Genomic DNA, 72,089 nt, shown 5'->3' on the forward strand with positions numbered 1-72,089 from the left:
AAATAATATGGTAACTTTATTCAAGTGTCATTGGTTTGATCCAACTGCAACAAGAGTCGACAAATCCTCAGTCATTGTGGAGGTTAATCATAAATCAAGGTTTAGAACATATGAACCATTCATATTAGCCTCGCAAGCTCAACAAGTTTATTATACTTCATATCCGAGTACAAAAAAGTTAGATAGAAATGAATGGTGGGCAGTTTGTAAGGTGAAGTCCAAACTATACCCTGAGTATGATCAGTTACAGTAAGACAAGTTAACTGAAGAGAGTGATTACTATCAATCAGATGATATCTATGACTTCTCTTATGGTCACGATGTTGCGCATGATATGCATGTCATATCTCCATTGGTCGATGAAACATTCACAAATGAATGTGATCCAAATGATATACCAAGTGGATGGGCAAACAATGAAGAAGAAGATGAAGAAGAAGAAGAAGAATATGAAAGTCAAACAAGTGATGAGGAAGAATTCTCCAGTTAGTGAGCAAAATCTTGGAATACAAACCTCTATTTGAATGTATTCCAATGTTTTGAATATATTGCAATACTTGATGTGAATGATTTGAATTATTTGAATATATAGAAATGTGTGACAATGATTTGAATGGTTTGAATGTATTGCAATACTTGATGTGAATGATTTGAATTATTTGAATGTATTGCAATACTTGATGTGAATGATTTGAATGTATTACAATAATTAATGTGAATGATTTGAATGTATTGCAATGATTTGAATGATTTGCAGGTATTCCAATTATTTGAATGATTTTAATGTATTGCAATACTTGATTTGAATTATTTGAATGTATTGCAATGATTTGAATGATTTTCAGGTATTCTAATGATTTGAGTGATTTGCAGGTATTTTAATGATTTGAAAGATTTGAATGATTTAAATGTATTGCAATACTTGATTTGAATTATTTGAATATATTGAAATACTTAATATGAATGATTTGAAACAATTTGAATGTATTACATGACATTTTTTATTTGTTAAAATATGGTTTATGGAGCTTACAATGGTCGTTCATCCAGTAGTAGTCAGTCTCAACCTTCATCTTCATGGGATCCTTTGATAGGTATATCATTTAACTAATTGGATGCTTGATTAGTTGAAATACTTATTCTGAGAATTTCTAATGTATTTTTTTACAGATGATGTTTCGCCTGTACATGACCCCACCTACACCAGTTGATCATACAAGTCAGGAGCCAACATAGGATGCAGGGTCTTCTCAGTCTGCCACAAGAAGACTCATTTGAATAGTGTATATCGATAATTGACCGTAAGTATTTTATTTCCACTTATTACATATTTTATAAATATTGTATATTGATATTTATTGTGTACCAATTCATGTGCAGCACGAGGTTCAAGCCATAAGAAGAAGTACGTGATATTAGGAATTCACTACTTCAACATCTATCAGGACCGATCGCTTAATAGAAAGAGTATCCAAAAGAGGTGATAGACAGATTGTGGTCCTCATTCATGGTATACAGTTGTTTGTCATAGTTATTGTGTTTTATATTTAATTATTTGTTATAGTCATGTCTACTAACTTTCTAAAAATATTTGTAGGCTTCGAATCGCTTTGCGACTACGATGGAGGAACATGATGCAAGGAAGGTATGGCAGAAGGTGGCTGTCAATCGATTTGCAGACATGCTACACAATATGAAGTCTGCAGCAAGAAAACCATCTGGCGGGATAGATGATCCACTGTAGTGGAATGGCCATGAACCTTCTACTATCAGGTTAGATGTTTGGGAGGCAATGTGTGATAAGTGAGCTAGGGATGCATTTCGAAACCATTCAGCGAAGGCTACACAAAATCGAGTGAAATTACTCGAAGCCCATCTACACACAGGTAGATCTAGGACTTTTGGGAGCCACCTGAAGAAAATAGCAACTCATCAATATATAAACAAATCAATTTTATAAGTATTGTTGCAAACCTGTTAACTAAATCTTTTATCATTTCACTTCGCATGAAGCAGAAAAAGGAGGCATTGTGTCATACAAGGATGTGTTTGTTCAAACACATAAACGTAAGACCACAGAAGAGTTCGTATCAGAGAAGGAAAGAACGACAACGGTATGTATTTAATGTATTAATAATTATTGTAATATATAAGTTATCATAAACATTATAATTCTTAATTATTAATTTATATTGTAAACATTATTTTGTAGGAGTCATGTGAGAAACAGATGGTAGAGAGATATGGCGATGACTCTACTCAGTATTCATCATTTGATCCTGCAGCATGGGTGACTGCAGTAGGTGAACCCAAAAAGGCTCGTGTGTTCGGGTTTGACAGTAATATGAACACCTCACCAATCATTGCTTCTTTCAGTCACGGCTCAGAGACTTCTCCCGTCAACATCAGTTTCAAGCATCTGACTGATTCTTGGGATGATGTACGTCAGATCGTTAAGGACACAATGCATGACTACTTTCATGAAACAATTGACGATGTTCTCTGGGATGAGTTCAATAGTTTTTTGCACAACAGCGGAGCTTCGTTTGCAGGTGCCTCTCAGGTATGAAAGTTTCATGTGATGTATTGCATGTCGTTAGATTTCATATAACTTTGATTGGCTTAACTTAGGTGTATTGCATATAATTTATTTCAGTATATTTTGTTTATCAATACTGACCTTTTATTTTTACTGCCTTAGAACACATACGAGCATGATAGAATCATATATACAGTTTTTTTACTGCCTTAGACCACATATGAGCATGGTAGAATCACATATACATTTTTTTGATTGCCTTAGAGCACATATATATGAGCATGATTGAATCACATATAAGTTCTTTTTACTGCCATTAGAACACATATGAGCATGATAGAATCACATATATAGTTTTTTTACTGCCTTAGAACACATATGGGCATGACATAAACACATATACAGTTTTTTGCCTGCCTTAGAACACATATGAGCATGATAGAATCACATATATAGTTTTTTTACTGCCTTAGACACATATGAGCATGACATAATCACATATACAGTTTTTTGCCTGCCTTAGAACACATGTGAGCATGATAGAATCATATATACAGTTTTTTGACTGCCTTAGAACACATATGAGCATGATAGAATCACAAATACAGTTTTTGACTGCCTTAGAGCACATATGAGCATGATAGAATCACATATAAAGTTTTTTTTATTGCCTTAGAACACATATGAGCATGATATAATCACATATACAGTTTTTTGACTGCCTTAGAGCACATATGAGCATAATATAATCACATATAAAGTTTTTTGTCTGCCTTAGAACACATATGAGCATGATAGAATCACATATACAGTTTTTTTACTGCCTTAGAGCACATATGAGCATGGTAGAATTACATATACAATTTTTTTGACTGCTTTAGAACATATTTGAGCATGATATAATCACATATAGAGTTTTTTGCCTGCCTTAATACACATATGAGCATGATAGAATCATATATAAAGTTTTTTGACTACCTTAGAGCAGATATGAGCATGATAGAATCATATACACAGTTTTTTGACTGCCTTAGAATACATATGAGCATGATATAATCACATATACAGTTTCTTGCCTGCCTTAGAACACATATGAGCTTGATAGAATCACATATAAAGTTTTTTTACTGCCTTAGAATACATATGAGCATGGTAGAATCACATATACAGTTTTTTTACTGCCTTAGAGCGTATATGAGCATGGTAGAATCACATATAAAGTTTTTTTACTGCCTTTAGAACAGTTATGAGCATGATTGAATCACATATAAAGCTTTTTAACTGCCTTAGAGCACATATGAGCATGATAGAATCACATATACAGTTTTTTGCTTGCCTTAGAACACATATGAGCAAACTAGAATCACATATACAAATTTTTTACTGCCTTAGAGCACATATGAGCATGATAGAATCACATATACAGTTTTTTTGACAGCCTTAGAACACATATGAGCATGATATAATTATATATACAGTTTTTTGACTGCCTTAGAACACATATGAGCATGATTGAATCACATATAAAGTTTTTTGGCTGCCTTAGAGTACATATGAGCATGATAAAATCACATATACAGTTTTTTGTCTGCCTTAGAACACATATGAGCATGATAGAATCACATATATAGGTTTTTGACTGCCTTAGAGCACATATGAGCATGGTAGAATCACATATACGGTTTTTTTGACTGCCGTAGAACACATATAAGCATGATATAATCACATATACAGTTTTTTTCCTGCCTTAGAACACATATGAGCGTGATAGAATCACATATAAAGTTTTCTGACTGCCTTAGAACACATATGAGTATGATAGAATCACATATACAGTTTTTTGACTGCCTTAGAACACATATGAGCATGATAGAATCACAAATACAGTTTTTGACTGCCTTAGAGCACATATGAGCATGATAGAATCACATATAAAGTTTTTTTTATTGCCTTAGAACACATATGAGCATGATATAATCACATATACAGTTTTTTGACTGCCTTAGAGCACATATGAGCATAATATAATCACATATAAAGTTTTTTGTCTGCCTTAGAACACATATGAGCATGATAGAATCACATATACAGTTTTTTTACTGCCTTAGAGCACATATGAGCATGGTAGAATTACATATACAATTTTTTTGACTGCTTTAGAACACATTTGAGCATGATATAATCACATATAGAGTTTTTTGCCTGCCTTAATACACATATGAGCATGATAGAATCATATATAAAGTTTTTTGACTACCTTAGAGCAGATATGAGCATGATAGAATCATATACACAGTTTTTTGACTGCCTTAGAATACATATGAGCATTATATAATCACATATACAGTTTCTTGCCTGCCTTAGAACACATATGAGCTTGATAGAATCACATATAAAGTTTTTTTACTGCCTTAGAATACATATGAGCATGGTAGAATCACATATACAGTTTTTTTACTGCCTTAGAGCGTATATGAGCATGGTAGAATCACATATAAAGTTTTTTTACTGCCTTTAGAACAGTTATGAGCATAATTGAATCACATATAAAGCTTTTTAACTGCCTTAGAGCACATATGAGCATGATAGAATCACATATACAGTTTTTTGCTTGCCTTAGAACACATATGAGCATACTAGAATCACATATACAAATTTTTTACTGCCTTAGAGCACATATGAGCATGATAGAATCACATATACAGTTTTTTTGACAGCCTTAGAACAGATATGAGCATTATATAATCATATATACAGTTTTTTGACTGCCTTAGAACACATATGAGCATGATTGAATCACATATAAAGTTTTTTGGCTGCCTTAGAGTACATATGAGCATGATAAAATCACATATACAGTTTTTTGTCTGCCTTAGAACACATATGAGCATGATAGAATCACATATATAGGTTTTTCACTGCCTTAGAGCACATATGAGCATGGTAGAATCACATATACGGTTTTTTTGACTGCCGTAGAACACATATAAGCATGATATAATCACATATACAATTTTTTTCCTGCCTTAGAACACATATGAGCGTGATAGAATCACATATAAAGTTTTCTGACTGCCTTAGAACACATATGAGTATGATAGAATCACATATACAGTTTTTTGACTGCCTTAGAACACATATGAGTATGATATGATCATATATACAGTTTTTTGCCTACCTTAGAACACATATGAGCATGATAGAATCACATATAAAGTTTTTTTACTGCCTTAGAACACATATGAGCATGGTAGAATCACATATATAGTTTTTTTACTGCCTTAAAGCACATATGAGCATTGTAGAATCACATATAAAGTTTTTTTATTGCCTTTAGAACACATATGAGCATGATAGAATCACATATAAAGTTTTTTAACTGCCTTAGAACACATATGAGCATGATATAATCACATATACAGTTGTTTGCCTGCCTTAGAACACATATGAGCACGATGGAATCACATATACAATTTTTTTATTGCCTTAGAGCACATATATATGAGTATGATAGAATCACAAAAACAATTTATTTACTGTTTTTAGAACACATATGAGCATGATTGAATCACATATAAAGTTTTTTTACTGCCTTAGACCACATATGAGCATGGTAGAATCACATATACATTTTTTACTGCCTTAGAGCACATATATATGAGCATGATTGAATCACATATAAGTTTTTTTTACTGCCATTAGAACACATATGAGCATGATAGAATCACATATATAGTTTTTTTACTGCCTTAGAACACATATGAGCATTACAGAAACACATATACAATTTTTTTACTGCCTTAGAACCCATTTAAGCATGATAGAATCACATATAGAGTATAATTTATTTCAGTATATTTTGTTTATCAATACTGACCTTTCTTTTTTAGTGTAGGTTGCTTGCGATAATCAACGTAGTGGAGCTGAAGGGACAGATCAAGATAATGAACAAGAGGATGCACAAAATCTTGGCGATGATTAGATTCATGTGTTGAATTTGTTCTACCTTCTTTTTGTTTCAAAAATATAAATGTTGAATTGTAAATAATTAGAACTTGCGAATTTTATAGTGGATCGATTGATTGTTTTAGTTTTTTTTTATATGTATTTTGATGTATACTTTATTTTTTATTCACGGAAAATATAATTTGTAAAGGAAATATAAATTGTATCACGAGAAATTTTTTCTCGATATTTAATTTTCAAATATTTTTTTTGTTGTTTGCGACGGATTAGTGATGGATATATTTGTTGCTAATTACTATTAGCGTTGAATGTAGCGACGGATTAGCGACGACTATAGATCCGTTGCAAAACCAAAATCGTCGTATAGTAACGACAGACTTGCGACGGATGTTGGCATTTACTATTCTATCATAACTTAGCGACGAAACTGATGACACATACATTCCATTGCTACTTAGTGACGGAATGGGCGACGGATATATTCCATCGCTAATTAGCGTAAAAAAATTCATGATGGAAGCTATCCGTCGCGAATCTGTCACTAATCTGTTTAGCAACGGATTTGCATCACATTAACGACGGATTTAGGTCGTCGCTAATCCACAGGTTTTTTATAGTGTTTCACAAGTAGCATTAGTCATTGCATGATATTTCGCTTTTGCTGATAAGCGAGATTCTTCCATGATATTGATCTTTTATCCAAGAAAATGGAATATCCTGTAATTGACTTTCAAGACTTCAAACACCATGCCCAATCTGAATCACAAGAGGCCTTAATGTGTAGCTCATATGTGGTCAAAAGTAGAATACATTGGCATGGGTTCTTCTTTAAATACTGAATCACTCGAAGAGTTGCCTCTAGATGAGGTTTTTTTGGTGTCTGCATAAATCTACTCAAAATATAAACAACACACATGATGTCAAGACGAGTGATAGTTAGGTATATTAGGAACCCAACCAATCTATGATATGTAGATGGATCTCGCAGCTCTTCCCCATCGGTAGATGACAATGACACTTTCTGATCCATTAAAAAGTCAACTGGTTTAGCTCTCAACATTGATATTTCATTTAAGATATCTAAGGCATACTTCCTTTGGGTCAGACATATTCCAGCTTGGGATCTGGATACCTCTAGTCCCAAAAAATATTTCAGTAGACCTAGATGTTTTATACAATTTTTTTTTCTTAGGTAATTTTTTAACTCATCAATAATAGCACTATTGTACTTTGTTATTACCATATCATTCACGTATACTAAGATGACCACAAACATGTTATTCTTGGAGAATGTGAATAAAGAGTAGTTGTCCTTCGATTGAATAAAACCATACTGGATTAAAGTAGATGAAAATTTTGAGAACCAGTTTCTATGAGCTTTTTTGAGACCATACAGGGAATTGTTAAGATTGAATACCATGTTCTCCTCTTGTGTTGCAATCCTTAGAGACATTTTCATGTAAACCTCTTCATCCAAATCTCCATGTAGAAATGCATTGCAATTTTTTACAAAAGCAACGGAAAGAAGACACCTGACATACACTAATTTGGCAACAGAAGTGAAAGTTTCATGATAATCTAATCCCTCCTATTGTGAGTAGCCCTTTGCTACTAATCTGGCTTTGTATCATTCAACGGATCCATTGAATCTATACTTTACCTTATATATCCATTTAAAACTTATTGGTTTCACTCCATCTGGAAGAGGAGTAACCGCCAGGTATTGTTCTCCTCTAGAGCTTATATTTTCGCACTCATAGCATCTTGACAACAAGAATCTTGAACAACTTATGAGAATGACTGGAGTTCATCTATAGAGGATATGGCTAACAAGAGTTTTTTATGAGATGGAGAGAACTTATTGAAAGAAGCACAGTTAATTAAAGGAAATTGTGTACCTCTTGACTCCTTGTTCGAAGAGACGAATAGAGTATATTTGGATTGAGTAGTCGTATAGTAGAAATCTCTCAACATAACAAAGGGTAATTTTTCATGAGTAGATCTTCTAAGGTTATTGTCAACAAATGCTGGTTCGAATAGAATGGATTCAACATCATTGCCAGGGTATGTATTTTCATGGTCAGATGGCGAGTTGGAACAATTGGTAGGCTTTGTCTTAGTAGGTGGTTCATACATGGGCGAAGGGATTGGAAACACCACACCATTGTCACCCTCGTTGATCGCATGAAATGAAAAAATAGACTCGTGAAAAATAATGTCACGGCTTGTAAAACATTATGAGATTCTAAATCATATACTTTAATGTTTTTGTTCATATGGATAGCCTACAAAGGTACACCTTTTGGCTCTTGGATCAAACTTAGATTTTTTTTTATTTGTGTTAGTAGCATAACACAGACACTCAAAAACTTTGAGATGATTATATGTAGGTTTTTAGTTAAACAAAATCTCATATGGTGTTTTGTCTTTAAGACAAGGAGTGGGAGTTTGGTTTATCAAGTATGTTGATGTCAACACACAATCTCTCTAAATTTTGAATGGTAGACTGGCTTGAAACATTAGAGATCGTGTTGTTTCCAACAAATGTATATGTTTTTGTTCAACCACTCTATTTTGTTGAGGTGTGTAGACACAACTGTGTTGGTGATTCACTCTGTTATTTTCAAAGAACCTTTGAATTTCATAAGAAAAAAAATTGGATACATTGTCAGTTTTGATAGTCTTAATCTGATATTGAAATTAATTTTGGATCATGTGAAAAAAATTTGAATAAGGTACTTGGTCTCACTCTTATGATGCATCAAATAAATCCAAACATATGGAGAAAAATCATCCACCATAGTACGGAAATAATGAGCCCCACGTAAAGAACTTTGAGTAGGGCCCCAAATATCAACATGAATCAATTTGAAAACATTATTGGTAGTGATTTCACTAGAACTGAATGAGAAAGTCAAGTTTGCTTAGCACAATGTCATAAATTTTCAGCAAATATTTTAGTCGTATTGCATAAAAAATTCATATGAACTGACGAGGGATGACTGAGACATTGAAGTCAAATACTAGATTGATCGATAGGGTACATCAAAGTAGCAGCAATGGGTTGAGAGACGTCCAAGGTGTACATACCATCTCACTCCTTAACCAATCCAATCTCAATCTTCGATGCAAGGTCCTAAATAATACACAAGTTAGGAAAGAATGTGATTGAACAATTTAAAGATTTGATCAACTAACTAACAGAAATAAGATTAAACTTGAATGATGGAATGCACAAGACATTCTTTAAGGAGATGACATCTGAAATCTTTACCATACTTTGGTGTGATGAACCCATCGGTGACATGTTTGACAATTTGACATGAATGTTGGACTTTTAAGATTTATCAAAGAGATTGGAAGAAGAAATAATGCGATCACTGGCTCCTGAGTTAGTGATCTAAGATGCATGAGAAGAAGGATTAAAAGACAAAACTACGAAGTTGGTTGTTGAAGATTTGCCTTTGATAAAGGACATGAGCTGGTTGTACTCACCCTGAGTGAACGCAACAGTCTCATTTGTTCCTCCTTTTACCTCACTTGCTTGAGAATAAGTTGCATTGACTACTGAATTATTCGATCTTGTTTTATGCAAACTATGCCCTGGTGGATATCCATGAAGTATGTAGCATTTTTATTTGATGTGTCCAAATATATCGCAATGAGAGCATGTGGGACGTCCATACCTAAGACCTTTGTTGCGATCACTTGAATTGTGTTCAACCACATTCACCATTGAGTCTGATTGATTAATTATCGTCAAACTCAAATATAGGGCTGCTTTTTTGGATGTTGTCATAGGTAGCACTTGAGCTTCTCTACTACGTTCATCTTGCACCACTAGTGCATATACTTTCGCAACTGAGGGCAACCGGTCAATAAGGAGAATCTGACCCCTAGTTGTGTCGTATGAGTCATTGAGACCCATGAGAAATTTAAAAACCCTCTCATGGTGTTGTTGCTCTTTCAGTTGCTTAATTGCACCATAAGTGCATGTGGGAAAGGGACTATATAATGACAGTTCATCCCAAAATCCCTTAAGTTTAGAGGAGTGGGTAGCAACTGACATAGTGTCTTGATGGAGTTCGAATGATAGCACATTGGATTTGGTATATTCGTGGATCAACACTTGGCGAAAAACTTTCGTGCAAGTCTGACCACACCTCATGAGTAGTTGTAGCGTAGATAACGTTGTTTGTTAGGTCTCAAGAAATCGAGTTTAACAACCATGACAGAATCATGTTGTTTCACCTCACCCACTTCGGATAATCCGGTGAAGTGTTTGCGGGTTTTGTAACAGATCCGTCTATGAATCCGATTTTGTTCTTGGCGGTTAGAGCCATGATCATAGCTCGGCTTCAGGTGACATAGTTGTCCCCATTGAGTGGTTGAGACACAATAACTATCCTTAGATTGTCTGAATGGTGCAAGAAAAAGAGTCTTGCAGTGTCATTGGATGCAGTAGCAACTGTTTCAGCTATTTGATAAAAATAAATAGATGTTATGGTATTACTTACCGCTTTGGATGTACTATTGTCAACTAGGTGAGTGTTGACAGCTTCACGATACAACATCATAATAGGTGTTGCAACTTATGAATATGAATAGCAGAGACTTTACGCTACAACAATGAGGTAGTTGACAATGATCATGTAGCAGTGGTGAAGGTGCTGAAACTAAGAAGGTGAGAGGCAGAAACTGAGATTCAACTAAGACAGACGGCTGGTTGAGAAAAGAGGATATCGATTAAAATAGTCGATTTGGATTTTGGTTGAGGCAGTAATTGAATTAACTTTGCAACTCACTTTGGATGGCTAGGTGCCGCAAGATCTGATACCATGTGAAGTTGGCATTCGAGACCAATGGGAGAAACTTGAATTTTCTCACTATTCTAAAGGCTGAGTACAACCACATAAAAAGATGTGGTTTCATCATTTTATAGGATTACAGGGATTACCGATTTACAAGAGTACAAAACAAAAATAGAAGGTAGCTATATACAAAAAAACTAAATTGCGGATTTTTAGCAAATTGCTTATGCATCTTTCCAAACAATGATAGAACCATTGAATGTAAACATTCATATCCTCATGATATGTTGATCAGATAAGCACGACCTTTCCTGATATCGTTATCTCAACAAGTTCCCCTACCCGGTGACCCTGAATATCGCGAACTTCGTCTCCATCAAATTGTCTCATTGTAACTACCTCTTATGGCGAACCCAACTCCTAGGCTTGATTGAAAGTTAGTTCCTGCAAGGTTTTTTTTGGAGATATCATCATTATTTAGCAGTTCATCACTAGCAATGACGGGTCTGAATCGAGAATCCTGACTACGTGTCGTGGAGTAATATAAGTCTGACAGACTTCCGTGCATATGGATAACTCAAACCTTATCTGAAGAGGTGTTTGGCTTTGTGGTTGGGCTCGACACGGCGGGTCAGGTCTGGTTGATGTTGGAAGAAGCTTTTGTGCTAGATTCACGAGAACGTGAGTGCTATCTTCTCCGAAAGCTGCAAACTTATCGTAAGGGAAATCAACTCTTATTTAAATATTTGACTTCTTTCAAAAACACTTGTGATGAGTTATAAGCTGCCATAGGCAAGCCGGTCAATGATCAGAATAATGGTTACAGAGTGTTTGTAACCGATATGATGAAACCCCCAATACTTCTTATAAGCAATTAGTTGATTTACTTCAAAGCCATTAACCTTCAAAAGTTTGCAGCCCCATCAACCTCCGAGCCATTCTAATCAAAATATGTCTTTTGTAGCCCAACGACAAGAAATAAATTTTAGAAGGGGAGCTTCCAAAACCGGTTTTCATCCAGGGGTAAGGACCTTTACCGACAGCAGTCATTCCGACAACTGCAATAAGGAGGACCTCAAGGGCAAGGTGCTCTCAACATTGAAAACAATCAGGGTCATCAGCCAAATATGCAAAACGTTGGTCAGAGCAACCTGCCCAAGGACAAGAACACCATCTGCCAAATATGTTTTAAACTTAATCCTACTGCCCTCCAGCGCTATCACCGGTTCAATCAAATGTATCAAGCTGGCGATATCCCACAATCACCAGTAACAGTGATTGTTTCTGATAGCTAGGGCCATACATGGTTTCCCAACACCAGTGCTAGCCTTCATGTGACGTCTGACCCAAGTAAGTTTCATGACCTTATTGATTATCATGGACCTGAATGAAAACAAATTGAAAATCACACATATAGGGTCAGCTGCTAATGATGTTGGAAAAAATAAATTTAAGCTTGATAACGTTTTGGTTCTTGTCAAGATTAAAAAAACTCTCATCTCGGTGAGTCCTAATCAATCTTTAATATTTAAATTTTATAATGATCATTTCATGATAAAGGACAAAAAGAGCGGGACCGTGATAGCTCAGGTCGTAGGAACATGCCGGAGCCATCAAATAAAGAGGTGTTCTTTTCCAACAGTCTGCAGATCGTGAGCCTAAATACATGGCATCACCGTTTGGGACGCCCGCACATGGATTTGGTACATACATACATGGCATTTGACACAACGTCTTTCCCCCGAAACAAAATGGTAAAGTTGAAAGAAGGCATCGTATAATACGCAATCGGGTCGGGTCGGCGGGTCAGCATACCTCAACATGAACCCGACCCGTTTATTAAACGGGTCGGCTGTGGCAAACACGAACCCGACCCATTTATTAAACGGGTAACCTGACATGACACAGTTAACCCGTTTAATAAACGGGTCGGGTTGGTGGGTTAGCGAGCGGGTTGGCATGTCGGGTTCGGGTAAACGGGTTGGCGTGTCGGGTTTGGGTAAACGGGTTGGTGGGTGGTCGGGTCGGGTAAACGGGTTGGCGGGTGGGTTGGCGGGTCGGGTTCAGGTAAACGGGTTGACCCACCCACCTAACCCGTTTATTAAATGGGTCAGCCGGGTTAGCGGGTTGGCATACCCCTATCACGAACCCGACCCGTTTAATAAACGGGTTAGGCGGGTTGACCCATTTACAACACGAACCCGTTTAAGCCAAACCCAAACCCGCCTAAGAAGCGGGTTGGCAGGTCGTGTCAGATTTTGCCACCCCTTCGTATTATAGTGGAGCTTGGCTTGGCCATAATTTTTCATGTTGACGTCCCAACAAAGCATTGGGTTGAGGCCTTTTATACTGTTGTGTGGCTCATCAATCAACAGCTTTGAAAATGTCATTTCCGTTTGAAAAGCTTTTTGTTAAGAAGCCAGATTACTATTACATGCATATTTTTGGGTTTTGACGCTATCCCCACCTTAGAGATTATACCAAAAATAAAATTGAACCAAGGTCATTACCTTGTGTTTTTATGGGATATAGTGATATTTACAAAGGATATCGATGCTTGCACGTTGAAACTGGTAGAATCTGTACATGTTATATTTGATGAGCGGTTTTTTCCATTTTGTGATAATGGTAATGTTCAATATTTAGATGACCCTATTATTTTTTTCTCAATGGATTTTAGATGATAATGGTGCAGGTGAGAAGAATCAGGTTGTTTAGCAGCATGACGTCGAACCAGCTGACTTTCATTCCGATGCCCAGCCACAAAATCAACATGATAACACTATAGTGCAGGGACCAGCCATTCAGCCAACATCAACAGTGCATAGTGACAACAATGTTTCAAGCTCAAATGCTCATAGTATGATCAGCAGAGGAAAGCAAGGGATCTTAAAACCAAACCCAAAATACTTCCTTGTCCAAGTCGACATTCCTCTAGAACCCAAAACGCTAAGTCACTCAGGGTGGAAACGGGCTATGGAAGAAGACTGATGGCCTTACAACAAACTGACGCTTGTGAACTTGTGCGCCCAAGACACCCGATATGAACATAGTTGGGTGTAAGTGGGATTTTAAGAATAAGTTGCAAGCTGATGGATCAGTTGAAAGACTCATGGCCCACCTTGTGGCTAAGGGGGTTCACACAGTTGCCAGAAATAGATTTTATCCACCTGGATTTCACGACCTAAGTAGGCCAAATCATGTTTGTAAACTCAAGAGGGCTTTATATGGCCTTTGTCAATCTTTCCAAACTTTGTTGGATCCGTTTAGGATTTTCTTGTTGGCTATGGGGTTTTATTGCTCTTCCCGTTTCATATGTTGGAACTCCTATGGGTCTATATTTTTGTTCCTTTACATTGATGATATAATTATTACCCAAAGCAAATAAGCCTACTTGACACGGAGGTTATACAAAACCTCATCAAGACGTCACTTCTTAATTAGGGGTTCAAATTAAAAAATTCGGTGGGGGGACTAATATCTTGATTAAACTCGCTATGCTTACGAGATCGTTGACAAGGCTCAAATGAAAGATTGTAAGCCCATTTCTACCCGTATGGTTGGTTGGATGTCCTCAACCTCCTATTGATGATCAACCTTTCGGATTATACTCGATTTTATCAAAGTATTGCAGGAAGTTTTCAATATCTCAAGGTCACTAGCTAGAGCTGATATATCATACAGTCTGAATAATTTGTCAGCACATTAATGTGCCTACCCGATATCATTTTGTTGACACCCAAAAATTTTTTTTGAGTTCCCAACCAACATAAATGTTGTCCTTGTCAGAATCACTATAATAACTCAACGGAAACGGGATTGTTTGTTCAAAAGGAATCATTTACATAAGGTTGGTCATTCCAGTCCAAAGAGGTTGGTCGTTATTGTACAGCAAATAGGAAGAAACTCTAAGCCGTCATCCTAATGAGAGATCAAATGGGTCCATCGCTCAAGACCAACTTGGTCCATCTCACCTCAAACCCATAGAACTAGAATATTCCACAATAAGTGTTATTTTCAAGGGTTATATGAATACCTTCACCGTCCATTTCTTATCCACCAAGAGATTTGGGGACTTCAAATCTCGATGCACAATGGGCTGCGATGCGGATAATTCATCCCATTGGCCTAAAAAAAAATTAGACTCGCATTTCAGAGCTAAAAGCAAATGACAAAAAAGGTTAGTTAAGCAATTTATCTTGGAAAAAACTAAGGATTCAACAAATTTCCCTAGTGAAATGATAAAGCAATTGAAATGCAATATATTATTTGCACAGAAGAAAAAAATGAAGATCCAACTAACCACATCATATGCCATTTTGAGTCGACGTCTCTCATCCAGTGAGTCCTTCGCACCAGGTCTATGTATAAGCTTGTACAAACTGCCTCTGCAGTGAAAAAGACAACCAAATAATCTCATTGCAAAACTAGATTTCCCTTGTTGCATTCCTTGTCAGAACTGATAAAACATTTGTGAGGAGGGAGAACCTTGACAAAAATTATGTGACAATAGATAAGTTTGGGGGCTGGGTTACAGCACACATGAAAAGAACAATATTTGGATGTCGCAGACACTTCATAATTGCAACCTGTCAGGTAGCCATATAAAGTGACAAATGTTAGGAAGAGGAGTTGTTTTCAATCCATATTCTAGACAAGGTGGAACAATCAGGCTTCAACTTGGAGAATTGGAAGAAATAACAACAATACAAAAGCAAATTTTGGCTCAAGAAAAGCTAAAATTTCATATACTTGATGAAAATGGTTCACTTTTTAATAATTGTCATAATAAAATATAACATCAATAAGAAAACACTGTGACAGACAGAACTACTGTTTGAAAGAAAAAATTATCTGTAGGTGTCCATCTATGAGCTAAAAGATCAACAAAAGATAATATACTCTTACTGATCTATGCCAATCAGCATCATGGACAGTGCCAAAAGAACCTGAAATCACCCAACATAAACATGCTTAGACACTAAATCACAATCTAGTATTCAATGACAAGCTTTGAAGCCCATATGGGAAGTAGCATCCATTTGCTGAACAGTGGGCAACAAATTTTCGTCTCTATCACAAGTTACAGATGTACCAGAAAGGTGACATCAAGTTGTAAGAATTCTTTTTTTTTTTCACCGAATGCATTGTTCCAACAAATCTCATCTCCCTCGCAGCTTTCATTAACAACGAATTCCAACCTGGGTCAGAATAGTACTCTACAAGAAGAGTTCAGTTTATCAAAATGCCATCTTTGTGCCACCTCTACTATCCTTCATCCAGAGGCGGAGCTGGGGGGCGGGGGGTGCCGAAACAGTTAATTTTTTTTTTTTTTAAAAGCCCTGCCCTAGCCCAGCCCTGATTCCATATGAAATAGATTTTTATCCATTTTTTTAGCCCAGTCCTAGTCCAGCCCTGACTGCAGCAAATAGTTTGATTTGTCCATATGAAATAGATTTTTATTAATAATTGTAGCCATTTTTTATTTTAGCTAAAAAAAAAAAATTGGGGGGGCGCTACCCCCCAACCCCCGACTATCACACCAATTTTTTTTTTTTGCTACACCCCTGTTTGCCCCCCCCCCCCCCCCCCCCCCTCACATGAATCCTAGCAACGCCACTGCCTTCATCCCTTTTGCAATCATTCAAATCCGCGCCTTTAGGTTAACATTTAAAAAATGCACTTTGTAAACATATTATCCATATCATATCACCAACGAATGAAGAAACAAAAATCTTACATATGTCATATATCTTACCAATTAAACAACATGAGAAAAGCTGACCACGCCCAAAAAATTAAAAAGATGTGAGAATAGCAAGCGGCTTTTTTGTACTTGAGTGTCATTAGCAAAAAAGATGTTTACAAATGCTCATCCGTAGATCCAAAGGCATCAACATACAAAATGGGGGAGAAAGTATCATTTTCATACCATGTCTATGTGCACGGTCACGAAAGAGGGGGAAAGAAAAAGAAAGCAATAACAATAAGAAGGTAATCTTCATGGATGTAGACGTGGTGATTTTCTTTTTATTTTGACGAATGAAATCCAAAGATCAAGGAAATAAGATCAATTTGAAACGATATCTAATAGCTACTCGGAGATCAGATCTACAGCAGTACGAAAGGATTATAAAAAAAAAAAGGAACCTGGTTGCGGTAAGAGTAGATGAACTCCGGCGTCAGCATGACGTATTTGCATCTCATGATCCCGGTCGGACCTCCCTTGAACCCATAGGTCGTGTTCCCCGTCGTCCTATCCATCAGATAATTTTCGAGAACAAGAAAGAAACGTAAGCCCTAAGATCACAAATCACAGAAACTGTAACAAGTTCGATCGGGAGAGATTTGTTTTCCAGACCGAAGATGTCGGAGATGACATTGTGACCGTTGGGGGCCTGGCCGCCGGAGAGAACGAGGCCGACCTTCAGGCTCTAATCGGATCTGCCATTTCTCGCTCTCTCTCTCTCTGAATTGAAGGAAGTAGAAAAGGGAGCCCTCCCACATTTTGGGCTTTTGGGGAATGAAAAGAAAAAGAGAGGGAGCCTCCGGCGTCAAAAAATTTACGAAAATATAACCATCGTTTTTTCTGGCGCCCCTTGCCTTGTCAGCAAAAATGAATTTTTGCTGGTGCAACATTAGTTTGCAGCAGCAAAAATGGAAACCTTTTTTGATTTACTGACGTATTTTATAACTACGCCAGTGAAACCAAGTTTTTGTTGGCGCAGCGTTAGTTTGCGCCAGAAAAACTATTTTTTGCTGGCTCCGTAATTTTTGTGCCAGAGAAAACCTTTTCTTTGGCTCATTTAATTTTGGCGCCAGTAAAATCATATATACTGGCGCTATTGCTGGGGTGCACCAGTAAACGATGTTTTTCTTGTAGTGTATGCACGACCCTTTGACAAGCTAGTTGGATTGCCCAGAACCATGAAATCTCAGTTCCTTTTTATTGGTCGAGAGAGCACAACCTCATGGTCATGGGCCAAGACAACCTAATACATGCACGTTTGAATAGAATAGTAAGTCTTCATGTTCCTTGCCTATGTGCTCATTTAGAATCCACTTCATTTTGCAAAGTATATTACTCGTAAGCGCTCCACACACCTACCTAAGTGGGTGATCAAGGACTGCCAAGAGATTTTAACTGCTTTGGGATATATAGGCCTAGGGCAGTCAGTGAGTCAGATTTGTATCAAGTACCCAAACCCAATTTTTTTGACCCGAATAATGGTCGGGTCAACTTGAACCCTGTCCGAGAAATATGTGAGCAAGGTTTGCGTTGTGATTTTTGCTGGGTATGAAACCTGACCTGACCCGAGTGTTTTACATGTATTTTTAATGAAAGTAAACTTTTGAAATTATGTGAATCTTGGTTTGGAATTTCATTTTCGTCACCCCACAAAACGTGAACCTCACAATTTCCTATTTGGGTGTGCTCGGGTACACACTGATGGATCGGGTACCTAACCCATTGACAGCCCTAGATAGGGCATACACAGCGTGTCATTCTTTCTCAGTGCTCACCATATGAACTGGGGCTTCCTCATTGTTTTAAAAATGATACAAAGCTACCTAAGTCAGCCAATCCAAGTGCCGATTTAGGGGGCCTATTAAAATAAACAGCCGATTCTACCTTGAATCATATTGTTTATATTAAAACGCAAGCCAAAATAAGAATACGGCAAAGAAAGAGTTTTCTTTTTTTATTATCTTGCTCACCAATTTCAAATTTAACTGAAAGAATTATAATTGAATTGGTCAAAATGATATAACTAAGCAAATTATTAGTTAATAGCAGGGGTTAAGTAGCTATTAGCTTTTGATATATATCCATGAATAACTCGACCTAACAAGATCTAATTATTTTATTCAGGTCGGGCTGATTTTTATTTATTTAAAAAAACTGATTCAATTACTGAACTTATTTGCATTGAGTTTTCCTCGCTAAATATCAGGAAATGAAGGAAGTGAGAGGAGGCATATATTCAAATTGATTGTGAAGTGATGGGATCACATCAGAGTGGGCTCTGGCGGTATTATCATCAGAGAGCTTTCTTAGATGTCATTTATCTCAAAATAAACGGCATCTAAGCCACTACCAGAAAGATGACCATAACATAGATTGGCCCCACCCTTTTTCCTCGTTGCCATTCAAGCTCCGGATGAATGGCATCTGAGTGGTTTAAAATCAACGGCATAGAATGAGCCCTCCTTACTGTTTTACGGGTGCCGTTCGTTTGTAAGATGAACGACACCCAAGGTAGTGTTACCGTCAAAGGTGATTCTAACCTTATCCCCAGTCACTCATTCATTGACTTGGCCAGACCCCAAGAAACCGCCACCAGCACCGAGACCTGATCGCACTGGCTCTGCCTATCATACCTACGGTGGTGCCAGCAGCATAAAATTCCGAGGCTAAGACCCCTGCTCCCAGAGCCTATACCACGTGTTGGTTTGAGCAAAGAGGCAACGCTCATGAAAATTGAACCTTGACTACTGGTCTAGCAGTCAAGCCCCCACCCCACTATGCCACCTCCCCTTGAGGCTAGCCTTAAGGTACCTTGGATCACTAAATGGCACATCTTTTGGTTATCGGTAGCCTGTCAACCAATCAACCCCTTTCGACCATCGCCCTTTTCACTTCTCCCCCAACATTCCATGTTTAAAGAATGTGCCCTAACTCCATATCAAATAATGAAATTACTTAAATGCATCATGCCAGGTGTGTATGGGTTAGGACTAATTTTCTTAAAAATTACCTTAGGTGATTCTAACCGAGTATAGTAACTCGAAGCTAGGCAAGTGAATGTTTAAGCACTAACGAATGAGTTTTAGTAGTGCTCTTCACTATGTCATCAATTGGTTTTTGAACCGAGGGTCATAAGGTCTTTTTTTTAGTGATGAGGTTTTGCTATATTGTGCACATGAAGCCGCAATATAGCAATACGCTCCATGACACGCTAGGTTAAAGCAAAGTTTAAATTTTTTTTCAAAAAATGATAACTAGTATGAGACGGCTATGTACCAAGCGGCATGGATTATATGGAATGCATATTTGAAAATGCATTTGATCAGCTTCCGCTAAGCAATTGCGCATAGGGTGATGCATAGGGCCAATAAAAATGATTCAACACATGAAAACATGTTGGTATGCGGCCTTTAGCTGTTAGGCTGGGCAACTTGACACATCGCGAGTTTGTGAAGCATTTTATGTCTATGACAGTGATAAATAGACTTACGACGATAAAAAAGGGGATCATCGTGCTGCATTGAATTATTAAAAAAAATAAGCTCGTGATACCATGGATACATTTGCCAATTAAAGATGAAGAACTTTCTTAGAAAATCTATGACCACCCTACCTTACTTTGCTCTCATCTATGAAACCTACGAACTATGTGCTAACAGGGTTTAATAGGGCGCCTTCATCTCAGCACCCACACAACCATCCCGCTGGCCTCTTGGGTTGTATAGTTGGATTTGAGTAATAAGTTGAGCAATATGGATTTGGAGCACATGAACTTGTAAAACCCTTGAATTTCATGAACTTGGTCATGTTTTACTTTACAAGCGCATGTGCCGTTCACATGATTGCCCACACATAACGTACTAAAAAACACTGGATTTCATTATCTTGGTCACGCGCTGCGGGACAGTCCAAAGGCATGTGTGCCCACTTGATTTCGGGAATAGTAATTGTTACAAACTATTGGTATCATATCTCATAGAGATATGGATCCTTGACATCTTCCAATATTAAATTATTTGTCATGCTATTCATCCGTCTCCACTTCTTAACAAGATTTTCCCTGTCAACAATTCAGCTGTCAGAATAATAATAATAAAAGCATAAAATATTAAAGTAGAAAAGTCATTGACCGTATCCATCATTATCAATGGCATATTCACCAACGAATCCTCAAATGTCATGTTGGCTTTCCAAGAAAAGCAAGATCTGCAGAACATCCACAATCACCGTAGAGAATTTGTCTGCCTCATCAACAAATAATAAAACTAGTATAAAGCAAGTAAAAAAAGAAGAATAGGAACCAAGAATAATTGTCCAACTTGACCAAAATGATTCTGCTAACAAAAATAAAAAATAAAAATAACAGATGTAAGGTAAATGTCTTCATCACGTGTCTTACTTCAATGTCGCCCCTCGGAAGACTTCCTATTCCTGCCCACAGATAAGGTGGAACCAAGGGCTCCGCCAGATAGGCAGCTCACCTTCCATAATTTTACACCAATTTTTCATTCTGTGGCTGACAGCAGATCAAAATTTGCTGCAAGCCCAGGTCTTGAATCCATCATTAAATTTTGTCATATCATTGTAGAATGGTCCAATTTGACCTTGATCCAGATTCGGATTGGACATTATCAGGGGTCTTATGAGATAGAATGATACAAACTTTTATGGTTGTTACTTGTCAGTTGATCCTTGCACTATTAGCGACATTGTTTCTTTCCTACAAATTGCTTATTTAAAATTCATTGCTTCAACTGGGGACCACTGAGCCCATGTTATATGAGATGATATCTTTTGAGTAGGTTTCCATTGTGTCCAGACCCCATCCTGTTTGGGCTTAGTTCGGCTTATTAGGAGCATATCAGAAACGAGGATCAGGTGAGGATCAAGAAGCAGGACCATTCAAAGGACTCCAATGGGCATCTTTACATCTAGCTCCCTCTAGGGTATAAATACCATCAAGTCCCTTTGGTTCAAGTAAATAAACCACCAACCAAACCATTCCTCAACATAAAAAAAAAAAATAGGAGGGAGGTAGCAAAAGCAAAGGTCCCAATGCTCTTCTGGTGAAGAGAATCAACCCCATGGCATGGGCCCCACACCCTTCTTTTGCACTCCTCCCCCTTTTCATGGTAGGTTTAATACATGTTTGCACCAACCAAAAATCTTTCTCCAAACACAAGAAAAGGGCCAAAAAGGGCAAGAGAGAGTAGAAAGGAAGGGGAGGTCAATCGGAGAGGGTATCTTTAATAGTTTATGTGATGTATTGAAGAAAAGAAAGGTCTAATTTTCACCATGTAAAAACTGGGAATAAATGAAGGATGGAAAAAAAAAAACGACCGTTACGTTCATTATTGGAAAGGATTTGGTGGTAAGCAATACCCCCCTCTCTCTCTCTCCTTTGTTGGTCTTTGGTGGGGGAATTACAGATTCCTCTGTTGCGTCCTTATCTCATTATTAGACCCCGAATATAAGCGCCATCTTCCTCTTACTCATTCCATCTCATCTCGCACGCCTCTCTCTCTCTCTCTCGTCACCTCTTTTCTTGGTAAATTTCTATTTTCCTTTTAATTTTGTGTTGTTTGAACGCGTTTGGTTGACATATTGAAACTGTGCGATTCTTCATCATTTCTTTGTGGGTGGGTGGTTTTGATCGTCTGTGGAGGGATTGAAATTGTGGGGTTCTTAATTTCACGTGTTTAACATACAGAAATCGAGTTTTTGTGGTCTAAATCTCAACCGGACTACTTTGGGACCATGGCGTCTTCATCTTCCGCTCAGCTACGGCTCATGTCCGATCTGAAAGCTATCAGAAACGAGCCTCCGGAGGTAAGCTCATTGCAAGATTTCCTTTTGCTTGCCTTTGGGCATTTGAATTGCCTCAATCCATTGGTTCCTTATCTTTTGATTTCCCCTATGTTTCTGGGTTTGTTCAAAAAGACCGTTTTGGTCATTGAATTGTGGTTTTTTTTGGGAATCATTGGCTGCTTCAGGGTTGTAGCGCAAGTCCACTCAATGAAGAGAATCTGTTCGTTTGGAGCGCAACCATCTTTGGTCCAGATGAGACCCCTTGGGAGGGTAACTGGATTAGTTTCTGATTTATGTGCGGTTTTTCTTAATTTAAACTTGTTCGTATTTCGATCTTGTTGTTGATTTGGGTACCTTCTAATTATGTTTATATGAAGGTGGTATCTTTGGATTGCGACTCACGTTTGGGGATAGTTATCCAGAGAAGCCCCCTCGAGTTCGATTCACGACAGAAATTTTTCATCCAAATGGTTGGTTCTGTTTTTCCTACTTCCTGTTGGTCTATGTTCATGACGGATCTCTTGGCTGCAACTGCTACTATGTAGTTTGATTCTATTTATGCAAAATCGAATACCCAATTTTGGCTTTGGCATGGATTTAATGTAATTTTCTCTCTAATTATGTGTTCTTTATATCTTTCATGGCATTTTCAATGTGATCACTGATGTTGTCAATGATTTGGAGTCAAAGGGGATTCCAGGCTTTATGCACTATATGGTTTCAGTACTGCACTAAAAGGAAGAAGAATGACAGCTCTCTGTGTGTGTAAAGCTTCCGCATAATTATTTATTAGTGCTGTTTGCATCTAGTCGTTTGATGTGTTTTTACATGAACAAGAGAAACACTTTGTTGGAATTTTTCAATCTTTTCCCCCTTGAAGCTGCAAAAAGAACTATTATCCTTATGTCAAAATTTACCTGCAACATGTATCATTTATAATCTTTATTTTAAAATAGCATTGTTAGATCAGATTTGATTGAGAAAACCTTTACCAAGTGCAACTTGATTTTTTTCCTTCATAGGACTAATGACTTTTAGAATGAATTGAGTTCAGATTGTTAACATAGATTCTACTGGGGAAATGAGAGAAAAACACTCTATTTCTGTTACTTTCATATCTAAATTTTAATCTGTAGTTTTCTTTTGTCTTAGGTATGACTGTTGAATTTGCTGAGTAAGAATGTTCTGGATGTTTTAATTACATAATGGTACATTTCATGTGTTTCAGGTTGTTGGTCTTCTCCTTAATAGAAATGGATATCTTAAGGAGAGGAAATAGTGATTGAAGAAGCACCATCATGATCTTCTCCCTCTTCACATTCTTTCTCTTGTTATGAGTGCAAGTCATGGATTAGCTTACTGTCTTGTCCAAGTTAGGCCATCAGTTGTATAAGAGGTTATTCCGTCTGGTTACATTATATCCATTTGGAAAACTAACTATCGGCTTTCAAGGTTCCATCCTAATATCCTGGGTATACTTGCCTCATGTGTGCCTTCACATATATGGTGCAAAATTAGCCTCAGTTTGAATGTTTGAGCTCCATTATGTTAACTTTCTTTCAGCAAAGTGGTGACAAAATTTGATCTGGGGCGTGGTGCTAAAAACATAGGCGTCAAGGGAAGAAGGAAATGAGAGAAATAATTCAAGGGTATATATTCTGGAAGAGGTGGTCTCCAGAAAGGGCAAATATACGGAGTTTGAAAACATTATAGAGGAGCAATCTGGGTAGCCATCTTGAAACAGAATAAAAGTGTGCAGTATAGGTGTGCTATAGTGTCCACAAAAGTTAAATGGTATAGGATGTGAGCTTCCTTCTAGGGATTAGTCTGTTAAATTATGTATATATAAATATATATATACATATACTTATATATATATATACATTAGTATATATATATAAGTATATACACGTATATATGTATATATACATAATTATTTTTTCTTTTTCTGTTTTGTATAAACCAAAAACCCGATAGGGGTATTTTGGTAAATCCCAAATGTACTTTTTTATTTTTCACTTTTTTCTCTTTTTCCCTTTTTTCCTTTTTCTTTTTTATTTCTTCTTTTTACTTTTTGGGATCATAAAGGGGCCCCACCCATCTAGTCGTTGGGGCCCCAACAGTCATATTTATGACCGTTGGGGCTCCCAACGACTAGAAAGGAGCCCCCTTTATGGATCCTCTTTAGTGCTTCCCTCCTCTATTTAAAGAGGAGGTTCCCCCTTGTAAATGTATGGGTTTTTACACCCTTCTCTTCCTTTCTTCAATAAATCCAACTTATGACTTTAAGTCATTTCCTATATTTGTGAGTTTTGTGTGTGCACATTTGGTATTTGTGTTCTTGGCTCTTGTAGTCACTCTTAAGGAGTGATTTTTGCTCTATTGGTGCTTCCGCCTCTTTTCATTACATGGTATCAGAGCTCGGTTGGTGATTGGGCTTCTCTTTTTTTGACATCTTGGAAAGCGTGCCTCTCAAAGTTTTGAAGAAAGGAAGTATATTTAGTGCCGATGGAACGTGACTCTAAAGTGGAGCTCTCTTTCAAGCTAAATGGGTCCAACTATCTCATGTGGGCCTCCGCTATGGAAAATCATCTAAGAGGTAAGAAACTTTGGGGTTTTGTTATGGGGACTACTCCCGAACCCTCTCTTATTCTTACCAAAATTGAAAATGAAGTTGAAAAGGCTTTAGATGGCGATGAGCGCATCAAAGCCATTAATGAACATCAATCCAAAATCGAGGATTGGGAAAGCAACCATGCCAAAATCTTGGCATGGTTTATGAACAACGTAGATCTTAAAAATTGTGCCAATATTGCCAAGTTTAGAAGAGCCAATGAGGCTTGGTTTTTTCTTAAGGGTATGTATACCCAAAAGGATCTTGCTCGGCAATTCTTTTGCCAAGAAAAAATTCGTTCCACCAAACAAATGGATATGAGTGTCCGGGACTATTTTAGCTCTTTAACTCCTCTTTGGGATGAGCTTGTCCTTCTTGAGCCCAAATGGGTTGCTCCACAAGACATTGAACTTAGAAGGGAACAAATTGAAAAGGAGCACTTTTTTCAATTTCTTCATGGACTTCGCCCGGAATTCGAACAAGTGAGGGCATCTCTTCTCCATAGAAGCAAAGCCCTACCTATTGAAGATGCTCTTGCCGAGGTATGTCAAGAAGAAACTCGACTTGGCTTGAGCATTAGGAATGATGAAGTTTTGGCCGTTAATAGGCCCGGTTCTAATGTTAAAGCATATAGGTCTCCCCACTTTAACAAAAATATCAATGGGCCTAAAAAAGGGATCATATGCCACTATTGTAATGAACCGGGACACATTAGACCGGTTTGTCCTAAGCTTAAAGGAAAGGTTGCCGTGGTTGGAGAAAATTCTCCAAAGAAGGAAGAAAGTACCAAAGAAGGAGATATCAAAGAAACTCTTAATCACATCTCCGAAGTTCTCCAACACCTTCTCAAGTCTTCTCCTTCAACATCCGGAGCCGCCATCGCCTACTCTTCATCACCTCCAGGTATGTGGATACTAGACTCTGGTGCTTCTTTCCATATGACATCTCATAAAAACTCCCTTTCCAATGTTTTTTCCGAACCTATGTCCTCCTATGTCTCAACGGCCGATGGAACGTCCTTAAAAATTGAAAGTATTGGAACACTTGACTTCAAAAATTCTCAAAATTTCTTTGTTCCTAAAGTAAGAGTTGTTCCAAAAATTAATTTAAATCTTTTTTCCGTTTCCCAAATCACCGACCATGGATGTCAAGTCTCTTTCTCACCTAAAGATTGCATCGTGCAGGATCTCCAGTCAGGGAAGCTGATTGGGCAAGGCCATAGAAGGGGTGATCTCTATTTTATGGACTTTTTGACGCTTTCATCTAAGTCATCTTGCAATCTTGTTAAAGATAAAAGTATTGGAATTTGGCATGAGAGACTTGGTCATCCAAATTTTGTAAAAATGTCTCTTTTCCCTTTTTTGAACAATACTTGTAAAGACAATCACATGACTTGTAAAGATTGCATTTTTGGGAAATCTAAAGCTATTCCGTTTCCTCAAAGAAGTTATTTTGCCACTCGGCCATTTGAACTTGTTCATTCCGATGTGTGGGGACCTTCCCCTATTTTATCTAAAGGAGGCTTTTCGTATTATGTGGTATTTATTGATGACTTCACTAGATTTACATGGATATACTTCTTAAGTCGCAAATCTGATGTCTTCTCGTTCTTTAAAGAATTTCATGCTATGGTTAAAAATCAATTTTTGGGAAATCTACCTATTCTTAGGTCCGATTCGGGAGGTGAATATATGTCTAATGATTTTCAAACTTACTTAAAAGAAAATGGAATTTGTCATCAACGTTCTTGTCCCAACACTCCGCAACAAAATGGTCTTGCGGAAAGAAAGCATAGGCACATAATAGAAACTACAAGAACATTATTGATTTCAAAAAATATCCCAAAATCCTTTTGGGCCGAAGCGGTTCTAACTTCAACATATCTCATCAATAGAATCCCTTCATCCTCTTTGAAAAATCTTTCTCCATTTGAAAAACTTTACAATATGTCTCCCGATTATAAAAGATTAAGAATTTTTGGATGTAAATGCTTTGTTTTAACTCGCAAAAATGATAAACTTTCTCCTAGAGCTATTGAATGTATTTTTTTGGGATATGGCGAAAAACAAAAAGGATATCGATGTTTTGACATCCTTAATAATAAACTTTATATCTCAAAAGATGTCACATTCCTCGAAGAAGAAAATGGTTTTTCGCATCAACCAAATGAAAATATTGACTATTCCTTTTTATTTGACTTGTTACCTCAAGAAAACATCATAGATGATCATATTGATCTTAATGAACCTCTTGAAGATCTTGTTGAAAATCCAAATAATGATCAAAACTTAGAAGAGAATGCTTCAAGACAAATACAAGTCTACTCTAGAAGGAATGAAAGAAATCCTCCATGTGCCCTTGAAAGATTTTCTCAAAATGAGTCGATAGAAGAAACCTCTCAAAGAAGATCAAATCGCATTCCTAAGATTCCAAATAGATTTGTTTCTTATGACTCTTTTTCCCCTAATTATCGAGCATGTCTTCTTGCTCTTCACTCATTTCATGAACCATCACATTACAATGATGCTAAACAATATGATCATTGGAATGAAGCTATGGAGCTTGAACTTAATGCCCTTAAAAAGGCACAAACTTGGGAAGTCATTGATCCTCCCAATGGCAAGAAACCCATTGGATGTAGATGGGTGTTTAAAGTAAAAACTAAGAGTGATGGTTCATTAGAAAGATATAAGGCTAGGTTGGTAGCCAAAGGTTATGCCCAAGAGTATGGGGTAGACTATGATGAAACTTTTGCCCCGGTTGCTCGAATGACTAGTGTTCGAGCCCTTATTGCTATAGCTTCTGTCAAAAAATGGCCCATCTTTCAACTTGATGTTAAAAATGCTTTCTTGAATGGTAATTTAAATGAAGAAGTTTATATGGAACCACCTCCAGGTATGAATTTAAATGGAAAAGTTTTAAAATTAAAAAAGGCTTTATATGGACTTAAGCAAGCTCCTAAAGCTTGGTATGACAGGTTTAGTACTGTATTAATCAATTTAGGTTTTTCTTCTTGTTATACTGACACTGCTCTTTTTGTCAAAAGAACAGGTGACTCCATTATTATGCTTCTACTGTATGTTGATGATATGATCATCACTGGGAATGACAAAAAGGGAGTAAATGATGTTAAGTCTATATTAAAAGATACTTTTGATATGTCTGACCTTGGTTATTTGAGATATTTTTTAGGAATTGAAGTGGCCTATTTAGCACGAGGGTACATCTTATCTCAAATGAAGTTAGCTGCGGAAATTTGTACCAAGTCAGGAATATCTGATGAAAAGAAAGTGGAGACCCCTGAAGTTATCAATGCGAAACTAAGACTTGAAGATGGTGTTCCTCTTGAAGATCCAACTCCTTACCGCCAATTGATTGGATCCCTCACCTATCTATCCATCACACGTCTAGATATAGCTCATGCGGTTCATGCAGCGAGCCAATTTCAGCACGCCCCTACTACGGTCCATATGGCGGCCGTAATGAGAATTGTGCGATATATCAAAAATACCATCTCCAAGGGACTCTTCTTATCCTCTTCCTCATCTCTTGAATTAACTGCTTTTACTGATGCTGACGGGGGAGGAAATCCCAATGATCGGATCTCAATTACGGGTCTTTGCATTTTTTTAGGTGAATCTCTCATCTCGTGGAGATGCAAGAAGCAGCAGAAGGTCTCCTTATCATCTACTGAAGCTGAATATCGAGCTATGGCAATGACAACTATGGAGATTGTGTGGCTCAGAAGTCTTCTTCGTGACATGGGAGTCAACATTTCCACTCCCACCAAGCTCTGTTGTGATAACAAGAGTGTGATATACATTGCCAGCAATCACACTTTTCATGAGCGGACCAAGCATATCGAAATAGATTGTCATTATGTTCGAGACGAATATCTCAAAGGAACCATCACATTGCCATATGTCACTTCAGAGTATCAACTAGCTGACTTCTTCACCAAGGCGCTCCCAACTCCACGATTCATGTTTCTTCTTGGCAAACTTTCGGTCTTCTCCCCGTAAAGTTTGAGGGGGCGTGTTAAATTATGTATATATAAATATATATATATACATATACTTATATATATATATATACATTAGTATATATATAAGTATATATACGTATATATGTATATATACATAATTATTTTTTCTTTTTCTGTTTTGTATAAACCAAAAACCCGATAGGGGTATTTTGGTAAATCCCAAATGTACTTTTTATTTTTCACTTTTTTCTCTTTTTCCCTTTTTTCCTTTTTCTTTTTTATTTCTTCTTTTTACTTTTTGGGATCATAAAGGGGCCCCACCCATCTAGTCGTTGGGGCCCCAACAGTCATATTTATGACCGTTGGGGCTCCCAACGACTAGAAGGGAGCCCCCTTTATGGATCCTCTTTAGTGCTTCCCTCCTCTATTTAAAGAGGAGGTTCCCCCTTGTAAATGTATGGGTTTTTACACCCTTCTCTTCCTTTCTTCAATAAATCCAACTTATGACTTTAAGTCATTTCCTATATTTGTGAGTTTTGTGTGTGCACATTTGGTATTTGTGTTTTTGGCTCTTGTAGTCACTCTTAAGGAGTGACTTTTGCTCTATTGGTGCTTCCGCCTCTTTTCATTACATAGTCTTCAATTGATGTGCATTTCCAAGATTCTAGGAACTCCTTGCCATTCCACATAATAAAGAAAGAAGACCAAAGCCGTAAGAGTGGCTACAAAAATTTGTGGTTTTCCATTGACCATTGCCATTGCTTTGTGTTGGACACCACAAAACCCTCCAATGAGATTGTCATTTTCAAGGCTTTGCAGAACTAAAAAATAGTTGTTGATGTCATTCCCTTAAATTGGGTGTCACATAATACAGAGATGAAGCTCGTTATGACAGTGTCATCTGTTGTTACATGGGGCTCATTATGTGCAGAGCTAACTATAATGTCAAAACTGAAATTTACAGGATTCCCCATGGTCTGGAAATTTTTATTCAATAATTAATGCCAGACACTTACAAATTGAATCTGAATGAGAGAGTAGCACATTAAATTGGTAATTAACAAAAACATTCAGAGAGAAGCTGATGAAGCTGCTGTCTGTCTTGATAAGAAAAAGCTTCCAGAGGTAGTTTACTGAATTGTGACTTGGCTAAGTTTTTCTGTGCTTTCTCAACAGATGTATTGCAGGTGGGTACCGAATTTTTTCATGATGTGCTTACATCTTACATGATTGAGATGCTATCCTGGACCTCTTGACATAAAAAATTCACGTGCAAACACATATACACACGCTATTCCTGGCATTTGCTAGAATTTTGCTGGAAATGAGTCTCTTATTCACCCTACGGTCCTCATCTCAGGTCATAGCTTACTTTTCAACTGTTTTAATTATGTTTAGTGCCATGTCATTTTTTTTTTCAGTCTATCATGATGGCGCGCTATGCATGGACATCATTCAGGACGCTTGGTCACCTTGTCATAGTGTTTGCACAATATTAACCTCAATTCAGGTAAGGTTTCTTCTCTCTTTCACCATTCATATTTTGTGCATTTGCATGCACAAACACTTGAGAGGGAGTCCTTTATTGAGACAGTTTCTATTACTGTTGAATTTGTAGTCTCTTCTAACGGATCCAAATCCAGCGAGTCCTGCAAACCCAGAATCAGCACGTCTTTACCAGTATGATATTCAAGGTTATAACAGGTAGCTTTCATCCATCTGTTGGTTGCCATTTCCCTATAATTATGGGTTTGTGACATCAATAACATTGTATAGTTCAATGACTTGGAATTTCTTTACTCAGGAGAGTTCGGCGATGCGCTCGTAGATCCACTGAGACATGAATCATGATAGCTGTGGCTCCTTGTATCTGGTTTCTAGATCATCATGATACACTTGATGATCATGTAAAACAATCGTGTAGATGCATGGAAACTGAACTTTGTATCCAACTTCTGGTGATGCGTGTCACTTAGTTGTGCTGATTTATCTTCGTTCTGGTTCAGATGTTGCAAAGTACTATTCCTTGTGTATGAATTGGCATTACATAAGATATGTTGCTTGGCTTTTTGGCCTCCATATCATATATATTTAAATAGTTGGATTTTCTCGCATTTGAAACTTTGAATTGTGCATAATTGTGGAAGATTGTCTTATGATCATCAAATCTCTATGATTGGAATTTAAAACATCAATGTACTTTCATATTAAAAGGATGCCCTTCTCCTATATAGGAATGGTGATGGCAGGTGGATAAATGGTGCATATTCAATATCATCAATTTTGTTATATTGAATATGTCCCCATCTCTTCAATCTTCACACAAGTGACCATTATTGCTTATGTAAAATTATGAAAGTTTTATTTTTTTCAAGAACTCCTACACTGCTAAGCTCATCCTGCAGTTGGGTTTGCACATCAAGGTCGGTAACTCGAGGTTGGCTCAAACTCATCCAATTATGTAAATGAGCTAGTGCTTGAGCACAAGTCCAGCGGTACGACAAGTGGAGACTCGCAACGCCAAATACCGACAGTGGGTACATTTGCAAGGTGTGCTCGGCCTTCAGCTGTCTTCTAGCTCCTCCTTAATTCTCCCTCTGTTACTCGTTCTTCTATAGATTCCAGATTGAGTGGGCTCCTTGAGCACTCTCTGGTTCGATTACACATCTAAGCTCCCTAATATCAGTTGGGCTTGCCGAACTGCGTGCTCCTCCTAGCGAGGGATCCCTCTGTGCTAGCTAGATCAGCCGAACGCAGCGTTCAGTGTGAGGATTAAGCCTTTGAGCTGGTCGTGGTTTCCTTGAGTGCAGACGCCCTTCAGATCGGAATTTCCTGTTTTTTTTTTTGTAAAATTGCCAAGGATCGAGTTCAAATATACCTTCGCCCCAACTGGATCGTAATTTGCTTGCACGATCTTAACTCCAGATTCAGCAGGACATGAATTCATGGTAGATCAGGCCTAATTCAGGACAAATTTATCAAACCGGCACCAGTCAAGCAAGATCGACCTGAGTCCTATCCGATCTAGTCGTGTTTCGGTAATTTTCTGATTTACCAGTTGATCTCAGTTCAGGACTAACGATCTAAGCACAATCAGAACACTCCAAGTGTGGTTGAGCATCCGGTCGAACTTGATCTGAGTTCCCACTGCTCCCTGCTTCGACTCGGCAAAAATCTGAACCCTTGATCGAGCGGCAACCCTGGTAATTCGCTTTGTGAGCTTCACCGATTGAGTGCTGCACGCATTCTTGGTGAAATCCAGTTCAATGGGAGCGATCTGATTACAATTCGGCTTCTGTTCAGCATCATTCCGGAGTTTACTGTGTGCTACAGCACCCGAGCCCGATTTGGGTTCACCAATTGCTCGAGGTTTTGTCAAATTCGGTTCAGGATCGTTGGAGATAAAGCAAATCAAGAAGGAATGAGCTGGACGATCTTATCAAGATCTCACCAAATCAGCGACAATGTGGTTGCCGTTTTGAATTAGATAAGATTCCAATCTAAACCAAATTAGCAGCCAGATTTATTTGTTGTAAAATTAAAGTGTAAAATTGTTAGTTAGCTATTGTGGGATTTTTCATAAGCATAAAGTCTGTTTCCTCTTGTATAAAGCTTTGTAAAATTCAATACGTGAACATAGAATTCTCTCGCTGAGGGTTCATCCCTTTCTGCGTCTTAATTTTACTAATTACCAATTTTAATATGGTATCAAAGCAGCTGATCCGGCAGATTTTTCTTGTACTCTTTTGGTCATCTGCCCACCGTCCTCAAGCCAATACTCTTGACTGCAGTCGATTCAATTGCAGCGTGTGACGTTCTTAACTGTAGCCATGTCGAGTATCGTTCGTAAGCTGTTGTTCGTGACAACAGCCGATCCAATCACAGCTGTTCAGCTTATTTGATGCAAACTACGCAAAGGAGAATGGCTGCGAAAATGGTGAAATCAATCAACTCTAAAGTTGATTCGTAAATGGAGTCAGCCATTAGTCCATATTTTCTACACCACTCGGACAACCCAAGTACTGTATTGGTATCCCAGGTTTTACCTGGAGATAATTATTTGACATGAAAACGAGCTATGTGCATAGCTCTAAGCACCAAGAACAAGCTCAGTTTCATCGATGAATCGGTAATAAGGACGGATATTTCTTCTACTTTGTTTGCGGCATGGCAAAGATGCAATGATATGATACTTTTATGGATTTTGAATTCAATCCATAAGGATTTATCTTCCAGTGTTATATATTCGAAAACTGCATTTGATGTCTGGAATGAATTTTGTCAACAATTCTCCTAATCTAATGCACCACACATATCAAATTCAGTTTAATATAATTAACCACAAGCAACATCAATCATTCGTTGTTGTTTATTTTACGAAGCTCAAAAGAATGTGGGATGAGTTAGCTTCATATGTTTGATATCCGACTTGCTCCTACAGAAGAACAATGAAGGCAGTTCAAGATATGTATAATACAATTTTTTATGGGGCTTAATGATAGCTATAGTTCTATTTGGAGTCAGATTCTTCTAAAGGACCGAATTTCATTTATTTCCAAGGTATATGCTCTCATCATTCAAGAAGAGAGGCAAAGAGAGATACGAGTACTTCCTCCGCCATCCAATAAACACACAATGTTGGCTGCCATAATTGCGCATAAGAACAACAAAGGCATAGATCCAAGAGATTTTCAACCAAGATAACGTCATTATTGCGGCAAATTGGGTCACATTAAGGCTCGATGTTATCAACTTCATGGTTATCAAAATTCAATCAATAATGAAAATACAAGTGCAAGGATGAATTTAGCTACATCAAATGGAGAGGCTATTATACCTTAGATCACACTCAAATAGTATAAATATCTCATAGTCCTTATGTCACAAGGTAAACCAAAACCACAAGTCAACCTAGCAAGACAAACTTTGACACTTTTCTCTTGCTTACCTTGTTGGATAATAGATAATGGGGCCACCGACCACATAGTTTAAAGCTTACACTTGTTAAATTCTTCATGACCCATTACTTGCCCACTAGTAGGATTACCCACTGGATTATCTACTCCAGTCATCCATATTAGTAGTACAAGCATCAACTCACAAATATGCCTAACTGATGTCTTATGTGTCCCCAGCTTCAAACACAATTTGATATCAATTAGTAAATTGGCAAAGAATTTACAACGTGATGTTTTCACCAATAAATCTTGTATTTTTCAGGACCGTCACTAGAAGCGAATGATTGGAGTGGGTAAATTACAAAATGGCCTTTATATGTTTGAAATCAATAGTGGAGTTACTCTCTCTATTTTTAGTTCTGCTTATCTTTGACATTATCGTCTTAGACATATTTCTCATTCTCATTTTCAGTATCTTGTTGATTCTAATAAAATAAAATCTTGCAAGTTTGATGAAATATGTTCAATTTATCCTTTTGCTAAACAATCACGTTTTTCATTTCCAAATAGTGCCATTAACTCTATGTCAGTTTTCAAAATCATTCACATTGACTTATGGGGAGGATATAAAATTTCATCATTATGTGGTGCGCATTACTTTCTAACAATTATAGTTTATTATTCTTGCTCAACTTGGGTTTACCTAATACATTATAAGTTTAAAACTTTTTTCTTGATCCAAGATTTTTTTGCTATGGTCAAAACACAATTTAAAATTCAAATCCAAAAGGTTATGAGTGATAATCAGAGAGTTATTTTCCAATGAAATGTGGGCACATTTTTGCAAACGGTATTTTTCATCAATACAGCTGTGTATATACACTCCAACAAAATCAAGTGGTCAAACACATGCATCGAGATCTACTCAATATGGCTCAGACCTTGTGTTTTCAAGCAAACCTTCATATTAAATTTTAGGAAGAATGTACCATGACTACCGCATATCCCATAAACAATGTCCCTAGCAAAGCCCTTAATAGATGATCTCTTCACAATCTCTTGTTCCACAAAAGTCTTAATTATAAACACCTCAAGGTTTTCGGGTGTTTATGCAATGCTCACAATATAAACCACTCCCACAAATTTGATAGTAAAGCGAGGAAGTGCATTTTCATTAGATATTTGTATGGAAAAGCTACATATCATTTGTATGACCTTGAGTCCTGTGTTACCTTCACTAGCAGAGACGTGATTTTTCATGAACACATCTTTCTATTCCAATCTGCGACATGTGCACCACCTAATGAAAGAGATGTTGTCCTACCCATTACCATTCTTGATTTCACACTAGATGGTTCACTTTCAACCCAAGAAATCAATATTGTCACTCAGGGTGGCATTATATCGGATCCTCCAAATCGAAGCATGTCGAGTTCATAAGTTGGTCCTAATTCACTTGAATTGATTCTTACCCCTTCAGTCGATCCAACTCCTTCTAGTTCGACCCAGTCATAACCACTTGTTTCTACTCCAATTAGACGATCCTCTAGAAAGAGATCTCAACCTGCTCATTTCAAAGATTATAAATACTATGCTGCAATTTGCTTATCCACATCGAACACTCAGAGTGTCGACCAAAAAGGTACTCTTACTCATTACTTCACATATGAAAAATTTTCTCCATCTCACTATGACTTCCTTGTAGTCATTAACAAAAACCCCAAACCTCAAACCTTTGCTCAAGTTATGGGATGTGCTCATTGGCGAGAAGTGATGACAATCACAATTCGAGCTCTCGAAGACAATCAAACTCGGATGGTTACACGCCTCCCACCAGTAAATGACCTATCGATTGCAAATGGGTTTACAAAGTTAAATACAAATTAGAGGGGGGCCATTGAGCATTATAAAACACGCCTTGTTGCAAAAGGATATACACATACAAAGGGCCTTGACTACCATGAAATGTTTGCCCCCGTGGCTAAACTAGTCATTGTTCGGTGCCTATTGGTAGTAGCCATCGTCAAGAATTAAGTTTTTCATCAATTTGATGTCAATAATGCATTTATGCATGGAGACCTTGATGAAGAAATCTACATAAACTTGCCTCCTAGTTTTGGCCAACAGGGGGACCTACGAGTTTGTCGGCTCAAGAGATCTCTTTATGGCCTTAATCAGTCATCTCGAATTTCGTTTGCAAAATTGTTGAGTTTTCTTAAAGGGATTGGTTTTTCTCAGTCTAAAGTTGACTATTCATTATTTTATTGCTTTATAAAGCATGGATGCATATTTTCTTTGGTATATGTCGATAATATTATCATTACTGGAGACGACACTACGAAAACCGATCAACTAAAGGTCCTTCTAAACAATGCATTTCAAATCAAAGACCTAGGAGTACTCAAATATTTATTGAGAATCAAAATGGTAAGATCTAACAAGGGCATTTTCTTATCACAACATAAATACATGTTGAATATAATTAGAGATCATGGCTATTTAGGGTTCAAGCTGTCAGATGGTTGGCTGATATATCTTACCATAACACATATCTTAAGCCAATTTATGCATAAACCAAGAGGTCACATTTTGATGTTGCATAATGGCTTTTGCAATATCTCAAGTCTACGCTCGACCAAGGCATCCTGTTGTCAATTAAAAGTGAGCTCTAATTATCCGTTTATTGTTATTCGGATTGAGCATCATGCTCAAAAACTCGAATTATCTACCTCGGGTTATTGTCCTATGTTGGGAAGGAGTCCAATATCTTGGAAAACAAAGAAGCAAACAACCATGTCAAGGCCATATGCAGAAAATAGATCAAGGACTCTTGCTAGTTGTGAGTTAACGTGGTTGAAATATTTGTTAATTGACTTAGGAATCAAATATCCTCAAACTATGTTAATGTTCTGATGATAATCATGCAGCATTACATATTGGAGTAAATCCGGTGTTCCACGAGCGTACTAACCACATAGAGATTGACTGCAACGTCATAAGAGAAAAAATTCAGAGTGGCTCAATCAAATCTTAGTTTGTTCCCACAAACCTACAGTGCGGTATGTTTACCAAACGTTTGGGACGAGATCAGTTTTTTTAGCTTAAAAGCAAGTTGGGCATCATTAATCCCTAGGCTCCAATTTGAGAGAGAACACGTTAGAGATAAAGCAAATCAGGAAGGCTCATATCAAATGAACTGGACGATCTTATCAAGATCTCACCAAATTAGCGACAATGTGGTTGCTGTTTTGAATTGGCTAAGATTCCAATCTAAACCACATTCGTGACTGGCAGCCATAATTATTTGTTGTAAAAGGAAAGTGTAAATTTGTCAATTGTTAGCTATCCCTAAAATTGTGGGATTTTCCATAAGCACAAAGTGTGTTTCCTATTGTATAAAACATTGTAAAATTCAATACGTGAACATAGAATTCTCTGACTGAGGTTTCTTCTCTTTCTTTCACTCAGTCTCAGTATGTGTAAACGAACCATGTTTGCTGAAGCTCGATTAGTCCATGTAATATAGTTACGTACGTATGTGGAATATTTTCTTGTGGAAAAATCAGAGAAAAAAAAAGAAAAAGAAAAAAAATGGTCTTACCGTAATGAGTAGGAAACGTTCTTGAAAGTTGAAATCCGGTTTCATCTACCATCCATTCGAAAATATTTAATGAATTCAGTCAGCTCAAGCCTTGTTGAGCCTGACTCGAGCTGACTCAATCTTGAGCCAAGCTCAAACATCTGTTTCTTTAAACGAGCAAGCTCAACCAGCCCAAGCGAAACCTAAAGAGTGGACGTTCCCTGCACTGCGTGGGAAACAGGCGGTGAGGCAGAACTACTTCCATACGAAACAAACGATGAGCCGCTTAAAACTTTCATTTTAGAAGCAAGTTTTACCTAATACATTATAAGTTTAAAACTTTCATTTTAGAAGCAAGCTTACGAAAAATAAGTTTTTCCCATGTAGCAAAAATTAGAGCTGAGAAACGATGAGCCGCTGATGGCTTGACTAAGGTTGGGGAATGAGATGAGCCACTCACGGCTTGGCTCGTGTTTGGTTCGTAAAGCTCGTTCAAATTCGTGAAATAGACTCGACAAACTCGAGCATGAACAACCAATGTTCGTCTAGGCTCACTTACTAATAATAAATTTATTTTACGTAGGAAAGACGAGCGAGGTCTTTAAGATGCATAGATGGAATCGCATATATATCAACCAAGATTCATGAATAACTTATTAAGGACGATCGAAATTTGTCGAAAAATCCAAACAAACCATCAAGTAATAAGCAACCACGTCTTTCATATCAGCCTTCGTCGCTTGCATCGCCTAATTAGAAAAGAGCTCAGGAGTACATCAAGCGCGAAAGACTCTTTAACAATTACTTCTAAAAACGACCGCAAAGATTGGGCAAGACCGCGAGAGAGAAAGAGAGAGCGGTGGTTTGGCGCAAAGTTAGTTTCTTAGTAGTAGGGTTGGTGGGGTTGTCAGCTGCAATGGATCCTCTTGTCGATCCTCTCGACGCCGATGGGACGTCTTTCTCCGTCCGATTCCTCGTTCAAGTCGGTGATCGACCCCTCTCTCGTGATTCTATCGCTGGTTCTAGGGTTTTGTTTTCGCCCGGCGTGGGATCTTACGATTGCAGCATTTTTGCAATGGTTAGGGGAAGGAGATGCGTCTCATGCTCCACAACGTGCCCTCCTCGAAAAGATCGGAGTCGAGTACTTTATCGAGCGTCAAATTGGAGGGCGACCCAGAGATCCATGCGCTTCTTGCCGGCTTCGAACGCTGAATTCAGCAGGTTTGGACGCTTTCCGTTTACTATTCAGACGACGCCCATTGATCTCTCTCTCTGTGGCTTCTTTCTCGTTCGTGCTTGTTTAGTACTACAGAATTCGACCTTTTCCCCCTCTTCTGCAGGCAATTCTATAAAGGTTTTGTTCTATTGTGATATAAATGCGGACTAGGAATGCTTTAACACATCGTAGGATGAAAAAAAACTTAAATGATGAAATTGAAACCAAAATTGAACGGATTTTGTGTTGAAATCAAGATTTACAGCCCTCATCGACTAGGATTTTGAAGGTTCCCCCATTTTCCGAGAAAGGAAGACGAACAAAGTTAAATTCGAATACCGAAACTGTTGATTTGTGAAAATGACATGGAAAACTGCGTCATTGTGAAGGATGTTGCAAAAGGATTATGATGCTGCAGTAAAATAGAAAGAGCCAGATAACAGTGAAAGACGCGAATGGTGCGCAAAAGAAATATGAGAGCTAGATGCAGGTATACTAGGAGCGCTCCATAATGAAGCGTGATCTGAACATGCAAAACCCTAGGGTAGAATTTGAATCCATCTGATGCAATTCAATTGCTGCATATTAGATCCTCGTTATTTCTTTTGTGGATCTGATATTCATTTTTCAGTGTAAATTCACAGATCTTTGGCCTAACCTGAGTATTTGTATCAGAGGTACTCGAATTTACATTCCTCGGTTCTCAAAACTGATCATTGGATTTGAGAACCAGACATTCAAACACACCCTAAGGAAAGATACAGTCATAAACTATCATAACATGCCACAACAAATATTAGGAAATGCCAATTATTATTCAATGAACCAAGGTTTTTTTTGAAGCCTATATGCATGCATGCTTTAGTGCTGTGAGGAAAAACCACACATATATTCCTGAACAGATTAAGGCAATGGCTATACTAAAGAGAGATTGAAGCAAGATGTATGCCTGGCATCTTCAATATGTTCTTGAACTCTAATCTTATGCATGCCTTCCATAGAGAAGGGAAAAGAGAAAAAAGGTCTGCAGGTGCGGGTGCTTTTGTCCATCAGTAGCATAATTGGTTTATCGGCGTTCCACAATTCTTTGGATGGTAGAAGACATTGTGATTTAAAAGGTATACGACCCTATTTCTGAAATTCATTATGGGCTCTTGATTCACTGTTTTGTAAAGTTGAATGTTTATGCTTGACAGTCAATTGGAAAGGCCATAATATTTTCATATGATGAAAACCATCTGTTTTGTATTGATATGCACATGTTCTCTTTAGAAAATATGAGTCAGAGCTCTCACTCTCAGTGAATCTTTACAGGAGCTAAGTTAAGAGTCTTTTGTGCTATCGTTTTTGTATGTTGTTGGCATAACTTTTCACATTGTTGAGATCTTAGGAGCTCATTTCTTTATGTGACAAATATTCTGCATTCTTTGGCTCTTGTAGAATCCGATTTTTATTTAAATGCCTTTTTTTTTAATTGTGGAGGCTAAACCAGAGTCAGGACATTGTTCTGTTCATATCAGAAATGAAGGAAATGCTGGTAAAGTTTGTGATTGATCTTTTACAAGTGATATCTTCATTATAATAGAAATCTGGACTTAGCAAAGTTTTCTTGTTTAATATAGTAATTCAGGTTTATGAGCATTCATTGCTCATTTATCAATTCTTGATTCAAAGGAAATAGGAGTTTGTAATCTTTGTTTGAAAGATCTAGGAAAAAATTTTGTTTTGTCAGATTATAGTTGAAACCAGCCTAAGTATGTCTGCTAATGGCTGAGATTAGTGTTGAAGCCTTTGTTAAAATGTAACTCCAAATTTCATTACATGTATATATATATATATATATATCTTTTTTTATTATAATACCCGGAAGGGTATTTCTGTAATTTTCCCTTTTACGCATATTCCCTTGGAATTATGCTTGTAATTATTTTCTTAAATTTTCTTTTTTCTTTTATTAATTTTTATCTTTTTTGAACCACATTGGGGGCCTCACAATAGAGTCGTTGGGGCCCCCCAACGGTCACAAATGTGACCGTTGGGGGCTCCCAATGACTCCTTTGGGAGCCCCCATGTTGGCTCTTGTGTGGATTTGTATATATAAAGGTGCTCCCCCTTTGTAAAAATAAGCTTGAGAGTTGAGAGTCTCAAGCATTTCCTTTTTGGTTAATGCATTCATCGCATGCCTTTGTGCATGTTTGATTATTTTACGCTTGTATGCGTATTTGTTCAAGTGTTGTTTGAGTGCATTTGAGCACATCTTTTATAAAGTATTAGTGCTTGGATGTGGATTGTCTCTTCGTGAACATCTTTACATGGTATCAGAGCTTGGTTGAAGATAGAAGATCATGGGATTCTTCATTTTTTGAGTGCCTCAAAAAGCATGCCTTTGGTGTTTTGAAGATTGAAGTGGTGGATTCTCTTCCTCCAATATTTTAGAAGAGCTTTGCGACAAGTAAGATCTAAAATCTTACTTTCGTACGTATTTCTTCTTCCATCTCCCCTCTCTAATGGGTGAAAAAAAGTCTCATTTTGCTCTCGGTTTTAAACTAAATGGCTCTAACTATCACGTTTGGGCCGGGAATATAGATGCTCATATAAAAGGGAAGGCTCTTTGGGGTTATGTGCAAGGCACAATCCCGGAACCGGAACAAAAAATCACCATGATAACGGAAGGTGAAATCAAGATCCTTGAAGGGGACGAAAGAACCAAAGCTCTTGAGGATTATTTTAAGAAGCACGATGAATGCAAAATGAAAAATTTTAAGATTCTTTCTTGGATTTTTTCATCGGTTGAAACTAAGATTAATGCCAATGTTATTAAGTTCAAGAAAGCTTTGGAAGCTTGGCATTATCTTGAAAAAATGTATACGTTCAGGGATTTATCCCATAAATACTACCTTCAAAAGAAGGCTCTTACTCTTCTCCAATGTGACATGACCGTTAGAGAATACTTCGCCGATCTTTCTTCCATTTCGGACGAGCTTGCCATGCTCGAACCAAAATGGAGTGGAGAAACGATTGAACTTCGTCAGAAACAACTAGAAGAAGATCAATTCTTCAATTTTTGGAATGGGCTAAGGATCGAATTTGAGCAAATAAGGTCTTCTCTTTTGTCATCTTTCACTCCTTCTCTTAAGGATGTTCTCACCAAATTAAGTGGTGAAGAAACCCGTATGAGTATAAGTAAGCAAGGGTCAAATGTGCTTGCGGTCCCCTCTAACTATGAAGACAATGATGGGGTCAATGCGGTGTCTAAGCCCAAAAATAATATAAGAACCTATCGTCCTCCTCATTTTAAAACTCAAAATCAAGAGGAGAATAGTGGACAAGGAGGAAGAAAGGACTATAGCAAGATTATTTGCCATTTTTGTAAAGAACCGGGGTATATCAAACCCATATGCCCTAAGTGGAAGAAACTTCTAGCTATAGCAACCACTGGTATACCGCAAAAGAAGGAGACGTCTTCAAATGGATCTCTTTCACTAAATCAAATAGTGGAAGCGCTCCAACCTCTTCTCAAGGGAGCCACCTTCGGTGCCGCCGTGTCTACTGTTTCCCTCTAGGTAAAGTTTCTTGGCTTTTGGATTCAGGTGCGTCTTTTCATATGTCCCCAAACATGTATTCTCTTTCCGATTATTCGAAAAATATTTCTCCATCTTTTGTTTATACTGTGGATGGAACTTCTCTTGAAATTAAAGGCATAGGTAATTTTGAAACTCAAGATTTTTGTATTCCAAAAATTAGATTTATACCTAAATTAAACTTGAACCTTCTCTCTGTTTCTCAACACTTGGATCATGGATGCAATATTAAATTTTCTTCTGCTAAATGTTTAATACAGGATCGCCGGTCCGAGAAATTGATTGGAGAAGGCTCTAGGAAGGGAGACTTATACTATATGGACTCTCTTCAAGTTTCAAAAAATTCTTTTTGTAATGTTGCCAGACATAAAGATATAAATATTTGGCACAAAAGACTTAGTTGAGTAAGAGTAAGACTGAATATATGGAATGTTGGTTTAGTAAGCAACGAAGTAGTGATGGGAGTGTAGTGAAGCTTGGTGAGCAAGAAATACCGGTGAATGATTATTTCAAATATTTGGGATCCATCATTCAAAAGTATGGAGAAATTCATGGAGATCTAAATCATAGGATAAAGGTTGGGTGGATGAAATGGAAAAGTGCAACTGGAGTGTTGTGCGATCGTAGAATGCCATTGCGGTTGAAGGGAAAGTTTTATAGGACGACTATTAGGCCCGCTTTACTATATGGTACGGAATGTTGGGCTGCCAAGAGACATCATATTCAAAAAATGAGTGTAGCTGAGATGCGGATGCTTAGATGGATGTGTGGAAATACAATAAAAGATAAGATTCAGAACGAGGAGATACGTAAGAAGGTAGGTGTTGCACCCATTGAAAATAAGATGCGAGAGAATCGTTTACGGTGGTTTGGACATATTCGGCGAAGGCCTAATGATGCTCCAGTTAGAAGGTTGGAGAAATGGGAAAATATATTAGTTAAAAGAGGTCGGGGTAGGCCTAGGAAGACTTGGATGGAGATGATAGGAAAGGATATGAATGCTTTGAACCTCACCGAGGACATGGCGTTGGATAGAAATGATTGGAGGAAAAGGATTCATGTGGAAGACCCAAAATGAATTTCTTTTTTGGTTCATATCGCTGACCCCAATTGTTTTGGGATGAAGGCGTAGTTGTTGTTGTTTGCACAAAAGACTTAGTCATCCTAACATCACCAAGTTATCTTATTTACATTCTGCTAAAAATCTTTGTAAAAATACATTCTCTTATAGTGATTGTATTCTTGGAAAAATGAGAACTATGCCTTTTGAACAAAGATCTATGTTTACTTCTAAATCTTTCAAAATCGTTCATTCCGATGTTTGGGGACCGACACCAATTGTTTCGAAAGGAGGATTTTTCTACTATGTGATTTTTGTATATGACTTTTCTAGGTACTCTTGGATTTATTTTCTTAAACATAAGCATGAAGTTTTTTATGTTTTAAATCATTTCATGTGATGATTAAGAATCAATTTAACAATAATCTTAAGATATTTAGAAGTGATTCTGAAGGAGAATATCTCTCCAATGAATTCAGGAAGTATCTTGAAGATAGTGGTATTGTTCACCAAAGGTCTTGTCCTAAAACCCCTCAACAAAATGGGTTGGCTGAAAGAAAACATAGGCATATCATTGAAACCACTTGAACACTTCTTATATCCCAAAATATTCCTAAAAACTTTTAGGCCGTGGCGGCTCTTGCTTCTGGTATCTTATAAATCGTTTATCATCTAGGAATTTGGGTAAAATTTCTTATTTTGAAGTTTTATATAAAATGGAACCTGATTATAACAGGTTACAAGTCTTTGGTTACAAATGTTTTATTCTTATAGATAAGAATGATAAACTTTCTCCTAAGCTATGTAACACGGACTCTGCTAAAGGGTTGCCGCACTCGAGTCGACACGCCCCGACACGGGTGCGGACTCGGGTGCGGCTTCGGACTCGGCCCGGACTCGGTCAACGAGTCGAGGCCGAGTCCGTCGACATTTTGGACTCGGTCAACTTTGACCGAGTCCAAAAATGTCCATTTTGAGTTTTAAATTATGTTTTGGATCCGGGTCGGGTCGGGTCCAAACCCGACCCAGATCCAATTTTTTTTTGGCAGCCGAACCCTAAAAGGGGTTTATCGACAGGGAGAGGGGCTTACCCTCTCGATTTTGCCTCTCCCCCTCAGCCCCTGCAGCTTTCTCCTGCACCCACGCCGGCGATCCAGACTCCGGCGACGATACCCACAGGCAGCCACCGTCTCCCCCTCCGTCAGGTATGTCGACCCTCCTACACCCTCTGCTCGTAGCCTCCCTCCTTGCACCCTTTGCTCGCAGAAGAGGGGCTCGCCCCCCCTCCCTGCACCCTCTACTCGCAGAAGAGGGGCTCGACCCCTCCATGCTTCCCTGTTTTCGCAGGGGAGGGGCTCGGCCCCCCTCCCTGCACCCTCTGCTCGCAGAAGAGGGGCTCGGCCCCTCCATGCTTCCCTGTTTTCGCAGGGGAGGGGCTCGGCCCCTCCCTGTGCTTCCCATTCATAGAGGAGGGGCTCAGCCCCCCTCCCTGCACCCTCTGCTCGCAGAAGAGGGGCTCGGCCCCTCCATGCTTCCCTGTTTTCGCAGGGTAGGGGCTTGACCCCCCTCCCTGCACCCTTTGCTCGCAGAAGAGGGGCTCGGCCCCTCCATGCTTCCCTGTTTTCGCAGGGGAGGGGCTCGGCCTCTCCCTGTGCTTCCGATTCATAGAGGAGGCACTCGCCCCCCTCCCTGCACCCTCTGCTCGCAGAAGAGGGGCTCGACCCCTCCATGCTTCCCTGTTTTCGCAGGGGAGGGGCTCGGCCCCTCCCTGTGCTTCCGATTCATAGAGGTAGTGTTTATTAACTTTATTTTATTTACTTATTTTCTTTTCAGTTTTCACTTTTTAGATATAATGGCGAGTTCTAGCGGTAGTGTCAATACATTTGGTTCAAGTTCTAACCCTGAATTAGAAGTTTCTCAACCACTTTGGAGGCTTGTGACAAAAGGGATAAAAGCTAGTAGTGGTGGTGGTGGGAATGTGCAATTTCATTGTAATCTATGTAAGATATTGTTTTATTTGTTAATATCGATTTGTAAGCTATTATGCTGAATTTTCATATCGATTTGTAATATATTATGCGATATGTATATCGATTCGTAACATATTATGTGTTTGCTAGTGTCGATTTGTATGATATTTGTATTATGATATTGAATTGTGTGCGTGCGACATTTACATTGTGGCACAATTGCGGTGGCGATGTGCGTATTCAAATCGCTGTTTATTTAGCGATTAAAATTGATGTCATTAAATTAGCGGTGGCGATGTGCGTATTCAGTGTCGTAGATGTCATTAAATTGCTGTCTCTTGAATCACTATTGTCAACACACATATACGATAAGTCATTTCTTTTATTAGCACGGTAAATAACAACTCGATGCATAGTATAGTACGATGCAACTGACGATCATGACAGATAACATGAAAAATGATGTGCATATAAATTTAATTTTGCATGGTCGGCAGGAAGAAATCCTTTTGCCTCATAAGTGCGCCTAGTTTTCATTCTCTTCCTTCTTCCTTTGTTTTTCCTTCTCTTCGTCATCCTTCTTCTTCTTCTTCATCTTTAGTTCTTCCTCATCTTTCTTCGTTTGCTTTTCATCTTCAATATCTGATGGATCAGGCTCAACATAATAAATATCCAACAATTTGTTTTTGTCTTTTTCATTCTCAATGTTTTTTACATAACCCTTATATATATCGGATTGACGGATGATTTCTCCGAGAGTCATCCCCTCAAACGGCGAAGGCTTTCTTGTCTTACAAATTGTAGTCATTGCTAACCTGCACAATGTTAAGACATATGTATTGATACATCTATATATATAAATATAGATGTATTCACCATAATACCCGATAGGGGTATTATGGTCTTTTCACAAGTACCCGATAGGGGTACTTATTTTATTTCTTTTATTTTTCTGTTTTTTATTTTTGTTTTTTTTATTTTCTAAAATGTATTTTGGGATACCAAAAGGGGCCCCACAATGGAGTCGTTGGGGCCCCCAACGACTCTATTGGGAGCCCCCTTTGGTCTCCCTTCTCTTATAAATAGGGGGAACCCCCCTTGTATTTGGTATTGCTTTAGAGAGCTCCTCTCCAGTAAAAGAGATATTCTTTTTTATGTGTGTAGCCTTATTATAAGGCCCTTCGTATATCCCTTTGTGGATTTTCTCTCTTATGCTTGTTTCATTTGTCTGTGTTGGACATAGTAAATGCTTTGGCATTCTTGGATTCTTCCGCATACTTAATTACATGGTATCAGAGCCATACGATCTTCTAAGGTAAAATCGTGTCTCTCTCTACTTCCTTTCTTTTTCACATCTTCATTTTGTAGCAATGGAAGTCAAGATCGATCTATCATTCAAGCTCAATGGAAAAAATTACATGATGTGTGCATCCGCAATGGAGAATAATCTCAAAGGTAAGAAGCTTTGGGGTTATGTAATGGGAACCGTTCCGGAACCCCAACTTAAGCTCACAAAGATGGAAGAAGATCAAGAGAAAGCACTTGAAGGTGATGCTCGTCTCAAGGCCATTGAAGATTATCATCACCAAATGGAAGATTGGGAGAGCAACCATGCAAAAATCCTAGCATGGTTTATGAATAATGTCAAACTTAAGGTATGTGCAAATATTGCAAAATTCCGCCGGGCAAATGAAGCTTGGTTTTTTATGAAGGGTATGTTTACCCAAAAGGATCTTGCAAGAGCTTATTTTTTGCAAGAAAAAGTGAGAACCACAAAACAAGGCGACATGAGCATACAAGACTATTATAGTGCTCTAAATCCTTTGCGGGATGAATTGGCTCTTTTGGAGCCTAAATGGGTGGCTACGGAGGATGTGGTACTAAGACAAAAACAAATGGAACAAGATAGATTGTTTTAATTTTTATTTGGGCTTCGTCCCGAATTTGAACAAGTTAGATCTTCACTTCTCCATAGATCTATGTTTCCTCCTTTAGAAGAGGCTATTGCCGAGATTACTCAAGAAGAGACTAGGCATAGCATGGGTAAGAGCATAGATGAAGTTCTTGCCGTATCTAAACCCGACAATCATGTTAAAACATACAAACCACCTCATTTTGCTAAGCAAGGGAGTGGTGGAAGAAAAATGATTATATGTCATCATTGTTATGAGCTGGGACATATTAAACTCGTTTGCCCAAAGCTAAATGGGGCATTCAAGCCAAAGGTGGCTTCCGTTGAGGAATCTGTTAAAATATAGCTTGCGTATGGATCTGGATCCAGATCCATACGCATGGTATGTTGATGAAACACATGTTTTTCTCTCATTAATGGCATCCTTGTAATATCTCTGATATTACAAGGATAGTTGTATTTTTGCTGATTATATTGAGTCTAGGTTGAGGAAGGTTGTCATGATATCGGAGAATCAATTTGGTTTTATGCCTGGAAGATCAACTATGGAAGCTATACATCTTCTTAGACAACTTATTGAAAGATATAGAGAGAGGAACAAAGATTTGCATATGGTTTTTATTGATTTAGAGAAGGCATACGATAGAGTACCTAGGGACGTTCTCTGGTGGACAATGATGAAGAAAGATGTTTCTCTCAAGTACATTAGTATAATTAAAGATATGTATGAAGGAGTAGTAACCAATGTCCGCACTTGTGGAGGGGTGACAACCAATTTTCCGATAACGGTTGGGTTACATCAAGGATCTGCTTTAAGCCCTTTCCTATTTGCGATAGTGATGGATGAGCTTACGAGATCAATTCAAGAAAATGTACCGTGGTGTATGTTGTTTGCTGATGATATTGTTTTGATTGATGAGTCTAGAGCTGGGGTTAATGCTAAGTTAGAATTATGGAGACAGACATTGGAAGCTAGAGGTTTTAAGTTGAGTAAGAGTAAGACTGAATATATGGAATGTCGGTTTAGTAAGCAACGAAGTAGTGATGGGAGTGTAGTGAAGCTTGGTGAGCAAGATATACCGGTGAATGATTATTTCAAATATTTGGGATCCATCATTCAAAAGTATGGAGAAATTGATGGAGATGTAAATCATAGGATAAAGGTTGGGTGGATGAAATGGAAAAGTGCTACTGGAGTGCTGTGCGATCGTAGAATGCCATTGCGGTTGAAGGGAAAGTTTTATAGGACGACTATTAGACCCGCTTTACTATATGGTACGGAATGTTGGGCTGCCAAGAGACATCATATTCAAAAAATGAGTGTAGCTGAGATGCGGATGCTTAGATGGATGTGTGGAAATACAATAAAAGATAAGATTCGGAACGAAGAGATACGTAAGAAGGTAGGTGTTGCACCCATTGAAAATAAGATGCGAGAGAATCGTTTACGGTGGTTTGGACATATTCGGCGAAGGCCTAATGATGCTCCAGTTAGAAGGTTGGAGAAATGGGAAAATATATTAGTTAAAAGAGGTCGGGGTAGGCCTAGGAAGACTTGGATGGAGATGATAGGAAAGGATATGAATGCTTTGAACCTCACCGAGGACATGGCGTTGGATAGAAATGATTGGAGGAAAAGGATTCATGTGGAAGACCCAAAATGAATTTCTTTTTTGGTTCATATCGCTGACCCCAATTGTTTTGGGATGAAGGCGTAGTTGTTGTTGTTATATAATATGGTTAGGGCTTGGAGGTCGAGCATTGTGAGCCGCCCCAACCATTGTGTTCTCTCTCTCTCTCTCGCCCTGTTTCTTGTTAATGCTATAGCAGATATGAAATCTGATATGGTATCAGATCTCAGGCCATCTTGTGCGTGAAGACCTTCTGAAACAGCGTATCCTCTTTCAGCGTGAACAACAGCGTGATCTTCCCCAGCGTATCCTCTTCCCCAGCGTATCCTCTTCCAGCGTGAACAGCAGCGTGATCTTCCCCTTCTGAAACAGTGTACCCTCTTTCAGCGTGAACAACAGAACTCCCTGTGCGTGAGGAAGTTCTGAAATAGCGTGATCTCCCCCTTTGCGTGAACAGCAGAACTCCCTTCTGCGTATTCCACCTGACAGCAGTAGCGTGTTCATCCTAACATCATTTCCTCCTCTTCTGAAATTTCTGAAACAGCAGCATCGTGTTCCTCCTTCAGCGTGAAGACTCTCTGGAATAGCAGCAGCGTGATCCCCTGTGCGTGAACAGCAGAACTCCCTTCCGCGTGTTCCACCCGATAGCAGCAGCGTGATCTCCCCTTTCTGAAACAGCGTTTCCTCCTTCAGCGTGCTCATCGACTGTGTTCATCCTAAGTTCTCTCTTTTCTGTTACTCTATCATCTGTGATTGTTCTCATTTTTTTTTTCAAATCAGTTCTGATTCCTTAAATTTCCTTTCCTTCCTTCATTGCTGTTTTAGTGTTCTTTGTGCAGCCTTGTTTGGTCGTACAAGTATCTGCCTTATTACAGTGTTTCTGATTAATTGAGTGATCTTAAATCTGTTTATTTCTTTTCATTCATCTTGTTTGCTCATTCATTATTCTACTGATATGGATTACTCTTCGTCTTCATCATCCGGTCCCTCTGCCAATTTCTTGAGTCGGCTTGTTACAGAAAAACTTACTCATTCTAATTTTTTGACGTGGAAAAGGCAAATCCTTCCTTTTATACGAAGTCAGGATCTCGATGAACATTTGGATGGTTTAGTCCCTATACCACCACGGCTTATTTTGCAGGAAACCAAGGATGAAAAAGGTGACACAATTACCATTTCCATTAAGAATCCAGAATATACAGTTTGGAGGGAGCGGAATCAGTCTTTAGTTGCTTATATTACGTCAACACTCTCTCAAGAAGTGTTGGTTACTATTTCAGATGATTGCACTGCGGCGGATCTGTGGAGTAAACTGTCACATACTTACTCTCAGATATCAGAATCCCGAGTTATGTTCTTAAAAAATGAATTTCAAAGTTTGAAGAAAGGCTCCATGACAGTCATGGAATACATAGGCCGCTTGAAGAGTATTACTGATCAATTGGTTGTTGTTGGAAGTGCTATTGCAGATAAAGATAAAGTTCAACAACTCCTCAATGGATTGGGTCCTGACTTTGACATGTTTACCACAGCTTTATCATGCCTTCCTCACTTGCCCACTTTTGACGACCTCCAAGCGAAACTTCTCAAGCATGAGATGGTTATGAAGCAAAGGGCAAAAGGAAATGAATCAACTCGTCCTCATTCAGTTTTGGCCATGGACACTTCTGTAGGTTTTGGACGATGGAATAGAGGGCATCAAGGAGGCAGAGGCCGCAGACGTTTTGGGCAGGGAGGACGTGGTATCTTGCCTACACCTAATATTTCAGGGGGTTTTAACACAGGGAATCAGAGGAGAGTGCCCACTTGTTTCCTATGTAACAAAAGAGGACATGTGAAAGCTGATTGTTGGTTCAACCTACAAAATAGAGGAAAAATAAACAAAATTGAAAATAAATCCGCTACTGCTGTGGACACAAAAGGGCCATCCACAGATGTGCAACAACTTTTGTTATCAGCATTGTCACAGATAACGATCAAGCAAAATGAACAAGGCGAATGGTATGTTGATTCAGGTGCCGCCACGCATGTTACGGGTAATGCGGGTAAGTTATCTCACTTATTGCCTTATTTTGAAAAAGGTAGTATAGTTACAGGAGATGGAACTTATCACTCTATTAGTCATACTGGCAATGCACATATCCCTATGTCAAAGTCCTCACTTCACTTGTCCAATGTCCTTCTTGCTCCTAATATTAAAAAGAACATTGTCTCTGTAGCTAAACTTGTTGACGATATGAATTCTTCTGTCGAATTTACTCTCTCTTCTGTTTATGTTAAGGATCTACGAACGAAGGAGACGTTCGCTAAGGGGGAGCGACAAGGAAACATGTACGTCTTCAAGGAGATTCCTTCAGTGTTTTCGTCTTCAGTCCCAGTTCTCCAGTTGAAGTCGTCCAAGCATTCTTCAGTGTCTTCGCCTTCAGAGTCTTTGTTTTTTCCTTCATTGGCAGTTTTTAATTCATCTCATTGTAATAAGCCAGATATTTGGCATAGTCGTTTGGAACATTGTAATCGAGGTTTCGTTAAAAACCTTGTATCTGATGGTCTCCTTCCAGAGTCTAGTTTATGTTCATTTTCTGATAATAATAATAAATGTTCCTCATGCGAACTCTTCAAAAGTCATGTTCTTCCTTTTCATATTATAAATAAAAGAGCTTCAAAGCCATTTGAGATTATTTGTTCTGATGTTTGGGGACCCGCACCTATTCCTTCTCTTTCTGGCAGTCGTTACTATGTTATCCTTATTGATTCCTATTCCCGTTATACTTGGATATATTTCTTAAAACACAAGCATGAAGTTTTTCAAATATTTCGGGAATTCCATGCGATGGTCAAAACAAAGTTTGCTTGTGATATTGTGCATTTCCAATGTGATGGTGGAGGAGAGTATTCATCGAATGAGTTTATTGCCTTTCTTCGGGATAAAGGAATAAGTCGACAGGTTTCTTGCCCTCATACTCCTCAACAAAATGGGGTTGCAGAGCGGAAACACAGGCATATTGTTGAGAGCACGATGAGCATGTTACATGATAGCAATGTGCCCGTTAGTCTCTGGACAGAAGTTTTTCACACATCTGTTTATATCATAAATCGTCTTCCTATGACACTTTTGGATCGTAAATCTCCCTATTATACTTTATTCGGGCAACATCCCTCTTACGATCAGCTGCGTGCTTTTGGTTGTGTATGTTATGTACATATTGATTCATCTCTGCGAAATAAGTTTCAGGACAAGGCTGTCAAGTGCAGATTTATTGGGTATGCAGATGAATACAAAGGTTATCGATGCTATGATCCTACTACAAAACGTATTAGGACCTCCAGAAATGTTGTTTTTGACGAACGAAATTTTCAGGTCAATGACTCTGCAGCGGTGCCATCTCGAGAATTAGAAGTATATGATCCATGGATGAGCGCAAATCTTTTTGCTAATACAGGAGAAACATGTCAGACAAATTGTCCTTCCTTCGACTTGAGTAGGGAGTTGAATGACTCACAAATACATGTTGAATCATCTCCAGTTGAGCCAACCCCAGTAGAACGCTTCTCTGGACAGGTATACACTAGACGGGACAAAAATACAGAGCCGAGGTATGTGGAAAGCATCGCCAATGATCCGGCTCAAAGGCCGTCACGCATTAAGCATCCTAGTCAACGATGGGTGAGTTATGAGACCTTCTTTCTTGATTTCCAGTTGTTTATGTCTCAGCTCACAAAACAGGCTGAACCCACTTGTTTTACTCAAGCTCTTCAATCCCGTCATTGGACTGAAGCTATGAATGAAGAAATGGAAGCCCTTCATGAATGCCAGACTTGGGAAATAGTCCCTCGGCCAGAAGGAAAGAATGTAGTTGGCTCAAAATGGGTTTATAAAACAAAATATAAGCCTGAAGGAAGCATTGACAGATATAAGGCACGACTTGTTGCTCGAGGATTCACACAACAATATGGTGAAGACTACGATGAAACTTTTAGTCCGGTAGTCAAAATGGGTACTATTCGTGTCATCATATCCCTAGCAGTCGATCGAGGTTGGAGCCTTAGCCAGATGGATGTTAAAAATGCAGTTTTGCATGGAACTTTAAAGGAAGAAGTGTATATGGAGCAACCTCCTGGTTATGCCGAGAAGGACCCTACTGCCTGGGTGTGCAAACTAAGGAAATCTCTGTATGGGTTGAAACAGGCATCCCGTTCCTGGTTTGAAAGTTTCTCTATGCAAATTCAGAGTTATGGTTTTAGAAGATGCTCTCTGGATCATTCCCTTTTTATTTGCCAAAAGGCAGACATTGTTATACTTCTTCTTATATATGTTGATGACATTGTGATCACTGGGAGTTCAGATAATCATGTGCAAGGCGTGAAGCAGTTTTTAATGAAAACTTTCAAAATGAAAGATTTAGGGGAGTTGAGGTACTTTCTTGGTGTGGAAGTTGACAGACAACAAGACACATTGACACTCATGCAACAAAAATACACTCTTGACCTTCTGGAAAGAGCCGAGATGACGAATTGCAAACCAGTCAGTACTCCTAGTGTATTACACCAAAGACTGAGCTCTGAAGATGGTCATCTTTGTGTCAACCCTACAATGTATAGAAGTCTCATGGGAATGTTACAGTACTTGACCTTTACCAGACCTGATATAGTTTATGCTATCAATCAGGTATCCCAGTTTATGCATGCTCCAACGGAGGGTCATATGGAAGCTGTGAAGCGCATTCTACGTTATTTAAAAGGAACTATAGGAGACAGACTTGTTTATCGCAAGAACGATAATTTGCATAGAGGACATGAACTCATCACTTATACGACGCAGATTGGGCAGGGGATCCAGATGAGAGACGATCTGTCTCTGGATATTGTGTATATATTGGACACAATTTAGTGTCCTGGAGCAGCAGAAAACAAAAGGCAGTGGCACGATCGAGTACAAGGCTGAATACAGATCGATGGCTGCAGGCACAGCAGAAGCCACATGGATTAGACACTTATTGAGTGATCTTGGGGAGACAATTACTCGATCTCTTCTTCTATGTGACAATCAAAGCGCAATAAACATTGCATGTAATCCTATCCAGCATAGCAGAACGAAGCACATTGAGATTGATCAACATTTCATACGACAGAAAGTCGAGATGAAGGAGATAGAACTACGTCATGTTCGAACAGAAGATCAAGTGGCAGACTTGTTTACCAAGGGGTTAACAGGATGTCAATTTTGGCTATTGAAGAGCAAGTTGTACATGATCCAAAATCACGTACAACTTGAGGGAGGGTGTTAAAATATAGCTTGCGTATGGATCTGGATCCAGATCCATACGCATGGTATGTTAATGAAACACATGCTGTTTTTCTCTCATTAATGCCATCCTTGTAATATCTCTGATATTACAAGGATAGTTGTATTTTTGCTGATTATATAATATGGTTAGGGCTTGGAGGTCGAGCATTGTGAGCCGCCCCAGCCATTGTGTTCTCTCTCTCTCTCTCTTTCTCTCTCGCCCTGTTTCCTGTTAATGCTATAGCAGATATGAAATCTGATAGAATCATCCACCAAAGAAGATGACGGCAAGAACGGGGATCTCAAAGATACTCTTGGTCAAATCTCCTTGGCTCTCCAACAAATTCTAAAGGTTACTTCTTCCACCTCCAGTGCCGCCATTGCCTCATCATTACCTCCCGGTACGTACTCTTGGATTTTAGATTCCGGAGCCTCTTTTCACATGACTCCTCATGAAAATGCACTAACCAACGTGCACACCAATTCAAAAATATCTTGTCTCTACGGCCGATGGAACTTTTCTCAAAATAAATGGTATTGGAACTCTTGATTCTAAAAATGTTCGAGATTTTCTTGTTCCAAAAGTTAGAATAGTTCCTAAATTAAATCTTAACCTCTTTTCCGTTTCTCAAATTGTCGACCATGGATGTGAAATATCTTTCTCATCCCAAGGGTGCTTTGTGCAGGATCTCCGGTCCGGGAAGTGGATTGGGCAAGGCCATAGGAAGGGAGATCTTTATTTTATGGATAACTTAATGCTTCCAAATACCTCATTTTGTACTTATGTCCAAGACAAAAATATTGAAACTTGACATAAAAGGCTTGGACATCCAAGTTACTCTAAAATGTATCTTTTTCCTTTTGGAAACAAGTTTTGTAAAGAAAAAGATATCAATTGCAAAGATTGCATTTTTGGAAAAATGAAGTCTATTCTTTCCTATTAGAACCTTTGTGACAACAAGACCTTTTGAATTGGTGCATTCCGATGTATGAGGACCATCTCCGGTTCTATCCAAAGGTGGTTATTCATATTATGTTACCTTTATTGATGATTATACTAGATATGTATGGATTTATTTTCTTAACCTTAAATTGGAAGTTTTTAACTTTAAAGAATTTCATGCAAAAGTTCAAAATCAATTTCAAAGTCAAATGTCCATTCTTAGATCCGATTCAGGTGGAGAATACTTATCAAATGAGTTTCAATCATATTTAAAACAACATGGCATTTGTCATAAAAAATCTTGTCCAAGAACACCTCAACAAAACGGTCTAGCGGAAAGAAAACATAGACATATTTTAGAAACCACTAGATCTTTACTCATTTCTAAAAATATTCCTAAAAGTTTTTGGGCCGAAGCCGTGTTAACCTCCACCAATTTAATCAATAGAATGCCATCTTCAAAATTGAACAATATCTCTCCTTATGAAAAACTTTTCAATAAGACACCCGACTACAATCGTCTTCGTATTTTTGGGTGTAAATGCTTTGTTCTTCTACATAAAAGAGATAAATTGTCACCTAAAGCAATAAAATGTGTATTTTTAGGATATGGTGAAAATCAAAAGGGCTATAGATGCTTTGACTATAAAAACAATAAGTTATTTGTCTCTAAAGATGTGACCTTTTTAGAAGATGAAAATGGATTTGAAATATTGGAAAAACCAAATGAAATTGATTATATATTTATCAATGATCTTTTAGAAGATTCAAATGATGACTCTTTGAGTCATCCAGAATTTTTAGAAAATACTCATGATTCTCATGATAATGATGTATCACCAACTAATGGTGACAATCTCCAAGTATACACTCGGCGTGAGGAAGCACAACCTATTAGTGCTTTAGAAAAATTCTTGCGGCTTACTGAACCCCTAGAAGAAACCTCCCTTAGGCGATCTTCTAGAGAATCAATTCCACCTAATAGGTTTGTCTCATATGAAACTCTCTCACCTAACTATAGAGCTTGTCTAATAGCCTTGCATTCTTACTATGAATCTTCCCATTATAATCAAGCAAAAAATATTCCTCATTGGGTTGAAGCAATGAAAGTTGAACTAGATGCTTTAAATAAGGCTAAAACTTGGGAAATAGTTCAACTTCCTCCAAATAAAAAAGCTATAGGATGTCGGTGAGTCTACAAAGTCAAAACAAAAAGTGATGGTTCCCTAGAACGTTATAAAGCTAGATTAGTTGCTAAGGGATATTCACAAGAATATGACATCGATTATGAGAAGACTTTTGCCCCCGTGGCTCGCATGACAAGCGTTAGAACTCTAATTACTGTAGCATCATCTAAGAAATGACCTATATTTCAATTAGATGTTAAAAATGCCTTTCTTAATGGTCAGTGGAATGAAGAAGTATATATGGACCCTCCGCCGGGAATTAGTGTTAACCAAGGTCAAACTCTTCGATTATTAAAAGCTTTATATGGCCTTAAACAAGCCTCTAAGGCTTGGTATGATAGATTTAGTGCTATCATGTTACAATTGGGATTTCGTTCATGTTATACTGACACTGCTCTTTTTGTTAAACGTGCAGGTAATAGTATCATCATCCTTCTGCTTTATGTTGATGATATGATCATCACTGGCAATGATGAAAGTGGTATTCTTAATGTTAAAAATATGTGAAAACATAATTTTGATATGTCTGATCTGGGTTTTCTCAGGTACTTTTTTGGTATAGAAGTAACATACTCTCCTCGAGGGTATATATTGTCACAGATGAAGCTTGTTGCAGACATATGTTTCAAATCTGGGATTTCAGATGACAAAAAGGTGGAGACTCTCGAGGTTATCAATGCTAAACTACGACTGGAGGATGAAGTTCTGCTGGATGATCCTACGCCCTACAGGCAACTCATTGTCTCTCTCACCTATCTGACTATCACCAGGCCTGATATTGCTCATGCTGTGCACTCTGCAAGCCAATTTCAGCATGCCCCTACATCTGTGCATATGAGTGTTGTGCTTCGGATCATTCGATACATCAAAAATACTTTGACTAAAAGGCTATTCCTATCCTCACTCTCTTCCTTAGATTTATTGGCTTATACTGATGCTGACTGGGGAGGAAACCCAAATGATCGAGTCTCAACTACTGGCTTTTGTGTATTCTTAGGAGATTCGTTAATTGCTTGGAGGTGCAAGAAACAACAGAAAGTCTCATTGTCTTCTACTGAAGCAGAATACAGGGCTATGACAACTACTACAATGGAGCTTGTGTGGCTTCGAAGTCTTCTTCAAGATATGAGAGTCGAAATTACCGGTGCTTCGAAGCTTTGTTGCGACAACAAAAGTGTCATCTATATTGTCAGCAACCACACCTTTCATGAGAGGACTAAACATATTGAAATGGACTGTCACTATGTTCGTGATGAATATCTTCGTGGGACAGTTACAATGCCATATGTCACTTCAGAATATCAACTTGCAGATTTCTTTACTAAAGCCCTGCCTGCTCTTCGCTTCTTGTTCCTTCTTGGCAAACTTTCGGTCATCTCCCCGTAAAGTTTGAGGGGGGGTGTTAAGACATATGTATTAATACATCTATATATATATATATATATATATAAATATAGATGTATTCACCATAATACCCGATAGGGGTATTATGGTCTTTTCACAAGTACCCAATAGGGGTACTTGTTTTATTTCTTTTATTTTTCTGTTTTTTATTTTTGTTTTTTTATTTTCTAAAATGTATTTTGGGATACCAAAAGGGGCCCCACAATGGAGTCGTTGGGGCCCCCAACGGTCACAATTGTGACCGTTGGGGGCTCCCAACGACTCTATTGGGAGCCCCCTTTGGTCTCCCTTCTCTTATAAATAGGGGGAACCCCCCTTGTATTTGGTATTGCTTTAGAGAGCTCCTCTCCAATAAAAGAGATGTTCTTTTTATGTGTGTAGCCTTATTATAAGGCCCTTCGTATATCCCTTTGTAGATTTTCTCTCTTATGCTTGTTTCATTTGTCCGTGTTGGACATAGTGAATGATTTGGCATTCTTGGATTCTTCCGCATACTTAATTACACACAACACATAAATTTAACTGCATCATTGTATGTTACAACCGCTTTCCCAAGTATATATTATTACAAATTATCACATTCGTTACACAATCACTGACATTACAAGCCGTGGTAATATTTGGCTTCATAAATAAACATCGTAGTACGATTTAGCAAAATTAAGTACAAATTGAGGTAACTTCATATTTACACATTGCTATTGCATCAAACATATAAATCGTTGTTGCTTCAAACATATAAATCGTTATACAAATCACACCCTTCATAAGTACATATCGTTGTAAATCATAAATCACTACTGCATTAGATGTATAAATCATTGTTGCTTTAAATGTATAAATCATGAATCATAAATCGTAAATCGCTATTGATTCAAACGTATAAATCGTTGTTGCATCGAACAAATCGCTACTGTATTAAATGTATAACTCTTTGTTAATTTCAAACTTATAAATCGTTATAGAAATTTAGCCTTCATAAGTACATATCGTTGCCTTTCACGACTCTTGTTTGAGTATGAAAATAGGTATTATTTAGCATGTATATTACAACCACTTGTAAGATTTAGCATTCGGATTTACAAATTGATTTGTTTACATAACGAAAACTTACACAAAAATCACCTTTTAGGACACAAGTTTTGCTAATCCGACAGTGGAGGAGAAATACCTAGAAGGTAGATGCAGCCGATGGTGGCAACGATACTCTAACTACGCTCCGGCGGCAGCAGACGACGACAAAGGGTGCTCCGGCGGCAGCAAACGACGAGAAAGGCTGCGTCGTCAAAGGGAGCTTCTGTTACAGTAGATGGTGTGCCGTCAAAGGGTGATCCGGAATTTGTAGGGTGACATATTGCGAGGAGCTCCTGTTAAAGCAAAGGAGTTTACTCCTTAGGGCAAAAACGATGATGATTTTAACCCTTTCTGACGGGAGGACATTTTTGTCCTTTAATCGAAACATTGTTTTATGGCGCCAATGGCGGGAAAGGGTACTTAAGTATTTGCAAACTCTGGCGAGAGGACATTTTTGTCCTTTACTCGAAACGTCGTTTCATGGTGCTAATGACGAGAAAGGGTACTTAAGTCTTTGTAAATGCACCGGACTTCGATGCTAAGTGATGCATACACACATGGGTAAATGAGCCCCACATGCTTACATACATGGCGCTCATTCAGACCCGAGAACACGCACCTGCATGTTCCGGGGGGGAACATATAACCTGCTTCGCACATTTATACAAGTAATAAAGAAGATGGAGTCGTTGGGCTCCCAACGGCTCTATTTAGCGTTGTTGGGAGTGCAACAACTCTCTTAGTGCTTTATGCTTTTTGACTAAGTCAAAAAGGCATAAAGCCTATTATATGTCCAAAAAGTAAGAAATTATGCTTTATGCTTTTTGGCATAAAGCCTATTACATGTCCAAAACTGAAAAAAGAAAAGCTAACTAAACTAAAAAGATAAGCTAACTAAACTAAAAAGATAAACTAAACTAAACAGATAAGATTACATATGATAGTGGTATATTACATATGAGATTACAATTTTAGCAATATTATATTCGAATATCTGTGTACTGTGCTTTAGAGCTAGGCAAGCCATTACTACAAGTATTGTGTGCATTGCGTTCTCCACAAATGAATTTCACTTTCAGCCTCTGCAGACTGATGTTTTAATTATTTGTTACCCATATAAGATCATTTTTATTATCTGAAAGAACATCTTGCCATTACTTGCATCAATATGCAATGTTTCAGATGTGATATCTGTCAGTGCACAATCTTAGCTTTGAAGCTGGTCTTTTACTATTTACTTCTTTCAGTGAAAGGATATTTCTTCGAAGGTAGATTCAGTATATGGTTAGTGGGAGCATCATCTGAACTGCCTTTGTGCTATAAAGAAAAATTATTTTTCATGTTTTTCTTTTTTGGCATATTGATATGTAATCTTCAGTCTTTGAGGTCAAACTTTATTATCTATGGTTTGTGTATTTCCGCATATTCTTAATGTTAGTAATGCTTTATTTTGGGTTGGAAGATTGACTTGCTGAGTGGTTGGTGTTACGATTTGCTGTTCAATTTTTTTTCTCTTTCCTACTTGTAACCCTATTCGATCTTCTGGTATGTTCCTCATTCATCATATGCCGCATCTCATATAAATTATGCTATAGCCGATGACCTTCATATATGAGAAATTTCTTCACTTAAAGATTATGATAATCTGTTACATGCAGCTTTTAGAGAAATGTCAAGAATTTTGGTCTGTTCTGGATGATATTGACAAAACCCTATTGATTTTGGAACCTCGTTCCCTATCTCGTGCAGCATCATTTCGTCATATAGGCCTAGGTTTGTCTCCATTAACAACTGATTAATAAATACACCACCTATTTATTGCTACTTTTTGTTTCTAAGGCCACCTTTCTATGCAAGGAATGATTGTAGCCTTTTACTATTGATTTTCCCTTACAATGCGAGGTCTTTTCCACAGTAAGATTGTCATTTATTGTTAAGCAGCTCTGCTAGAGTATCATTTATTTATTTAATGGTTGATCCAGCCTTCTAGGTGTCGCTTCTTTGGTCCAGATCTGATTACAAACTCTCTATGGCGAAAATGGAAACAAAATAGTGAGAGATGGTACACTTGTCCTTTTTGATGGGTTAACCATTTTGATGGTGAATCCCATTCATCATTGTAAGACTAGGCACATTCATCTAGCACTTTATGCAAGAAAATGTTGAAGATCGAGAATGTCATCTTCGATTTATTAATGGTGTTGCACGGATATTCACTAAGCCTCTCCTTTTCTTGAGATTGGTTTCTGAAGAAAAAATTGTCCACGGATCTCACCCATGTGCAATTTGCATGGGGTATTGGAGATGGTGCTTCTATCAGGTTTTGACTTTTGAGTGCTTTTGGCAGGTTCTGGACATCAGCAGCATATTTGTAAATTTATGGTACAGCTGTACATAAGGGGTATTATTGTAAAACAACACAAGCCATATAATGAAAGGATACTAGTAATAGGGTCATCCCTTAGATTGGATGACCTAGGGATATAAACAGTTGGGATTCTGGTCAGATGTAGCCTTTACTGAATCAAACTGATAGGATATTGGGCTAATTGGAACAGATACTGAATGCAGTTATTTATATGTAATTGGATTCAGATATCTCTCATATTCAGTTAGAAAATTCTATACCAAATCCAAATCCAAATCCAATTAATAATCTTGGTTTTCTCTACCGAATCGAGTTGGATGCTAGATAACATCTGGCCCGTTGACATCACTTGGACGACTCCCTGTCCTTTCCTTCAGCGGTATTTCTTATAACCAGAGCTTTGGTTTGTTAGCCATGGTGAATATTTTGTGACACTAGGATAGGATGACACACACGTGTATGTATGTATGTGGAATTAGAGTTCTCTGTTGTAAAGTTAACTCATGAGGGAGAGAGAGAGTCTATGACTATGATGTGAAGGTAAACAACCAAAAGATTTTAGGATCCTCCTACTCCAACCATCCATCTTATTATTTATCTTGAGATCACTAGAGAAAAAAAGTCGTAAACACTAATTATTAAATTCATGCACGATTATTAAGATCTTAACACTCATTTATTACTGGCATCTGTAAGAGTGGTTTGTTTTCGAAGATCTCATGGTGGGTTACGTGGACAGTTTGACTAAAGCTTCTCAAAATCCTTTATATGGGTAACTCTACGTTGTGGAGACACTCTCTCTCTCTCTCTCTAAGGTATCTGATAGCTCTATAACTACAAATAGTTATGTATGTCTCAATATTTGTAACTTGTGCTTGCAGTTTTGATAGCTTACCTTGTTGACTTGAGGCAATGTTGCATCAGTACAATATTTTTCTCTTGCATTTGCAGTTGTTGGTATAACAACTATATGGCTCAATCAATCTTCATTACATAATCAAGTAATATTATAAAAACTATCAAAGGCAACCTGTGATAGAAAAATACTTATAACAGAACCGAAGGGTGGTTTTGCATAAAATTTTCTTGGATTTGGTATGAAGCACAACACAGCATTGAACTTGGAGAGTTGTTTATTGCATCCTATTTCATAAGCTTGGTGCTGGCAGTTGTGATCATGAATCATCTGTTATATTGGCAGACCAAAGTATGCCATATGATCCACATGGGAACGGGAACGGGTAAAATACAGCATGGTTGAGGTGGTGCAATGTGAAAATTGCTCAAAAGGGAGATATGGGGCCATGTCTGTATATATGCATTCCAAAGTTAAAATACATGTAAGTAGTCAATATGTTTGATATATTGATCTGAACTATTTGATTCTAAATTTAAAGTATTGAAGCTCATAACATGAGCTGCCTACTTATGGGAGGATGTTAAGAGGAAATTTTGTCAGTAATCTATTATCTCTGTTTACGACACTATGTTCCACACAGGTGTGGAAGAGGTATGGAGTGTCTGCATGGCATTCATCAAGTCCTCAAATTACATAAATCTTCATGGGTATTTATTGAGGTTTTAAAGATTTTTCATTTATATCTAAAGCTAAGTTTTAGGAGCTTTTGAGTTATAGAACACCAAATTTAGTGGGTACGGGACACGGCTATATATATCACATAAATACAAAATAAACTGAATATAATCTAAATATATATGTTATATCTAAAATATATATTATATACTTAAAATATAATTATAAATTGAATACTGACTTGTATGTACGGAGGGTAAAATGGCAGTGTCTGGGTGTTGATGTGTGTTGACATTGGGATACACTTGTCGACACTGGTATGGAGGGCAAAATGGAGTGTCCAGGTATCATAGTTTGCCACTCAAGATGGAGAAGATGTACATTAAAAAATGTTTTAACATTAGAAAATGGCACATATGGAATGCAAGCTTATTAAAAATTAGGGAAAAACATAGTCATGGTCCGAGACTTTGCAATACGATAGTGCTTAGGAGTATATCGATAAAAGACAAAATCAAAGTGTTATTTAATATGGCGTGGTGGCTTGTCTTAACATTGGTGAAGAAGGTTGGTGCAATTCAAGGAATTAGGCAAGAAGGTCAATAAAGAATTGGAAGGAGGCTAGGATGGATATGGAATATCATAGGGTGATTGGTGATTAAGGATGTAGCTCTAGGTTGGACGAAATGGAGAAATAGGGCTCGTGAAGTTGATGCTATGCAGTTTGGATAAGTTTTGATGATGACGTTGACTATAATTAACCTAAATTCAGTCTAAGATGCTAAACTGAATTAAAATGTGACTGACTTGCTAACTTTTGATATAGTTATTTTAGGGATAAGAGAATAAGAATATGTATGAGTAGTCATGAACTTAGATGAGGAATTGTGCATCTTAGAATGTTTTTGTTGAGCTAGTTAATGCATAGCATTCTGTAATAATCTAGAGAAATATTATCCCAAATACTGAGAATGGAATATATTCCCTTAATCTATTGCCAGTTTGTCTCCAAAACTCCTTTGTTATGGATGCAGTCTTCTAGGTATTCACCATATGTTTGACCATTTTCAGACATTGGTTCAGTCTATCTAATATTTTGTACCTGTTCCTTCTGGCATTTGCTCTGTCTTTTTGACCAGTACTGCTTGTCAATGTGGTCATTTAATGTGATCCAGGAGATGCAATGCTTCTTTCTGTAAAAATGTGGAGAATGTTCTTGGGATTACCCTACCTGGAGCTCCTATTGCCATGGTTGATCACCCACAAGTTGATTGCGGCATCTGTTATGCCTGTTACCTACCTGAAGATAACAAACTGGGAGTTGACCGTAGAAGCATGCCTGACTGTGTGTGATAATGCCGGCAGAGCATTCCATGGCATGTCTTAGAGATTGGCTACGGTCAATTGCAACCACGAGGCAGTACGTGAAAATTGGAACCAATTTAATGTGTATTCTCTAGTATATATATATATATATATATATATATATATATAATGATAACAGTTTTTTTTATTAATGATTTCTGCTTCTAGGCTGCTGCAGGTAGTTTGACGTTGTATTTGGAAATTGTCCTTACTGTTCAGAGCCTGTTGCAGTTAACGTTTAAGTTGCAGTGAAGCATGTATGTGATGCTATCTTTTCTCTGTTATTTTGCTGGTCCAGAAAACCTGTATATATATATAGTGAAATGGTTCCGTGCTAAATCCATTTGGTGTTAAACCTGAGCTAAAGCGCGCTGACTGTCCATCGCGTGCATTGATGGATAGTCAGCAATTAAGAAAAATCAAGACAAAAACCCTTTACTGGCACACTAAAAGCATCAGTAAAGGTCCTGCTAAAGGTCTGGGACCTTTACTGGTGCTTTTAGTGCGCAACTAAAGACCTTTTTCAAAAAAATACTCTTGGCTTTTATTGCACTACTAAAGGTCTTTTTACCCCAAAAATTGTGTTTTTGATGTGATTTTTGTGTTTTTTTTGTGCTGACCGTCCATCAACACGTGTGATTGATGGTCAACGTGAAAAATGCAAAAATCACATCAAAATATGATTTTTGGGCAAAAGACCTTTAGTGGCAAACTAAAAGCGCCATTAAAAGTCCCACTAAAGGTTTGAGACATTTACTGTGGCTTTTTGTGCGCCGCTAAAAGCTGAGCACATTTTTGAAAAAGGTCTTTAGTGGCATACTAAAAGCTTCAATAAAGGTCCCAGATCTTTAAGGGGACCTTTACTGGTGCTTTTAGTGTGCCAGTAAAGGGATTTCAATGCGATTTTTTTTAAGCGCTAACCTTCCATCAACACCCATGATGGACGGTCAGCGTGCTGTAGCTTCGGTTTAGTATGGATCCATTTCACTATATATATATATATATATCCAGTTATTCATTGAAAGAACATATCCTGTCATATTGTATGCATTATTCTGTTCCAACATCAGATTCTATGAACTACATTTAGGCTTGACAATGTAGCTGTTCCAAACACATTTACAGTCACGCACGCCCATATATATAGGTGAATTTAGTTGGTTATTTTTAGCTGTTATTGTTGTTGAAGACCTTGACAATGCCTTGGGTGAAAGTTCAAGATTTCCTATTTGCTTCCTCAACGCACTTGATCTCATGCTAACAATTGGAAACTTGCAATTGAACCAAATTTAACTTTCACAAACACAAGATTCAATAACTTTGACACATCAAGTGGTTTAATATGTTTCTCAAATAGTTAATAGGTAAAAAAAAAGATTATTGCTTGTCGATGAACAAATATCTCCTAATCTCTAATTCTTTTTCGACACACTTCTTATATCCTGTAGCATTCATCCTTTTAACTTGTTTTAAAGTAAAACTATTAATTCTCACAATATTATATCATTTTTTGAATTATCCTTTCCCTGTTAAATGTGCCACAAAAAGGCCAATTGCAATGATTTTTCTTAACTTTACCTAGCCCCGTCAAGTTCAAAACTATGGATTGAATGTGATAGACAATAGGTAAAGGTTAGACCGACTTGAGCATGGGGTACTGGGATTTTGTTAGTGCACATTTTCAATGCTTGCTCCTTCCAAGCAAACAGCTGGGCACTTTAAAGCTGACGAAAACTATGGACATTGTGGTTTCGAATAGCCATGAATCTAGTTTCAAGAAATCGTGACCGTGAATCTATTTTGAAAGGCTTAATTTGCTCGTTAGATCCCTTTCATCTTCCATTAACTGGCCAAAAACATCCATAAGGCCACTGTCCAATAACATCCTTGAATGCCTCCACTACAGATTTTTTTGCCCCTTTTGAATGTTTTCCATGTCATTCCCAGAGGCCCTCAACTCATTATCTACTTCTAAATGGCGAATTCAATTAATAACTCGGTGTCCAACTGCCTATTATTATGAAAATACCTTGCTGTCATTGATGTGTTCTCATCATGGTTCCAAGCATAACCTGTTACCTTAAGCTCGTTAACTGCAAACTCTTTCTATATGCCTTTGCAAGAGTTTTTACCGGTGAGGGATCTGGAAACTTCATATTGAGCTCCTGAAGACCCCGGATGAAAGGACTTTAGTGCCGGGCAGTGTGGATGGGCTCTTCACTCTGTGGTTTTAAGATCTCACAATCGGTGATTTAAGATTCCAGCTAATTAAACACCTGCTTAAATGTGGGAATTCCAAGTGTATCATTGGGATTTTTACATTGACATCGAGGGGCCCTTGGCCTTTTTTGGATGCGGTTGTGTTTCACGCAGAGATTGCTTTTAACTGATAAAATCCTTTGTTGGGAGCGTATCCTTATATCCACTATTCTAGTTGACTCTCTCTCTCTCTCTCTCTCTCTTAATGAAATATCAAGATGTTTTTTTGATACCCCCATGTTCAGAGACTTAGCCTCACTGGCTCCTGGCAGAGTAAAGCTCAATGGGCTTCCTTTAAAAAAAAAAAACTCTATGGGCTTACCCCTTGCCCCATGTGACTCGCCACGCTTCTGATTGAATACGTTAAAGACCAGGTACATAGTTGACTTAGTTTAATACATATTTTTTAGACTTCATGTCCCTTCCAACGGAAATATATAAAATTTTGTGGATACAATGACTCCACTCATAAAGTTGGCATTCGAATAGTTTTCTTTCGCCTTTCCACAAGCACAACAAATAAGAAGGTAAACCAACGGGGCTCCGCCTGTTTGGTAGGGGCTGTTAGTACACGTTAACTTGTGTTGGGACGTTGCAAGTTCAAAACCCAAGGGAACCTTGTATGACTGGTGAGGGTCTGCCTAACCGCAGCTTAACTATCAAAAGAAGAAGAAGAAGGTGAGGCAGGGTGGTCGTGGGGCCCATCGGCGTGGGTTTCTCATCATAAAAAAAAAAAAAAAACAAAAAAACAAATAAGAAGGTATAAATTGACAACATTAGTTTTTTTTTAAAAAGCCTTGATTTTTTAATATTCAAGAGATGGCTTTATGATGCGTGTTTTCCGTGTTTGCCAATTGTAGAAGGCAGCGAATAACATCAAACTTGCACCTCTGTTTGTTCCATGATTGATGATTTTGATTTCACATTTGGGCTATGTTTGGGAGCCGGTGGTGAAGAGGAATTGAGGGGGTTGATGGGAGTGGAGAAGAAAACGGAATACTGGAGTTGTCAACTACATCCTTGTGAGGATGTAGTAGAAAAATGGCCAATCTCCACCCCCTTCACTTTCAACACTCTTCTCATCTCTCAAAAGGCACCTGTGGCCGTAGGTGGTAATTTAACCTTCTCTAAGTACCATCTCCCTTCCCAAACAGAGCCTTGAACTTTTTCTGAAAACAGTGGTGATTCATGCAGAACATGGATTCACTAGGCTAATCCAGACTTCTTTTTCTCATGATGGATGACTATCCCGGACTTGCTGACTGGAAACTACGTGAAAAATAAAACATAACACCTTTGTCAATCAGCCCCCTTGGGGTTGCCCAGTTGGTTAGGGCGAGCTTCTCAGAAGCCTGGACATCACGAATTTGATTCTCCTTGTGACGGCAACAGGTCTATAAGAGCATTGTGGGTAGGGCTGGTAAACGAGCTGAACCCATCTGGTTCAAGCTCGGTTGGTCTATCATTTAACTCAGTTTGGGCTTGACTGGATGAGCCAAGCTTAATTATGAGCTGAGCCACAAGCTGGCTTGTAAAAAAAGCACATGGACTTCTTCCCTCGTCAGGTGATCTGGTCTAGAGGTCCGTTGCCCAGGGAAAAGTTGTGCTCGTCGCTGGAAAGATAAACTCCCAGGACAGACATCAGAAAATCGGGGTCCAGCTTGCCGGTAGTTGTCCACTCTGCTGTGGTGATTCAGCGACTGCGTTACACTTGCTTTGGTTTTGCCGTTTTTTCCAGGAAAATATCAAGCATGTTTTGGCCTGATTAACGATGATGGTGCAATCTCCTTCTTTTTGCCAGCTAATACATTTTCCCAAGGATCTACTCGCATCCGTGAAATGACCATGTATTTGGAAATGGTGGATTTGTGTTAAGGAATCGGTGGATCAGGTTCAACCAGATCCACCAAACGCAAATCCAGACTTAAAGGGAGCCACTCAGGTTGTCCACCTGCAAGGATAGACAACAGGGAGAGTTCAAATCCAAATGATTAACAGGTAGGCCTCCCTCCTGAAAAGTCCTATTCAGAACACTTCAAGAAGATAAGAGCCCTACAAATCAATTAAGCTCAAGCAAGTTGAAGATGATTTAGAGTCCTTTAATCAAGATGTATTTGTAATTGAGAGAGACTTTGTTAATGTAAATCAAGAGACCCTTGGTGTGTATGGGACTCCCTGTAATGTGCGTGTAACCCTGTTATAAGCAATGGTGCAATGTAACCTCTCATCTGAGTTGTGCAAAGAGAGAAAGAGAGAGAGAGAGAGAGAGAGAGAGAGAGAGAGAGAGAGAGAGTTTCCTGGATCGAACCACGTTAAAATCTTGTCTTATATGATTGCTGAATGTTCTCTTTCATGGTATTAGAGCTTATCATTCTTATGTGGGGGCATGTGAGTATCTCTCTTCATCATTGTGGTTCTCGGTAACTCTCATGCCTCTCTTTTGTTGCATTGTTCAGGATGGTTGAAAACAACTGCTCTACATCATGTTTCAATACTCTTTCCTCTTTTATTCATATTTCAATAAGCCTACAACACTTTCTATAAGTGAAATTGTCTATAGACAATTTTTTATTGTGGGTCTCAATTATCCCATTATTGAAAAGTTACAATTTAATGGGTTCAAAACCCCGTCTAGACATGGTTATCATAGAGCCTAATAAAGCCGCTAGAAAGAATTCGGTATTTGAGAATTGAAAAAGGATTAATCAACTTTTGCTAAGTTAGATCATGTCGTCATTGATAGACACAATACATTGTCAAGTTATGTGCTTGACCACATTATACAGTATGTGAAACACACCGAGAAAATTATATGCTACACATTCTAGGACTCGTGTTCAACAACTCAAGTCCCAACTACATAATTTGAAAAAGAGGATAGACAATATTACAAATTATTTTCATAAGGCTAAAAGTATAACCCATCAACTGACTATGGCTAGAAAGCCAATTTCTAATAAAGATCTTACTATGCATATTCTTTCTGGTCTTCCAATGAGTGAGTATGGTTCTTTAAGAACATTTTAAATAGTCATGAGGATCCATTTTCCCCTGATGATTTATTAGGAATGCTTTTGGTGCATGAGGCACATATAGATGAATAGAAGGATCAAGAACTTCTTATGACCAATCTTATTTTTTGTCAAAGTAATCTTTACTCAGACACCTGAAAATCGTGAGGGTCAATATAACTCTTTCATAGAAAAAGGTGGAGGGCAACAATATGATAGATCTAATCAGAATAAAGAAAATTTCAATAATCCCATAATTTGTCACTCGTGTGCTAATCAAGGCCACATAGTAGCAAATTGACGTACTACATGTCAAGCATAAAGAAAGCTGGGACATGGAGCTTTGCAATGCAGAGTATTTAAAATACAAAAAGATATCACTCCTGAAGCTTATAATGCCACCATAAAGAACCCAATAGATGATGGAGCTTGGTTCCCGAACTTTAGAGCGACACACTATGTTACAATAGATTTAAAAAGTCTTTCTTTGTAGTGAGAATACCGGGGACATGATCATATTAAAATTGGTAATGGCTTACACTTGGAAGATTCATTATATCAGTAACTATGTCTTTGGTTCTTCTGACTCTAAATTTCTGCTTAGTGATATTCTTCATGTCCCTATTACAAAAAACATGTTATATGTTTAAAATTTACTAAAGACAATGATGTTTTTCTTAAGTTTCATCATGATTGGTGTTTTGTGAACGATGTCAAAATAGGAAAAGCAATACTGGTAGCAATGAACATGGGCTCTACAAATTAGATCTCTAGGGCAGATTAGAGAGTGAGAAATATTCCTGCATCACCATATGTTGGAAAATGAGCATCTCTTGATCAGTGACACAAACGTTTTGGGCATCTATCATTTTGTATTGTTAGTCAGATTTTGCATAACCATAATTTGGGGTTCATGCATAATAATGCTAACTCTTTGTGTGAGGCCTGTCAAAAGAGTAAAAGTCACAATTCATCCATTGACTGTTTCATGCATAGAGCTAAAAATACCTCTTTAACTAGTTTATTTTGATGTTTGGGGACCTGCCTCTGTTTATAGTGGTAGAAGATATTTATATTATATGAGTTTTGTGGATGCTTTCTCTAGGTTTACTTGGTTATATGCTCTTGAAAGAAAATCTCAAGTCTTTTGTGTTTCAAAACTTTCAAAAATTGGTTGAAAATAAACTTAGCTGTCAGATCAAATCCCTCCAAACTGATTGGGGAGGAGAACATAGACCTCTGACTGCCTATTTAAAATCTTGTGGCATTGATCATCATATTACCTATCCACACACACATTAAGAAACAGACATTGTGTGGAACAGAAACACAAACATATTGTTGATATTAGCCTCACCCTTCTAGCTCAAGTTGGGTTACCCCAAAATTTTTGGGACTATGCATTTATGACTGCAGTCTACATTATTAATAGACTACTACCCAGTGTGATCGATAAAAAGTTTCCATTCCAAAATTTATTTCATTATACACCTGATTATAAATTTCTTAAAACTTTTGGATTTGCTTGTTATCTCTGCCTTCACCTTTATAATCATGATAAACTGGATTTTTGAAGCACACAATGTGTTTTTTTGTTGTTATAGTAGCCAACATAAAGTCTTGTTTCCCCTCAACCTAATGCTAATGTCATTGGTTGCAAATGGATTTATAAGATTAAGAGATGAGCTGATAGCACGTTGAGAAGATATAAAGCTCGTCATGTGGCAAAAGGTTACAATCAAGAAGAGGGCATTGATTACTTTGAAACCTTTAGCCCAGTAGTCAAACACTACAACAAAGCAGTAGATTAGCGACGACCACCTTCCGTCGCTAATCCGTCGCTAATCCGTCGCTAACCATGTTAGCGACGGATTAGCGACAACGCGGCGACAGTATGCTTACGTCGCGAATATTTCGACGCTAACTGGCGACGGAATAATTCCGTCGCCAAGTCCGTCGCTAATTGCGACGGAATAACGAGCGCTATATTCCGTCGCCAATCCGCCGGTACTAAACGGCGACCACGGCGTGGCGACGGATTTAATTCCGTCGCTAAGCCGTCGCTAGATTAATATGAATAGCGACGGAATCATCCGTCGCTAATCCGTCGCAAAAACGAAAAAAAATCAAAAAAAAATTATTTAAAAATTAATTACGGAGAACTGTACAATTTATATTTCCTGTACAATTTATATTTCCTGTAAATAAAAAACAAACCACACAAAAAAATTCATATAACAAGTATCTATAATAATTAATCGTTCCACCTTAAAACTAAGAAGTTTAATTATTTACAATTCAACAATTACAATTAGGAAAAATAAAAAAAATAGAACTTCT

The 72,089-nt window shown here is 38.0% G+C and overlaps 1 protein-coding gene and 1 long non-coding RNA gene across 2 annotated transcripts; both read left to right on the forward strand.

Moving 5' to 3' along the window:
- The first annotated feature begins 22,480 nt into the window (after positions 1-22,480).
- Positions 22,481-31,587, forward strand: LOC149847652 (ubiquitin-conjugating enzyme E2 2-like). Its single transcript, XM_089982669.1, has 7 exons — positions 22,481-22,613; positions 22,776-22,894; positions 23,059-23,143; positions 23,251-23,343; positions 30,894-30,982; positions 31,091-31,176; positions 31,277-31,587. Exons 2-7 carry the CDS (start codon positions 22,823-22,825, stop codon positions 31,314-31,316), a joined length of 465 nt encoding a protein of 154 aa, XP_089838795.1. The 5' UTR covers positions 22,481-22,613; positions 22,776-22,822; the 3' UTR covers positions 31,317-31,587.
- Positions 31,588-38,719: 7,132 nt separating this feature from the next.
- On the forward strand, positions 38,720-64,747 carry LOC149847653 (uncharacterized). The gene is made up of 2 exons (XR_016426774.1): positions 38,720-39,171; positions 64,290-64,747. It is a non-coding gene; the product is annotated as an uncharacterized LOC149847653 (long non-coding RNA).
- Positions 64,748-72,089: the final 7,342 nt, after the last annotated feature.

Source organism: Nuphar pumila, chromosome 1 (genome assembly GCF_984573655.1).
Source record: "Nuphar pumila chromosome 1, dmNupPumi1.hap1.1, whole genome shotgun sequence".
NCBI classification, from domain to species: Eukaryota; Viridiplantae; Streptophyta; class Magnoliopsida; order Nymphaeales; family Nymphaeaceae; genus Nuphar; species Nuphar pumila.

What these genes read in the sequence shown, in the direction of transcription:
- LOC149847652 (XM_089982669.1), top strand. Translation starts at nt 22,823, where the DNA reads ATGGCGTCTTCATCTTCCGCTCAGCTACGGCTCATGTCCGATCTGAAA. An exon ending in AGAAATTTTTCATCCAAATG is followed by an intron (nt 23,344 to 30,893) that starts GTTGGTTCTGTT and finishes TTTTTTTTTCAG; the next exon opens with TCTATCATGATGGCGCGCTA. An exon ending in CAATATTAACCTCAATTCAG is followed by an intron (nt 30,983 to 31,090) that starts GTAAGGTTTCTT and finishes TTGAATTTGTAG; the next exon opens with TCTCTTCTAACGGATCCAAA.